General features: G+C 39.2%; 2 protein-coding genes across 3 annotated transcripts; both read left to right on the plus strand.

Annotated features, from left to right (window-relative positions):
- The first annotated feature begins 32276 nt into the window (after positions 1-32276).
- LOC125083344 (olfactory receptor 7A17-like) lies at positions 32277-36201 on the plus strand. 2 transcript variants are annotated; one of them, XM_047699709.1, is made up of 2 exons: positions 32277-32327; positions 35266-36201. In XM_047699709.1, exon 2 carries the CDS (start codon positions 35269-35271, stop codon positions 36199-36201), a length of 933 nt encoding a protein of 310 aa, XP_047555665.1. In that variant the 5' UTR covers positions 32277-32327; positions 35266-35268. The 2 variants fall into 2 exon arrangements, with proteins under 2 accessions (XP_047555665.1, XP_047555676.1); XM_047699720.1 differs by lacking the exon at positions 32277-32327 and having other exon boundaries at positions 35239-36201.
- An 18537-nt stretch (positions 36202-54738) lies between these two features.
- Positions 54739-56220, plus strand: LOC125083350 (olfactory receptor 7A10-like). Its single transcript, XM_047699735.1, has 2 exons — positions 54739-55643; positions 56199-56220. The coding sequence occupies exons 1-2, from the start codon at positions 54739-54741 to the stop codon at positions 56218-56220; spliced, it is 927 nt and encodes a 308-aa protein (XP_047555691.1).
- The last annotated feature ends 15869 nt before the right edge of the window (positions 56221-72089 follow it).

The raw sequence follows: 72089 nt of genomic DNA on the forward strand, positions 1-72089 counted from the left end.
TTAAAACTTCATTTTTGATATTTTTAAATTGTGTCCTTTCCTTTTTTAAATGAATGTTCATAAGGGTTTGTTAATTTTGTTTATCTTTTCAAAGAACCAGCTCATGGATTCATTGATTTTTTTCCATTTCTTTTTTCAGGCTCTGTGTCATTTATTTCTGCTCTAATCTTTAATATTTCCTTTCTCCTACTCACTCTGGGCACAGTTTTCTCTTTGGGAAAGAGTACTTTGAATGTAAAATCAGTCCCTGATAATGATTTTAATTAGGTATATCAAATGTGAATTGCCTTAATTTAATTTAATTGGCCTTATATCCATATAGGTATTTTGCTTTCTTTCTAGTTAGGAGAGATATCCCATCCCTGATTGATGTGTATTAGCTAAACCAGTGCACTACATCCTACCCACAGCCATGATCCACTAGCCATCATCCTTTCAATTATATCATTGAAGTTTAATTATATATATAATAAACTACACCTACTTAAAGTATATAGCTTGACATTTGTTGTGGGCACAGCATAACATAAAGAGTTGTCAGTTGAACCACTATGTTCTACACTGGAAATGAAGGTAGCATTGTGTGCCAACTACAGTCCAATAAAAAAAAAACTTTTAAATAAAGTATACAGTTGGATGTGTCAAAGGAGTCACACAAAACTAAAGAGCACATTCTGAGAGATTCTGTTTCTATGTAACTCCAGAAAGTGTACAATAGGATTTAATTACTTTGTTTGGTAACTTATTAAAATTTAAAGACCCTGAGCCTCAATTTTTTATATCTGAAAATAACATGGAATAATAAAACTAATTTTAGAGGGATATTGTGGGGAATAAACAAATGTGTGGTCATATTTTGTACATTCCTATGAAAATTTTCAATGGTCAGGGGTATGATATGTGTGTGTGTTTACACACATTTTTCTTTGAAATAAATATGAGTGCTCATATGCACACATAGACTCATTATTAAGTGGTCTTTCATATCACAGGTAAACTTGAGAGAAAGTGGGATAGGATAAGAATGAAACGAATGAATATTTAGTGTGAAAGTAAAAGGATGTAAAATTTTGGTCACAAAGATTTAAGACAGAACAAGCGTCCTTAAGGACTGATTTTTTTCTACCTTAGTGACTGCAATTCAGAATGTCTCAGCATGGGAAATTTTCTGTTCCAGCTATTGGGGTTGAACAACTTCAAAGTGACTTCAGATTTCTTTTTCCTCTTAACATGGGATTTACATACCAAATATCCCTATTCGAAAGAAGATAAATGAATAAGACCAAAGGCTGAATTTCATTTCCCTTGAACAAAGTGTTATTGGACAAATGTCTGGATTAGATTTTTACTGTGGTTGAACAAATTACCGTGCTGCTGCCTTTAAACAAATCGATTTATTTTCTGATAGTTTGGAAAGTCAGAAGTTTGAAATAAGTCTCCCTGGGCTAAAATCATTGTCTTCAGAGAAGAGTTCATTCTGGAGGTCTGGGGAGATTAGTTTTTCTTGCTTATTCCAGCCTTAGAGCTACCTGTAACCCTTTGCTCATATCCCGTGCCTTTATCTTCAAAGCCAGCAACATAGCATCTGAAAATCTATCTGACCCCAACTCTTATGTCTCCCCCTTCCACATCTGGAGGACCTTTGTGATCTATTGACTCACCTTCATACTCAGAAGAACTGTATCCTAGGGTCAGCTGACTAGCAATGTTAATACCATTTGGAACCTTAATTCTTCCTTGCCATGACACAAGACATATCCAAAGAGTCTTTACATTAAGATATGGAAATATTGGGGGGACATTATTCTGCCTCATAAAAGTTTTTCAGAGGTATGTTTGATGTCAACTCGGGGGCTTTCACTTTGAAGAATCAAACACAGAATTCATATCAGACTCTAGGGTGAGTTCTGACTTTCTTTCAAAACTGCACATGAGGAAAATCAAGTGGCTTATCTACTAACATCACCACAAAGCTCTAAATTATAAAGCAAGCCCTTAAGTAAAGAAATTCAGTATCATCTCAAGGTTAAGGTAAAAGACAAGGAGATTAGACCTCTGGAAGGCAAGCAAGTTCATGAGAATGAGAAATACAAAACGATATTCACCTGAATTCTAATCTGGTCTCCCAGGAAAGAGTACCAGCAGGAAAAGTTTCCTTTCTGTCCAGACCAGTGGCCCAGTGGAAATGAAGTGCTGTGAGGTGTGAAGATGATGGTAACAGTGCCAAGTGAGAAGACACAGGGAGCTGTAAATATTTCCTCTGCAGCAGAACTTCAGCAAGTGGAATCTTGAACTGGCCTGGACATGGTTGTTATTTTTGTGTTCCTCTGTCTGGCTGGGGGACCCATGCTTTCCTGTCTGGGAGCAGAGCTTGGGTCTCCATCGACAACTATACAGGGAGGAATTCAGACCTCCACCCAGAAACCTTCATCTTGTAGACCCCACCAGGTGAGTCTGAGAGCTCATCAGGTATTTCAGGAAAAGATCAGAGAGAATGGAACCTGAGCATTTTTACCTGAGGTCACCTGAAACTAGGGAAACTCATTTATAATTATTTTATATAATGTGTTCAAAGAGAAGTGGCCATTGGACTCAGCAATACAGTCATCATTTTTAACAATATGTGGTGGGAATTAGAACACATCCAAGGAGTTTTGCAGCTGAGGGGAGCGGAAAAACAGAGTATTAAGATAGGAGGTGGGTGCAGTGTGTTTAAGATGTGGTGGTTTTGGGACGCCTGGGTGATTAAGTGGGTTAAAGCCTCTGCCTTCGGCTCAGGTCATGATCCGGGGTCCTGGGATTGAGCCCCACATTGGGCTCTCTGCTCAGAGGGAAGCCTGCTTCCCCTTCTCTCTCTCTGCCTTCCTCTGCCTACTTGTGATCTCTGTCTGTCAAATAAATAAATAAAATAAAAAAAAGATGTGGTGGTTTTGAGTGTGCTCTGCATTTACAGAAAGTCCCAGACCCATACAGGTAACTATTCCTTTGCAACAGCAATTCCTGGAACATACATTTCTTAGCATCCTCTGTCACACTGAGTATTCACATGAAAAAATGTATTTAATATGCAAAAGAGGCACGGCAACTACCTTTACTTTGTAATATTCCATTACCAAGAGGTGTGGAGACAAATGGAATCATTTGTGATGTGGAAGAAAGAAAAACTCAGTCAAATCTCTTCACTGGTCATAATCAGTCATTTATCCATGGGAAGGATCTGTATTGTAAGATTTTTACATTTGCAGACATATGATAATTGTCTTTCTCTGCTTGACTTATTTTGCTTAGCATAGTACCCTCCAGTTAGATGCAGTTCATATATACAATAGAATATTACTCAGCCATCAGAAAAGTTTTAATTATAAAATCATTTGGAGAAATATATCAATTAGAGAAGGACTATTATCTGGTTTTACTCATATGTGGGATACAGGAAACAGAGCAGAGATCATAGGGAAGGGAGAGAAAACTGGATGGGAAGTCATCAGAGAGAGAGAAAAACCATCAGAGACACTTACCTATAGGAAGCAAACTGAGGTATGCTGAAGGGGAGGAGAGTGGGGGGGTGGTAATTGGGTGATGGGCAATCAAGAGGGCACATGATGTGATGAGCACTGCATGTTATATGCGACTGATAAATTATGGAACACTACATCTGAAGCTAATGATGTAATATATATTAGCTGGTTGAATTTAAAACTTTTGGAAAATTCTTTTATAATTTCATCTTTAAAATTCCCCTTCTATGGTCATATATTGTATATTTTTCTGTTGTAAATTGCAGGTTTATTCACTTTACACAGTTTTCAAGAGGAGTATTCAATCAGTAAAATGTCTTGCCATCATAAAAAAATACCACTGCTTTCTTGTTAAATACATTGTTATTTTCCAGCTTTGTTAATTATTATGGGCAGCAAGGAGATGTGGACTGGGGCTGGAATGCTGCCAGAACCAGGGATGCTTTCTGCTCATCACAGTCTCTCAGAGACCCCCTGAGCTTATTAGATCTTTTTTACCCCTTGTGTCCATTTCTTTCCTCTCTGTGTTTTTGGATCTCCTTTTTATGTTTATTTAAATATAGGACACAAGTTGATCATATTAAAATGGAGCCCCATGTTCTCATGTCCATGGGAGGATTACTAACTAGAATTGAAGTACTATTTACACAGTCTTCAGGGTAAAGGTAATCTGATGTTGTCAGTTTACCTTGTATCATTTCCTTCAGCATTATTCTAGCTGAGGGGGAAAAAAGCATAATAATGCAGTGCAGGAGCTCAGAGTGACTTTGTGCATCTGTGTGTGGTGTGTTGTAAGGCTTGAGCAGTCCTCAGGGCAATGGTACCATAGTACCAGAATGGTCACCAACAGATGGAAATAAGGAAGGGATCCATCTCTATTCACAGAATACCTTGGAACACAATTAATAAGATGGAAATAACACCATGTGAAGGAAGGACTCCCTGTGACTTGAAGTCCCATCAGTGGCAGGAAAGCCACCTCCTTCCTCAACATGCTCTGCAGCACCTGTCATCACTCTCCCTCTTGCTCATTTCCTCACACACTGACTTCATATTGAGATTTGCATAGCTGAAATAAGTGCCCTCTGCAGGGTCTTTTCTCTGTTTTCCCTGCTGGCACAGACCTTCCCCAGATATACTCCTGCCTCCTGCTCAGTCTTTCTGGAAGACTTTATTAAAATGTCACCTTTAAATAATGAATCTTGGAACTCTGAAAAAATAAAAATAAGTAAAAAATTAAAAATAAATAAAATGTCACCTTTGCAGGTCTTCCTGAACTCCTATAATAACTTAGCACCCTCCACATCCACTCTTTTCTATACTGAATTTTTTTCCTTCATAGCACCTATAATTGTCTGATGTGGTGTATGATTTCTTTTTTTTTAAAGATTTTTTATTTATTTATTTGACAGAGAGAGATCACAAGTAGGCAGAGAGGCATGCAGAGAGAGAGAGGGAGAAGCAGGCTCCCTGCCGAGCAGAGAGCCTGATGCGGGGCTTGATCCCAGGACCCTGAGATCATGACCTAAGCCGAAGGCAGAGGCTTAACCCACTGAGCCACCCAGGTGCCCCCTGATTTCTTTTTTTTTTCATTTAAATGCAATAAACCAACATATAGTACATCATTAGTTTTTGATGGTGTGTTCAGTGATTCATTAGTTGTATGTAACACCCCGTGCCCATCACATCACATGCCCTCCTTAATATTCATCACCCAAACATCATCCCGCACTCACCTCCCCTCCAGCAACCCTATGTTTGCTTCCTATAGTTCAGAACTCTCATGGTTTGTCTCCCTCTCTGATTTCTTCCCCAGTTTTTCCTCCCTTTCCCTGTGGTCCTCTGTGTTACTGCTTCTCTTCCACATATGAGTGAAACCATATGATAATTGTCTTTTCTGATTGACTTATTTCACTTAGAATATTACTCTCCAGTTCCATCCATGTCAATGTAAATAGTACAAACTGAGGGTTTTGGTGGGGAGGAAGGTGAGAGGTTGGGTGAGCCTGTATTGGGTATTATGGAGGTAGTAGGTATTATGTAGGGCACGTATTGCATGGAGCACTGGGTGTGGTGCATAAACAATGAATTCTGGAACACTGAAAAGAAATCAAAAAAATAAATATTTTAAACAATTTTTAAAAATCAATTAAAAAAATCAATAGCCAACATATTGTACATCATTTGTTTTTGATGTGGTGTTCAATGATTCATTAGGTGCATATCACCCCCAGTGCTCATCACATCACATGCCCTCCTTAATGCACATCTTTCTTATCCACTCATCAGTCAGTGAACATTAGTCACTTTCCATAGTTTGATTATTACTGACAATGTTTCTGTAAATATCAGGGTGTATGTACTCTTTCGAATTAGTATTTTTTTATCTTTTGGGGAAAAACCTAGTACTGCAACTGAGGGAATGGGGAAAGATATTAACAAATGATATATCTGATAAAGGGTTTGTATCCAAAATCTATAAAGAACTTATCAAACTCAACACCCAAAAAGCAAATAATCCAGTTAAGATATGGGCAGAAGACATGAATAGACACTTTTCCAAAGAAGACATACAGATGACTAACAGACACATGAAAAGATGCTCAACATCACTAATCCGCAGGAAAACACAAATCAATTACTACAATGAGATATCTTACAAGTCAAAATGGGTAAAATTAACAACACAGGAAACAACAGTGTTGCTTAGGATGTGGAGAAAGGATAACCCTCTTCCATTGTTGGTGGGAATGCAAACTGGGGCAGCCACTCTGGATAACAGTAGGATGGTTCCTAAAACAGTTAAAAATAGAACTACCCTATGACCCAGCAATTGCATTCTTAGGTATTTACCCAAAGGATCTATGGACTTTCCTATCTCAGTACCCTATGCTCTTTGTCTAGAAGATGTCGATGCTTAACATTTACTCCTCAAATGAAGGAAAGAATTTCTCATTAAACCTGTAATACCTTCCCTCTTAAGGAAAAAGGTTGAATGGACAGGAATTTCTAATCAGAGATGTCAGGTAAGTTCACTTAAATGGGATCAGATACCCAAATAAATGTATATTTACCAAAATAAATGTATATTTCTTTCTTGATTGCAAAATGTAAATGATACCATGTCACCCATTAATAATGCCCATTTGGTACAAATAAATTCTACAATGAGGTATAAATGCAAACTGTCAGAATGGCTAAAATTAACAAGACAAAAAACAACAGTTTTTGGCAAAGATGTGCAGAAAGGGAAACCCTCTTGCCCTGTTGGTGGGAATACAAACTGGTACAGCCATTCTGGAAAACAGTATGGAGGTTCCTCAAAAAGTTAAAAATAGAATGCCCTACAATCCCATAATCGCACTGCTAGGTATTTACCCAAAGAACACAAAAATATGAATTCAAAGGAATACACGCACTGTAATGTTTATAACAATCTTGTCTACAAATCCAAACTATGGAAACAGCCCAAGTGCCCGTCATCTTATTTGAGATTATATATATATATTAATGTATTAATATATATATTATTAATATATATTAATATAATATATTAATATATATATTAATTAATATATATATATATATATATAATGCCCTCTCCTAACTACTTTCAAAACTATAATACAGTTTTGTTCGCTAGAGTTACCATGATGGACATGACAGCTCCATGATTTATTCATTTTATAACTGGAAATTCATGCCTTTTGACACTTTTGACCATTTCATCCACTCCCCACCCACTTACTCAGGATACTACCAGTCTGCTCTGTATATCCACCACCTTGGTTTGGTTTTTGTCTTGTTTTTAAAATTCCACATATAAGGGGGATCATATGGTATATATCTTCCTCTGTTTGACTAGTTTCCCTGATGATAATGCCCTCAAGGTCCACCCATGCTGTCATGAATGGCAAGATTTCATTCTTTTCTATGGCTGAATAAAGTCCTATTATACATGTGTGTGTGTACACACACATACACACACACACACGTATATATAGCACAATTTCTTTTTTATTTCATTTTAATTCCAGTATAGTTAATACACAGTGTTATTTTTTTCCAGGCATACAATATAGTGATTCAACACTTCCATACATTACCAAGTGCAACACCATTTATCCATTCATCCACTGATGAACATCTATCTAGGTAGTTTTCATGTCTTGGTTACTGTAAATATGCTGCAAAATGAAGTGCGAGTGTGTATATATTTTTTAATTTGTGTTTTTATTTCCTTCAGAAAATGCTCAGAAGTGAAATTCATGGATCATATGGTAGTTCTATTTTTAATATTTCAAGGAACCTCCATACTGTTTTCTACAGTGACTACCCCAATTTACATCCCCACCAAGAGTGCACAGGGTTGTCTTTTCTCCACATCCTCAACAGCTCTTGTTTCTTGTTTTTGGATACTGACCATTCCAATAGGCATGAGGTAATATCTCATTGTGGTTGTGATTTCTGTTTCCCTGGTGATTAGTGATGTTGAGCACCTTTTTTAAAATCTTTTTTTAATTTTTTAATTTTTTAAATTTCTTTTCATTGTACCAGAATTCATTGTTTATGCACCACACCCATTGCTCCATGCAAAACGTGCTCTCCATAATACCAACCACCAGGCTCACCCAACCTCCCACCCCCCGCCCCTTCAAAGCCCTCAGATTGTTTTCCAGACTCCATAGTCTTTCATGGTTCATCTCCCCATCCAATTTCCCCCAACTCACTTCTCCTCTCCCTCTCACCACATCCTCCATGTTATTTCTTAGGCTCCACAAATAAGTGAAACCATATGATAATTGACTCTTTCTGCCTGACTTATTTCACTCAGCATAATTTCCTTCAGTCACAACCATGTTGATACAAAAGTTGGGTATACATCCTTTCTAATGGAGGCATAATACTCCATAGTGTGTATGGACCACATTTTCCTTATCCATTCATCTGTGGAAGGGCATCTTGGTTCTTTCCACAGTTTGGCGACCATGGCCATTGCTGCTATAAACATTGGGGTACAGATGACCCTTCTTTTCACTACATCTGTATCTTTGGGGTAAATACCCAGTAGTGCAATGGCAGGGTTATAGGGAAGCTCTATTTTTAATTTCTTAAGGAATCTCTACACTGTTTTCCAAAGTGGCTGCACCAACTTGCATTCCCACCAACAGCGCACGAGGGTTCCCCTTTCCCCACATCCTCTCCAACACATGTTGTTTACTGTCCTGTTAATTTTGGCCATTCAAACTGGTGTAAGGTGGTATCTCCACTTGGTTTGATTTGAATCTCCCTGAGGGCTAGTGAAGATGAACATTTTTTCATGTGTCTGATAGCCATTTGCATGTCTTCATTGGAGAAGTGTCTGTTCATATCTTCTGCCCATTTTTTGATATGATTATCTGTTTTGTGTGTGTTGAGTTTGAGAAGTTCCTTGTAGATCCTGGATATCAATCTTTTGTCTGTACTGTCATTTGCAAATATCTTCTCCCATTCCGTGGGTTGCCTCTTTGTTTTGTTGACTGTTTCCTTTGCTGTGCAGAAGCTTTTGATTTTGATGAAGTCCCAAAAGTTTATTTTGGCTTTTGTTTCCTTTGCCTTTGGAGACATATCTTGAAAGAAGTTGCTGTGGCTGATATCGAAGAGGTTACTGCCTATGGTTTCCTCTAGGATTCTGACGGATTCTGATTCTGCATCACGTTGAGGTCTTTTATCAATTTTGAGTTTATCTTTATGTATGGTGTAAGAGAATGGTTGAGTTTCGTTCTTCTACATATAGCTCTCCAATTTTCCCAGCACCATTTATTGAAGAGACTGTCTTTTTTCCACTGTATATTTTTTCCTGCTTTGTTGAAGATTATTTGACCATAGAGTTGAGGGTCCATATCTGGGCTCTCTACTCTGTTCCACTGGTCTATGTGTCTGTTTTTATGCCAGTACCATGCTGTCTTGGTGATCACAGCTTTGTAGTAAAGCTTGAAATCAGGCAACGGGATGCTGCCAGTTTTTATTTTCTTTTCACCATTTCCTTAGCAATTCAGGGTCTCTTCTGATTCTATAAAAATTTTAGGATTATTTGCTCCAGCTTCTTGAAAAATGACAGTGGAATTTTGATCAGAATGGCATTGAAAGGATAGATTGCTGTAGGCAATATAGACATTTTAACAATGTTTATTCTTCTGATTCATGAGCCTGGAATGGTCTTCCATCTTTTTGTGTCTTCTTGATTTCTTTCATGAGTGTTCTGTAGTTCCTTTAGTACACATTCTTTACCTCTTTGGTTAGGTTTATTCCCAGGTATCTTATGGTTCTTGGTGCTATAGTAAATGGAATCGATTCTCTAATTTCCCTTTCTGTATTTTCATTGTTAGTGTATAAGAAAGCAACTGATTTCTGTACATTGACTTTGTATCCTGCCACATTACAGAATTGGGGGTGGGGTCTTTGGGGTTTTCCATATAAAGTATCATGTCATCTGTAAAGAGAGAGAGTTTGACTACTTCATTGCCAATTTAAATACCTTTTATTTGTCTTTGTTGTCTGATTGCTGTTGCTAGGACTATGTTGAACAAGAGTGGTGAGAGTGGGCCTCCTTTTCGTGTTCCTGATCTCAAAGGGAAGGCTGTGAGATTTTCCCATTGAGAATGATATTTGCTGTGGGTTTTTCATCGATAGATTTTATGAAGTTGAGGAAATTTCCCTCTATCCCTATACTTTGAAGTGCTTTAATCAGGAACAGATGCTGGATTTTATCAAATGCTTTTTCTGCATCAATTGAGAGGGCCAATGAGATAGAAACTAGAATACAGTAGAATGTATCAAGGAAACTAGAAGCTGATTTTTTGAAAGAATCAATAAGATTGATGAACCAATGGACAAGCCAATCCAAAAAAAAAAAAAAAGGGAGAAGGCCCAAATTAATAAAATTATGAATGAAAAGGGAGAGATCACAACTAACACCAAGAAAATAGAAACAATCATCAGAAGTTATTATCAACAGTTATATGCCAATAAGTTAAGCAACCTAGATGGAATGGATGCATTCCTGAAAAACTATAAACTTCCAAAATTGAACCAGGAAGAAATTGACAACCTGAATAGACTGATATCTAGTAACGAGGTTGAAGTAGTAATCAAAAACCTCCCAAAAAACAAGAGCCCAGGACCTGACGGATTCCCTGGGGAATTCTATCAAACTTTCAAAGAAGAAATAATAGTTATTCTCCTGAAGCTGTTCCAAAAAACTGAAGCAGAAGGCAAACTTCCAGATTCATATTATGAAGCCAGCATTACCTTGATCCCCAAACCAGGCAAAGACCCCACCAAAAAGGAGAATTTCAGACCAAGATCCCTGATGAATATGGATGCTAAGATTCTCAACAAGATCCTAGCAAATAAGATCCAACAGCACATTAAAAAGATTGTCCACAATGACCTGGTGGGATTCATCCCTGGGTTTCAAGGATGGTTCAACATTTGCAAATCAATCAATGTGATAGAACAAATCAATACGAGAAGAGAGAAGAACCACATGGTCCCCCTTTTTAAAATCTTATTTTATTTAAATTAAATTAGTTAACATAAAGTATGTCAATATTTTCAGATATAGAGTTTAGCAATTCATTAGTTGCATATTCACCCAGTACTCATTACATCACATTCCCTCTGTAATGCCCACCATCCACTTTTGCATCCCCCCACCCACCTCCCCTCCAGCACTACCAACTTGTTTCCTATAGTTAAGAGTCTCTTACAGTTTGTCTGCCTCTCTGACTTCATCTTATTTATTTTTCCTTCCCTTCCTCTATGATACCGTGTTTTGTTCTTTTTTTTTTTAATTTTTTATTTATTTTCAGTGTAACAGTATTCATTGTTTTTGCACCACACCCAGTGCTCCATGCAATCCGTGCCCTCTCCAATACCCACCACCTGGTTCCCCCAACCTCCCACCCTCTGCCCCTTCAAAACCCTCAGATTGTTTTTCAGAGTCCATAGTCTCTCATGGTTCACCTCCCCTTCCAATTTCTCTCAACTCCCTTCTCCTCTCCATCTCCCCCTGTCCTCCATGTTATTTGTTATGCTCCACAAATAAGTGAAACCATATGATAATTGACTCTCTCTGCTTGACTTATTTCACTCAACATAATCTCTTCCAGTCCCGTCCATGTTGCTACAAAAGTTGGGGATTCATCCTTTCTGATGGAGGCATAATACTCCATAGTGTATATGGACCACATCTTCCTTATCCATTCATCTGTTGAAGGGCATCTTGGTTCTTTCCACAGTTTGGCGACCATGCCACACAGAAGGTTTTAGTTTGAGAGAGATCCTGTTTATTTTTGCTTTTGTTCTCTTGTTTTTTGGTGTCAATTCCTAAGAATCAGTGCCAAGACCAATATGTTTTCTTCTAGGAGGTTTCTAGCTTTGGGTCTTATATTCAAGTATTTAATCCTCTTTGAGTTCATTTTTACCTATGGTGTAAGATAGTGCTCCAGTTGAATTCTTTTGCACGTGGCTGTCCAGTTTACCAAACACCATTTATTGATGAGACTGTTCTTAATTTATTGTGTATCCTTGCCTCCTTTGTTGTGAACTATTTAAGCATATATCTGTGTGTTTATTTCTGGGCTCTCTATTTCTTCCCATTAATCTGTGTTTTTTTATGCCCATATAATGCTGTTTTGGGTACCACAGTTTTGTGATATAGTTTGAAATCAGGGAGTATGATGCCCTAATTTTGCTCTTCTTTCTCAAGATTGTTTTGGCTACTTGGGGTCTTTGTAATTTCATAAAAATTGTAGGAGTGGTGGTGCCTCAGTGGCTCAGTTGGTTAAGCATCTGTCTTCAGTCCAGGTCCTGATCCCAGGGTCCTGTGATTGAGCCCCATGTCAGGGTCCCTGCTCAGTGGGGAGCCTGCTTCCTCCTCTCTCTGCCTGCCTCTCTGCCTACCTGTGATCTCTCTCTGTCAAATAAATAAATAAAATCTTAAAAAAAACTGTAAGAGTGTTTGTTTCATTTCTGTAAAACATGCCATTGGTATTTTGACTGTAATTACACTGAATCCACAAATTGCTTTGGGTAGTATGGACATTTTAACAGTATTGTTCTTCCAATTGATAAACATGGAATATCTTTTCATTTCTTTGTGTCACCTCCAATTTATTTCATCAATGTCTTATAGTTTTCAGTGTACAGGTGTTTCACCTCCTTGTTTAAATTTATACTTAGGTTTCATTCTTTTAATTTTATTTTATTTTATTTTCAGCATAACAGTATTCCTTGTTTTTGCACCACACCCAGTGCTCCATGCAATCCATACCCTCTCCAATACCCACCACATGGTTCCCCCAACCTAGGTTTTATTCTTGTTGAGGCAGTTGTAAATGGGATTGTTTTCATAGTTCCTTTTTCTGAGAGTTTTGTATTAATGGACAGAATGGTGACCAATTTTTGTATATTGACTTTATATCCTGCAGAATTCATTGATTAGTTAAAAGAGATTTTTTTTCTTTTAAGCAATTGATAGAAATACAATGACATACAATAAAGTAAACAGATTTAAAATGCAAATTTTTCTGAAGTAATCATACAAAAACAGAGTATGTACATAAATGAGTCCATTTATATATAATTAAAGAAAGTGTACAAAAGCTTTAAAGATTTGTTAAATAATTGTAAAACATGTAATCAACCTGAATTTCTGTTCCCTTATCTCTAATGCAGGTGGATGTTAGGAAAAAATACAGTGTTTGGAAATATTTGATGAGTCCACAAAATCCTTCATGGGTAAAGAACACAGATATGTATGTGTGCATGTAAACATTACTTCATAAAAATACAGTCTTACACATGTATGTACAACACAGGCTCAATAATCCCATCTTTTGCATTGAAAAGAAATTTTAAAGAAATTTGGAGAAGTTAAAAATCAAAAAGTGAAATGTTTGAAAAAGCATGAAATTAAAAGAATATAGACTTTTAGACTCAAAAATTTAAAGAAGAATGGGCAAACTTAACTTAGTAATGAATTAATTTTTTAAATCTTAATCTACAAAGGTCTCAAAGTCAGCATCTATATTTAAAAAAATACAGAATTTATATTTAAATCTAAAGTCAAGGTGAACCTGGCTGGCTCAGTCAGTGGAGCAAGCAACTCCTTTTTTGTTGTTTTGTTTTATAATGTTATTTTTAAGTAATCTCCACTTCCAACAGGGATATTAAGAGTCATGCATTCCACCAACAGTCGAGCCAGCCAGCAGCCTGAGCCTGCAACTCTTGATATCGGGGTCATGAGTTTAAGCCACACATTGTAGAGATTTCTTTAAAAATAAATAAATATTTCTTCTTGTTACAGTCTTGGTAGTCCATAAGTTTCCAGAAAGGCATCCATTCCATGCAGGTCGCTTGACTTGTTGGCATATAATTGCTGGTAATAATTTCTAATAATTCTTTCTATTTCCTTGGTGGTAGTCATGATCTATCCCCTTTCATTCATGACTTTCTTAATTTGGGTCCTTTCTCTTTTCTTCTGGATAAGTCTGGCCAGAGGTTTAGCGATCTTATTAATTCTTTCAAAGAACGAGCTTCTAGTTTCATTGATGTGTTCTGGGTTCATTCTGTTTTTCTGGGTTCTATTTCATTGATTTCCACTCTAATCTTTATTATTTCTCTTCTCCTGCTTGGTTTTATTTGCTGTTCTTTCTCCAGCTCCTTTAGGTATAAGTTTAGCTTGTGCATCTTGGATTATTCTATTTTTTTGAAAGAGGCTTGGATGGCTATGTATTCTGCCTACCCCCCAGGACCATATTTGCAGTATCCCATAGGTTTTTGACTGATGAGTTTTCATTCTAATTACTTTCCATGAATTGATTAATTTCTTTAATTTCCTGTTTGACCCAATCCTTCTTTAGCAGGATCCTCTTTAACTTCCAAGTATTTGAATTCCTTCCGATTTTTTCTTGTGGTTGAGTTCCAGTTTCAAAGCATGTGGTCTGATAATATGCAGGGAATATCTCAGTTTTTTTTTTTTTTTATGGAACTGAGACCTGATTTGTGACCCAGTATGTGGTCTCTTCTAGAGAAAGTACTTTGTGCATTAGAGAAGAATGAGTATTCTATTGTTTTAAGGTGGAATGTTCTGTATATATCTATGAAGTCCATCAGATCCAGTGTGTCATTGGAATTGTGTCACTAACACAATTTTGGTGTCAATGGCACCAATTGTGTCATTGAAAGCTCTTGTTTCTTTGTTGATCTTCTCCTTACAAAAGATAAATCTGCTTACCATGATCTGTCCATTGCTGAGAGTGGATTGTTAAGGTCTCCTACTATTATCATCCATATGAGTCTTGATTTTTAATAATAGTTGGCATATGTAGTTGGCTGCTCCCATGTTGGGGGCAGAGATATTTACAATTGTTAGATTGTCTTGTGGATAGACCCTTTACATAGGACCCAATGTCTCTCTACATCTCTTACTACAGTTTTGGCTTAAAATCTAATTTGTCTGATATAACTATTACTACCCCATCTTTATTTTGAGGTCTTTTGCCATGACAAATTGTTCTCCATCCCCTCACTTTCAATCTGGAGGTGTCTTTAGGTCCAAAATGAGTCTCTTGTAGATAGCATATAGATGGGTCCTTTCTTTGTATCCAATCTGAAACTCTTCGCCATTTCAAGGGAGCATTTAGGCTATTCATGTTGAGAGTGATGATTGAAAGATATGCATTTAGTGCATTAAATATTGCCTGTAAAGTCCCTATCTCTATAGATTATCTCTATAAATTTCTGGTCTATATTATCTTGGGGTCTTTTTTCTTTTATAGAATCTCCTTAATATTTCTTTCATGAATGGCTTCATGTTCACATATTTCCTCAGTTTCTGCCTGTCCTGGAAGCTCTATTTCTTTCATCCATTCTGAGTGACAGCCTTGCTGGATAAAGCATGCTTGGCTGCATGTTATTCTCATTTAGTACTCTGAATATGTCTTGCCAGCACCTTCTGGCTTTCCAGGTCTCTGTGGACAGGTCTGATGTTATTCTGGTGTGCCTCCCTTCATACATAAGAAAGCTCTTGGTGCTGGGTGCTTTCAGGATAGTTTCCTTGGCTCTATGATTAGCAAGACTTACTATTATGTGCTGGGTATTGGTCCCTATTAAAAGGGGTCATCTCTGCCTTTTGGATATATAGAGAAGAAGGAAACTTGGACATTCGCATATGCCACACACAAAGATAAAATGGATGAAAGACCTCAATATTAACCAGGAATCTATCAAAATCCTAGAAGAGAACATAGGTTCTAATCTATTCTGCATTGGCTATAGCAAACTCTTTAAACACTTGTATCCAAAGACAAGGGAAACAAAAGCAAAAATGAACTTTGGGGACTTTGTTATGGCAAAAATCTTCTTCATGACAAAGGAAACAGTCTACAAAACTAAGAGGCAACCCATGGAATGGAAAAGATATTTGGGATATCTTTGGGAAGACAAAGCTATTCAGGATCTATAAAGAATATCTTAAACTCGGCACTTAAAAACAAACAAACAAACAAACAAACAAACAAAAAAACCAAATAATCCATTCAAAAAATGAACTGAAGACATGAACAGACACTTCTACAAAGGGGACATACCAATGACTAAAAGACACATGAAAAACTTTCAACAAGACTAGCCATCAGGGAAATACAAAACAAAACCACCAGGCAAGACCACATTACACCAGTTAGAATGGAAAAAATTAACAAAACAGGGAACAATTCATGTTGGCAGGGATTTGGAGAAAGGAGAACCCTCTTACTATGTTGGTGGGAATGCAAGCTGGTACAGCTACTCTGGAAAACAGTACAGAAGTTCCTCAAGATGTTAAAAATAAAGCTACCCTACAACCCAGCAATTGCACTACAAGGTATTTAACCCAAAGATATAGATGTAATGAAAATAAGGGACACATGCACCCCAATGTTCATAGAAGCTATATCCACAAGAAACAAGCTGTGGAAGGAGTCCAGATGCCCTTCAACAGATGAATGGATAAAGAAAATGTGTACATATGTACAATGGAATATTCCCACCCACCAGAAAGGATGAATACTTACCATTGTGTCGACATGGATGAAACTAGAGGAGATTATGCTAAGTGAAATAAGTCAAGCAGAGAAAGACAATTATTGTATGGTTTCACTCATACGTGGAACATAAGGAATATTGTGGAGGACCATAAGGGAAGGGAGGGAAAACTGAAGGGGGAGAAATCAGAGAGGGACATGAACCATGAGAGACTATGGACTCCAAGAAATAAGCTGAGGGCTTCAGATGGGACTGAGGTTGGGGGACTGGGTAGCCAGGTGATGGGTATTAAGGAGGGCATGTGTTGCGATGAGCACTGGTTGTTAGAGGCAACTAATGAATTGTTGAACACTACATCAAAAGCCAATGATGTACTATACAGTGGCTAACTGAACATAATAAAAATACAAACCATGAGAGACTATCGACTCTGAGAAACAAACTGAGGGTTTTGGAGAGGAGTGGGGTAGGGATTTGGATGAGCCTGGTAGTGGGTATTATGGAGGGCACGTATTTCATGGGACACTGGGTGTGGTACATAAACAATGAATTTTGGAACACTGAAAAAAAATAAAATTCAAAAAATATAAATAAGCAAACAAACAAACAAATTAATTAATTAATTAGCAAGCTTCTTGTTTAGTTGATCTGTTCTATTGGGTTTTTGTTGTTGTTGTTGTTCCTATGTCATTGATTTCTACTCTAATCTTTATTATTTCTGTTCTTCTACTGGACTTAGACGTTTTTCCCTATTCTTTTTCCAGTTCTTCTAGGTCTCAGTTTAGATTGTGTCATGGATTGGAAGACCAAATAGCATTAAAAATTCTATGCTGTTCATGTCTCCTGTCCACTTTTTGACATAATTATCTAGTTTTTGGCTCTTGACTTCTCCAACGAAGACATACAGATGGCTAGCACACACATGAAAAAGTCCTCATCATTATTAGCCATCAGAGAAACTCAAATCAAAACCACATTGAGATACCACCTTATACCAGTTAGAATGGCAGAGACTAACAAGTCAGGAAACAGCAAATGTTGGAGAGGATGTAGGGAAAGGGGAACCCTGTCATGCTGTTGGTGGGAATGCATGTTGGTTCAGCCACTTTGGAAAACAGCGTGGAGATTCTTTAAGAAATTAAAAATAGAGGTACTCTATGACCAAGGAATTGCACTACTGGTTATTTAGCCCAAGGATACAGATGTAGTGAACAGAAGGGCCATCTTTACCCCAATGTTAATAGCAGCAATGGCCACAATCCCAAACTGTGGAAAGAACCAAGATGCCCTTCAACAGACGAATGGATAAAGAAGATGTGGTTCATATATACAATGGTATATTATGCCTCCATCAGAAAGGATGAATACCCAACTTTTATATCAATAGGGATGGGACTAAAGATTATGCTAAGTGAAATAAGTCAAGCAGAGCAAGTTAATTATCATATGGTTTCATTTACTTGTGGAACATAAGGAATAACATGGAGGACATTAGGAGAAGGAAAGGAAAAGTGAAGTGGGGGAAATCAGAGGAGGAGATGAACCATGAGTCACTGTGGACTCTGAGAAACAAACTGAGGGTTTTGGAGGGGAGGTGGTGGGGGGTTGGGTGAGCCTGGTGGTGTGTATTAAGGAGGGCATGTATTACCTAGAGCACTGGGTATTGTACATAAACAATAAATCTTGGAACACTGCATCAAAAACTAGTGATGTATTTTATGATGACTAACATAACACAATAAAAAAGTGTACGCTACGCATAGCAATCTACATATTCAATGCAATCTTTATTAGAGAGAAAGAATGAAAGAAAGAAAGAAAGAAAGAAAGAAAGAAAGAAAGAAAGAAAGAACTAACTCACATTTATATTTTAGAAATGGAGAATTCACTTTTCACATTCCATTTCAATAATGGAATAGAAGCTCCAGATTGACTTTAATATTTTTATTACATATAATATTGTATTTCAGCAAACAATGCCCTAACCTAAGAGAAATTAATTGATTGAGAGACTAAAATTCACCTTCCCCAAAACAATTTTTTCCTAATGATTTTATCTATTTATTTGACAGAGACAGAGATCACAAGTAGGCAGAGAGACAGGCAGAGTGGGGGAAGAAGGCTCTCCACTGAGCAGAGAGCCTGATGCAGGGCTCAATCCCAGGACCCTGGGATCATGACCTGATCTTAAGGCAGAGGCTTTAACCCACTGAGCCACCCGGGTGCCCCCAAAACAATTTTATTGGATAAATGTCTATATTACATTCCTATCTGCTGTAACAAATCACCACAATAGAGGCCTCAAAGAAACAAATTTATGCTCTTACAGTCTTGGAGGTCAGAAGCCTAAGCTAAGACTCAGTGGGCTAAAATCAACATGACTTCAGGACCTGGTTCCTGAAAATGCTCTAGGAAAAGATTCTTTTCTTTCCTACTCCAGTTTCTAGTGACAACAGGTGTTCTTTGGCTCATTGCCTTTTCTCTATCTTCAAATGAATCAATGAGGCATCTTCACATCTCTTTCTGATCCAACTATTCTGCTTTCCTGTCCCACATTCAGAGGACAATGGTGATTATGGTAGTTCCACTTGCATAATCTTGGCCAATCTTAGTTTAAGTACAGCCTTATTTCATTTGTTACCTTAAACTCCCACTTACTAAACAAAATAACATATTCAAAGCTTCCATTAATCAGAATGTGGACCAGTGAAAGAGGATATTATTCTGCTACACCAAAGTCTTTTCTAAAAGTATTTTGTTTGGTTCCACTCAAGGGTCCATATATAAAAGAAATAATCACAGGTTTTATCATAGTCCCTAAAATGACTGGATACACTTGTTCAAAATTCTATGCAAACACATTTTTTTTTCCGTGAAGAACCCCTACAACCATTTGTGTGCCTTCCACTATCACAGGACAACAACCTTGCTACTCAAAGAGTGGTCCACAGACCTCGACCTGCAGCATCAACATCACTCAGGAGCTTGTTAGAAATGTTGAATTCCTGGGCCACCAGCACCCAGTAAAGCAGAATCTGCATTTAAGCTAGAATCCTAGATGATTCCTATGCAGTTTGAAGTTGGAAAAGTCCTGATCTAGAATACATTTTCTCACATTCTCAATTTGACCTTTGAAGTAGTCTCATTTTTTTGTGTTAGGAGCTGTCCTGTTCCTTGGAGGTATTTACCAGCATCACTCAGACATTGCTAGCAATGCCAGGGGAAAAGAACTACCTCTGGTTGAGACCACTGCAACAGAGTTTGAAACCTGGGAGCATCATGACAGAATGCAATCAACACCCATCCCCTTTTGCAATAAGTTTGAGATGAACACTAAATTCTTCAAACCCCATTTCTCCATAAGGAATGAAGTTCACACTAGTGCTTCCTCACAGAATGCATTTGTACCAATATTAAGTCATACAATTCCTGTAAGGCACTAAACTCAGATTACGTGTGCAAAAAGATCTAAATATATCTCTTACAAGTGACAAATATTTTATATTGACATTTTAAGTTGTAGTTCTGAACTTAAGATAGAATTGTGAAATTAGTGGCCAGGGTTTTATATTAAAGGAACAAACGTTTCATCTTTGTTTAAAAAGGCAAAAGTAATATTCTAGAGATATCAGGGATTGTGTCTTCACAACTCAATGCTTTGAAGGGCACAGTGGACCTAGTCATGGTTGATTCCTCAGTTGTAAAAGGAGAAAACAGCATCCTGGAGTGGGATGATGTGCTGGGAGTTTAGATCCCTGAAAGATAGAAGAAGATACAGAAAAAGAGTAAGAAAAACTGACTTCACCTGGCTTATCACCTGGTTTCCTAGGAACAGAAATTCAACAGGAAAAATTTCCTTTCTGTCCAGACTAGGGTCCCTCAGGGAAATCATGTGCCTAAAGGTGGGAGTAACAAGAGGGAAATGTGCCTAATGAGCAGACCAAAGCAGCTGTAAATACCTCCTCTGCTGCAGTCCCACAGCATGGACAACCTCAGACTGCACAAGACCTGGTCTTTTCTTGTGCAGTCCTAAGTCTGGATGCGGCACTGGAATCTGACTCATTCCTGCTGTCTTGTCTGGGGACAGAGCTTCATACTCCACCATCTACCAACCAGACAGGTATTTTGATTTCCATGTGAAGACCTTCCTCACAGATACTCCATCTAGATGCGTTTTACTGCCCAGTAGGGACTAAATTTGGTCTGAGAATGAAAGTCAACAACATTTAGCTGAGGTCATCTGAGGGCCAATCCAGCCTAGCCCAGAGCTGAGAGTTTGCTGTAGCTGTCTGTTGGTTTGATTGAGAAAATTACTGGTTGTTTCACTTATATATTTATAATGCTAAAAGTATAGGTGAACATGGAACTCAGAAATTCAAGGTTCAACCTTAACAAGTAAATCATAATAAGGGAAATCCAATCATGTGGGGGATGGGAAGCATAAAAGTAGAACATGAAACCAAGGATCTTTGTATTTAACCTAAGTAGAAAAGTCAAGTGTTAGTTGTGGAGGGATAGACAGTGAAATGAGGAGATGTGTTTTCATGTTTAAGATGGAACATACTAAACTACATTTCCATACTGAAGAGAAAATCTAGACTAAAGAATCTCCCTGGTTCATCTATGCAAGAGCAGTACATGAAGCATACATATCCCAGTACGTCCTCTCTCTTGAGTGTTCAAATGAAATTTTTTACATGTATTATGTGAAAAAAGGTATGCTAATGAGCTTCCTTTACAATTACCTCATTACCTATGAACCTGAATATATCCTAACTTAGCTAGCCACACACTGTCTCCATTGAAAATTGTGGGAGTCCTTGATGTTTGCATAAAGCAGTCAGAGTGGTTTTAATCCTGTTTGCATTGCATTCTTTTTAAAAAATTTTTTAATTTTCTAAATTTCTTTTTAGTGTACCAGAATTCATTTTATTGCATTCTTTTAAGCAATGTATTGTTATTTATATCACCAATTTAGTTACTTTCCATTTCATTTTTTATGTGTGTGTAGATGTATTTGTGCAGAATGTGCGAGAGTGTATGAATTTCGTGTGGTAAAGTCTGTGAGTTACTCATAATATATTCCCTCCACTGATTTCTAATTGTTTGTTTGTTTTCTTGGGATAATTGATCTGTCATCTTAATATTCTTCGCTTGTTGATACCTGTGTTTCTAAACACTGAAAATGAATGTCCTTCTGCATACTTATTGCTCACAAATCACCCTTTATATCTATATTCCAAATAGTTTTCACATCTATCTATACCTATTGTTCCTTTTGGCCCTTTATCATTGGATCTATTTCTAAAACAGAATTCCATCACTTGAAAGGGATTATTCTTTATGTTTGAACAAGAAGAAGTTTTATCTTCCATAAGCATGTTTGTCCCATATCTCTTTATACGAGATGAAACTAAAACTTTAGATATTGCTTCTCTCCATATTAAAAAACTTTTTCAAATTATTTTATGCCCCAGGCCTTGGAAATCTAATTTAAATTTGGACCCATGTCAATTTCATTAAATTATTACTCTTTTAAATCTTTTTGCTCAGAAGATGATTTTGGGTCTTCCTTCAATGTCATTTCAGACGGTTGTTTTTAGACACTCTGCTTAACATAAGTGCAGTTTTCCTGTCATTCTTTCTTTCAAAATTATCCATTTCTTTTACAATTATTCTATGCTATGGACACATACACATTCACACTTTAAATCTGAATGTATGAAAAGACATCTAATATATTTTAAGTACTCATAATGTTCTAGCACAATCTTTTTTTCTAGCTCTTCTCCTCTGGCCTTCAGACTCTAGAGTATCTTATATAAAACACTCTAGTCAACTAGTGTAAACCTGACTCATTATTTCAATGCCTGCATGACATTTCATGGTGTGACTGTGTTATTTACACTTTTGATGATCTTTTTAATTTTTCTTCATTAAATTATTATTTAATGAGAAATATTATTGAATATATATGCCACAAAATACTTTTTAAGTAGTTAAAATTATCTTTCTTAATCAAAGGTGATTTTGTGCCCTGGGGTCATTGAGCAATATTCAAAGTCATTTTGGGCTGTCATACTGGGAAGGGGTGTTTGGTGGCCAGGATCTCTCTAAACACCCTATAATACATAAGACACAGCACACCACAGAGAAGCATCTAGCCCTGAATGCACATAGTGCAGAGACTGAGAAATCCTGGGTTAAATCATATCCATATTTAAAAAAAATAATATTGGTCAGCCATCAGAAAGAGTGAACATCCAACTTTTGAATCAATGTTGTTGGAACTGGAGGAGATTATTCTAAGTGAAATAAGTCAAGCAGAGAAAGCCAATTATCATTTTATTTCCCTTAGTTGTGGAACATAAGGAATAGCATGGAGGACATTAGGAGAAAGAAGGGAAAAAATGAAGGGGTGGGGGAATCAGAGGGAGAGATGAACAATGAGGGACTATGGACTCAGGAAACAAACTGAAGATTTTAGAGGGGAGTGGGGTGGGGAAATGGGTTAGCCCAGTGATGGGTGTTAAGGAGGGCATGCATTGCATGGAGCACTTGGTATTATACACAAACAATAAATCATGGGGCACTACATAAAAAACAAATGCTGTACTGTATGGTGACTAAAATAACATGATAAAAAATAAAAAATAATAAAAAATGAGTTTTAAAGTAATCTCTACACTCAACATGGGGCTTAAACTTACAACCCCTCAAGTTCAAGAGTCTCATGCTCTACTGAATGAGCCAGCCAGCCACCCCAAAGAATGTCTGTGTTTTTAATATTTCTAACTGTCTTCAGAATGTCTCCAAGACATTGTAACACTTCACAATTGTGAGAGCAAATTTAGAGAATATCCGTTTTCTACTTGATTAAAAATACCAACCAAACCAATGTGATAGCTCCTTGAGTGTTTCTCAGGGTGATGAGTATGAAAGAGATTTCTGTAGATTTTTTAAACAATTACTGAACCCCAGTAAAGATTCATATATTTGATCACCATGTTCATTTATCTATTATTATTATATGTTCACAAAGGGTATCCCTATTTACAATTATCAGCATTTCAAATAATTATTGAAATCTGTTTCTCTATTGACTTTTAGTTAGATATTGTTGGCCATAAAATAGTTTTAAATGTTATTTAGTTAAATATACTATATTCTTACTTCTGAAATTTTTGCCTAAATTATGGTTTGCTCACTTGTGGATTTCATTTCATTCTAGGTGTGTATCGAAAATGGAATGGTTATTCTTTATTTTTTAAAATATTTATTTCTTTTCAGCGTAACAGTGGTCATTGTTTTTGCACCACACCCAGTGCTCCAGTGCCCTCTGTAATACCCACCACCTGGTTCCCCCAACCTCCCACGCCCTGCCCCTTCAAACCACGCAGATTGTTTTTCAGAGTCCATAGTCTCTCATGGTTCATCTCCCCTTCCAATTTCTCTCAACTCCTTTCTCCTCTCCATCTCCCCATGTCCTCCATGCTATTTACTATGCTCCACAAATAAGTGAAACCATATAATTGACTCTCCCTGCTTGACTTATTTCACTCAGCATAATCTCTTCCAGTCCCTTCCATGTTGCTACCAAAGTTGGGTATTCATACTTTCCGATGGGGACATAATACTCCATAGTGTATATGGACCACATCTTCCTTATCCATTCATCCGTTGAAGGGCATCTTGGTTCTTCCCACAGTTTGGAGACAATGGTCATTGCTACTATAAACATTGGGGTACAGATGGCTCTTCTTTTCATTTCATCTATACCATTGGGGTAAATACCCAGTAGTGCAATTGCAGGGTCATAGGGAAGCTCTATTTTTAATTTCTTGAGGACTATCCACACTGTTCTCCAAAGTGGCTGCACCAACTTGCATTCCCACCAACAGTGTAAGAGAGTTCTCCTTTCTTCACATCCTCTCCAAAACATGTTGTTCCCCGTCTTGCTAATTTGGCATTTCTAACTGGTGTAAGGTGGTATCACAATGTGGTTATAATTTGAATCTCCCTGATGATTAATGATGATGAACATTTTTTCATGTGTCTGATAGCCATTTGTATGTCTTCACTGGAGAAGTGTCTGTTCATATATTCTGCCCATTTTTTTAATATGATTGTCTGTTTTGTGTGTGTTGAGTTTGAGTATTTTATAGATCCTGGATATCAAACTTTTGTCTGTACTGTCATTTGCAAATATCTTCTCCCATTCCGTGGGTTGCCTCTTTGTTTTCTTGACTGTTTCCTTTGCTGTGCAGAAGTTTTTGATCTTGATGAAGTCCCAAAAGTTCATCTTCACTTTTGTTTCCTTTGCCATTAGAGACATATCTTGAAAGTAGTTGCTGTGGCTGATATCGAAGAGGTTACTGCCTATGTTCTCCTCTAGGATTCTGATGGATTCCTGTGTCACGTTGAGGTCTTTTATCCATTTCGAGTTTATCTTTGTGTACGGTGTAAGAGAATGGTCGAGTTTCAATCTTCTACATATAGTTGCCCAGTTTTCCCAGCACCATTTATTGAAGAGACTGTCTTTTTTCCACTGTATATTTTTTCCTGTTTTGTCGAAGATTAACTGACCATAGAGTTGAGGGTCCATATCTGGGTTCTCTACTCTGTTCCACTGGCCTATGTGTCTGTTTTTATACCAGTACCATGCTGTCTTGGTGATCACAGCTTTTTAGTAAAGCTTGAAATCAGGTAACGTGATGCCCCCAGTTTTATTTTTGTTTTTCAACATTTCCTTAGTGATTCAGGATCTCTTCTGGTTCCATACAAATTCTTGGATTATTTGCTCCAGCTCTTTGAAGAATACTGGTGGAATTTTGATTGGAATGGCATTAAAAGTATAGATTGCTCTAGGCAGTATAGACATTTTTTTTCATTTTTATTTATTTTTATTTTTTAGCATAACAGTATTCATTATTTTTGCACCACACCCAGTGCTCCATGCAATCCGTGCCCTCTACAATACCCACCACCTGGTGCCCCCAACCTCCCACCCCCCACCCCTTCAAAATTCTCAGATCATTTTTCAGAGTCCATAGTCTCTCATGGTTCACCTCCCCTTCCAATTTCCCTCAACTCCCTTCTCCTCTCCATCTCCCCTTGTCCTCCATGCTATTTGTTATGCTCTACAAATAAGTGAAACCATATGATAATTGACTCTCTCTGCTTGACTTATTTCACTCAGCATAATCTCTTCCAGTCCCGTCCATGTTGCTACAAAACTTGGGTATTCATCCTTTCTTTTTTCTTTTTTTTTTTTTACAGATTTATAAACATATATTTTTATCCCCAGGGGTACAGGTCTGCGAATCGCCAGGTTTACACACTTCACAGCACTCACCATAGCACATACCCTCCCCAATATCCATAACCCCACCCCCCTCTCCCAACCCCCTCCCCCCATCAACCCTCAGTTTGTTTTGTGAGATTAAGAGTCACTTATGGTTTGTCTCCCTCCCAATCCCATCTTGTTTCATTTACTCTTCTCCTACCCCCTCAACCCCCCATGTTGCATCTCCTCTCCCACATATCAGGGAGATCATATGATAGTTGTCTTTCTCCGATTGACTTATTTCGCTAAGCATGATACCCTCTAGTTCCATCCACGTCATCGCAAATGGCAAGATTTCATTTCTTTTGATGGCTGCATAGTATTCCATTGTGTATATATACCACATCTTCTTTATCCATTCATCTGCAACCTCTTCGACCTCAGCTGCAGCAACATCTTCCTAGGAACATCGCCAAAGGCAAGGGAAGCAAGGGCAAAAATGAACTGTTGGGATTTTATCAAGATCAAAAGCTTTTGCACAGCAAAGGAAACAGTTAACAAAACCAAAAGACAACTGACAGAATGGGAGAAGATATTTGCAAACGACATATCAGATAAAGGGCTAGTGTCCAAAATGTATAAAGAACTTAGCAAACTCAACACCCAAGAACAAATAATCCAACGAAGAAATGGGCAGAGGACATGAACAGACATTTCTGCAAAGAAGACATCCAAATGGCCAACAGACACATGAAAAAGTGCTCCATATCACTCGGCATCAGGGAAATACAAATCAGAACCACAATGAGATATCACCTCACACCAGTCGGAATGGCTAAAATGAACAAGTCAGGGAATGACAGATGCTGGCGAGGATGCAGAGAAAGGGGAACCCTCCTACACTGTTGTTGGGAATGCAAGCTGGTGCAACCACTCTGGAAAACAGCATGGAGCTTCCTCAAAATGTTGAGAATAAAGCTTCCCTATGACCCAGCAATTGCACTGCTGGGTATTTACCCTAAAGATACAAATGTAGTGATCCGAAGGGGCACGTTCACCTGAATGTTTATAGCAGCAATGTCTACAATAGCCAAACTATGGAAAGAACCTAGATGTCCATCAACAGATGAATGTATAAAGAAGATGTCATATATATACACAATGGAATACTATGCAGCCATCAAAAGAAATGAAATCTTGCCATTTGCAATGACGTGGATGGAGCTAAAGGGTATCATGCCTAGCGAAATAAGTCAATCGGAGAAAGACAACTATCATATGATCTCCCTGATATGAGGGAGAGGAGATGCAACATGTGGGGCTAAGGGGGTAGGAGAAGAGTAAATGAAACAAGATGGGAATGGGAGGGAGACAAACCACAAGTGACTCTTAATCTCACAAAACAAACTCTGGGTTGATGGGGGGAGGGGGGTTGGGAGAGGGGGATTGGGGTTATGGACATTGGGGAGGGTATGTGCTATGGTGAGTGCTGTGAAGTGTGTAAACCTGGTGATTCACAGACCTGTACCCCTGGGGATAAAAATATATGTTTATAAAAAATAAAATTTAAAAAAGTTTTAAAAAATTAAATAAATAAAAAGGAAAACAAACAAAAAAAGAGATGTCTTCCACAGATAGAGTGAAAAGAAGGGCCATATGCACCACAATGTTCATAGCAGCAATGTCTATAGTAGTCAAATTGTGGAAAGAGCCAAGATGCCCTTCAACAGACTAATGGATAAAGAAGATATGGCCCACATATAAAATTGAGTATTACACCTCCATCAGAAAGGATGAATTCCCAACTTTTGTATCAACATGGATGAGACTGGAAGTGATTATGCTGAGTTAAATAAGTCAAGCAGAGAAAGTCAATTATCATATTGTTTCACTTAGTTGTGGAACATAAAGAATAACATGGAGGACATTAGGAGAAGGAAAGGAAAAGTGAGTTGGGGAAATAGGAGGGGGAGATGAACCATGAGAGACCATGGACTCTGAGAAACAAACTAAGGGTTTTGGAGGGGAGGAGAGCAGGGTGTTGGGTGAGCATAGTGGTGGGTATTAAGGAGGGCACATATTGCATGATGCACTGTGTCTGGTGCATAAACAATGAATCTTGGAACACTGAGAAAATTAAATTAAATTTTTAAAAAAGAGAGATCATCCATCCCGTTTGATGTGAATCATCTATACCAGTGCTCTAGAATCTACCTTCAGACATGTTCCACTAGACTTTCTTCTTTATCTAAAATAAAGAACCTACACAACTCAACACCACAAAAAAAGAAAAAAAAATTAAAAAGTGGGCATTAGACATTTTCCCGAAAATATACACAGGGTCGAGAAACACTTGAAAAGATGCACAACATCACTCACTAATCATCAGGAAACTGCAAATCAAAACCACAATGAATACCACCACTTACAATGGTCAGAATGGCTAGAATCAAAAACACCAGAAGCAAGTATTGGCCAGGACGTGGAGAAAAATGAACCCTTGTGCAACTGCTGGTGGGAATGCAAATTGGTGTAGCCACTGTGGGAAACTGGGTGGAGGTTCTGCAAATATATCATTGAAGAATGATCATACATAATAAACTGCACCTAAAGTACAGAGTTTGGCACATGTGGCAAGCAGAGCATAACATAAGGAGTTATAGGTTGAATCATCATGTTGTACACCTGAAACTAATGTAACTTGTATGTCGACTATCCTTTAATTTAAAAAATGAATCAAGTATACCATTTGCTGGATTAAAGGAGTTGTACAAAACTTAGGAGTACATTCTAAATGATTCCAATTGTAGATAATTCCAGAAAGTATACAATAACCTTTAACTACTTGGTTATGTAGCTTATTAAAACTTGAGTCCTCTGACCCTCAGTATTCTTATATCTGAAGATAAGATGGGATAATAAAACTAATTTCAGGAAGATATTGTGGGTAATAAAAATATCATCTCAAGGGTAAGGTAAAATGTAAGGAGGTCAGACCTCTGGAAGTCAGGCAAGTTCATGAGAATGTGCATATATAACTGGATTCACCTGACTTCTACTTTGGTCTCCCTGGAACAGTGTATCAGCAGGAAAAATTTCCTTTCTGTCCAGGCCAGTGTCCCACAGGGAATGAAGCACTCTGAGGTGGGAGTAACAATGGAAACAGTGCCTAAGGAGCAGACACAGGGACCTGTAAATATATCTTCTGCTGCAAAACCTCAGCATGTGAAACCTTGGACTGGCAAGGACATGGTTATTTTTGTCTTCCTTAGTCTAGATGGGGGACCCATGTTGCACTGCTCCCTGCTGGCCTGTCTGGGAAAAGAGCTTTGTTCTCCATCATCAACCATCCAGGGAGGAATTCAGATCTCCACAGAGACTTTCATCTTAAAGGCCCCACCAGGTAAATCTGAGATCTCAGCAGGTATTTCAAGAAAGGATCAGGGAGAAAGGAATCTGAGAACTTCTGCCTGAGGTCACCTGAGACTAGCTAGACTCATTTAAAATTATTTATATAATGTGTTCAAAAGAGAACTGTCCATTGGACTCAGCAATACAGGTGTTATTGTTGGCAGTACAAGGTGGGAAGAGAAGTCCATTTGGATGAGACATAGGAAAGAATGGGCGTCCTAAAATGGTTCCAGGAAAATTAGAACATAATCCAACAGAGGGGAACAGGAAAACGGAGTATTAGGATTGGAGATGTTTGCAGTGGGCTTTTTAAGATGTGCTGGTTTTGAGCGTGTTCTGCATTTATAGAAAGACCCAGACCCACGTAGGTAGATATTCCCTTGCAACAGCAGTTCCTGAGACATGCATTTCTCAGCATCTTCTCTCAAAGTGAGTATTCAAATAAAAAATTTGCGTTTCATAGCTAAAAAGGATATGTTAACTAGCTTTACTCTGTAATACTTCCTTACCAAGAGGTGTGTAAATGATGGAGACATCGATGAGATAGAAGAGAAAACTCAGATAAATCTGTTCACTGGTGAAAATATCTCATTTACTCACAGGGAGGAACTGTACTGTAAGCTTCTTACTTGTAGTGACTAATGCTGTCTGCCACCCTAGGAAGATGGATAGTGTTATTCCCACTATTTGAGTAAGAGTATTCACATTTGGAATGGATTAGTTGTGTCTCCCAAGTTTAAACATTGTATTTTGGTAGATCTGATATTCAAAGCCTGGTTTTCTGATTCCAAACGTTTTGCACTTAAAATCATTCAGAAAATTCTTAATTATTTCATCTTTAAAAATCCTCTTGGGGTATCTGGGTGGCTCAGTAGGTTAAGCATCTGCCTTCAGCCCAGGTCATGATCCCAAGGTCCTGGGATCTAGCCCCATGTCATGTTCCCTGCTCCGCTGGGAACACGCTTCTCCCTCTCCCCACCCTGCTGCTGGTGCTCTCTGGGGCTTGCACTCTCTCTCACTCACTCACACTCTCTCTTTCAAATAAATAAAAAAATAAAATCTTTTTAAATATTGTAAAAAATAAAAATCCCCTTCTGTTGTCATACATTGTATATTTTCTATGTATTTGTCATACATTGTAAATTTCAGGTTTATTCCCTTTGCTCATTTTTCTGGAGGGATATTCAAGCAGTAAAATGTCTTGGCATCATAAAACTATCACTCCATTCTTATTTGTTTTCTGCCTTTTTAATATTCTGGGCATCAGGGGATATGAACTGGGGCTGGAATGCTGCCAGAACCAGGGAAGCTTTCTGCTCATGACAGTCTCTCAGGGATGCCTGAGCTTATTAGATCTCCTTTACCCCTTGTGTCCATTGCCTTCTTCTCTGTTTTTTTTTTTTTTTGAACTGTTTTTTGTCTTTCTTTAAATATAGGATATAATGTAATCATATTTAAATGGAGGCCCATGTTTCCATGGCTATGGGAGGCTTACTAACCAGAATTTAAGTATTAGTTACACGTTCCTTCAGGGTGAAAGTAACCTGATGTTGACAGCTAGACTTGTACCATTTCTTTCAGCAATATTGTCGCTAGTGGCTAGAAAAGCATAATAATAATGCAGTGCCAGGAGACCACAGTGCGTGTGTGTGTGTGTGTGTGTGGTTTGTGGGTGCATCTGTGTGTGCATGTGTGTTGTGGGGCTTGAACAGTGCTCAGGACAATGGTACCAGAGTTCATATAGTCTAGTAAGTGACCCCTAAATGCCAGAATGTTCACCAACGGATGGAAATAAGGAAGGGATCTGTCTCTATTCACAGAATACCTTGGAACACAAGGTATTCTGTGAAGAGAACACCATATGAAGGAAGGACTCCCTGTGTCTTGAAGTCCCATCAGTGGCAGGAAGCCACCTTCTTCCTCAACATTCTCTGCCACCACCTGTCATCACTCTACCTCTTGCTCATTCCCTCACCACACTGACTTCATTTTGAGATTTGCATAGCTAAAGTAAGTGCTTTCTGCAGGGTCTTTGCTCCGTTATCCCTGCAGAGCACACACCTCCCCCGGATATCCTCAAACCTCCTGCTTAGTTTTTCTGGAAGCCTCTGTTAAAATGTCAGCTTCTTGAAGGGGTGGGGGGTGGGAGGTTGGGGGCACCAGGTGGTGGGTATTGTAGAGGGCACGGATTGCATGGAGCACTGGGTGTGGTGCAAAAATAATGAATACTGTTATGCTGAAAAAATAAAAAAATTAAAAAAAAATGTCAGCTTCTTGGCAGGTCTTCGTGAATGCCAATTAAAACTTAGCACCCTCCCAATCCAACCCATTTTATAAAGATTTTTTTCCTTCCTATCACCTGTCACTATCTGAAATGGTATATGATTTTACATATATATACATCTATATACACACACACACATATATAAATATATATATACAATATATATTTTATTATATAATTATATATATATATATATAGTTCTCTGTCATTGGATTGTATGGGTTTATTTTTTTGTGTATTTATTTATTTTTACTTTTTAGCTTATTTTTTGCATTTTTTTCATTTTTCTTAATTATGTTCAGTTATCCAGCATATAGAACATCATTACTTTTTGTTGTAGTGTTCAATGATTCAATAGTTGCATATAACACCTACTGCTCATCACAACATGTGCCCTCCTTAATACCCATCTCTTGGCTACCACATCCCCCAACAACTCTCCCTTCTGAAACCCTCAGTTTGTTTCCCTGAGTCTAGAGTCTCTCATGGTTCATCTCCCTCTCTGATTTCTTCCCATTCAGTTTTCCCTCCCTTACCCTGTGGTCCTCTGTGCTCTTCCTTATGTTCCACATATGAGTGAAACCATATGATAATTGTCATTCTCTTCTTGACTTATTTCACCAAACATAATCTCCTCCAGTTCCATCCATTAAGAAGCAAGTTGTGCATATTCATCCTTTCTGATGGCTGAGTAATATTGCATTGTATATATGAACACATATATATCTTTCTTTATTTTATATCTATATCTATTTTTATCTATTTTAGATCTATATCTATATCTATATCTATATCATATATCATTATCCATTCATCTGTTGAAGGACAGCTTGGCTCCTTCCATAGTTTTACTATTGTGGAGATTGTTTCTATGAACATTGGAGCGCATGTGCCCCTTCTTTTTTACTATGTCTGTATCTTTAGGGTAAATAACTAGTAGTGCAATCAATGTATCATAGGGTACCTTAATTTTTAGCTTGAGGAACATCCACATTGTTTTCCAAAGTGGCTATATCAGCTTGCATTCCCACCAACAGTGTAAGAGGGTTCCACATTCTCCACAACCTTGCCAAAATTTGTAGTTTCCTGCCTTGTTAATCTTTGCCATTCTAACTGGTGTAGGGTGGTGTCTTGTTGTGGTTTTGATTTATATTCCCCTGATGGCTAGCGATGTTGAGCATTTTCTCATGTGTCTGCTACCCATTTGTATATCTTCTTTGGAGGAGCATCTCTTCATGTCTTATGCCCATTTCTCAACTGGATTATTTGTTTTTTGAGTGTTGAGTCTGAGAAGTTCTTTCTAGACCTTGGATACCAGCCCTTTATCCGAAATGTCATCTGCAAATATATTTTCACATTCTGTGGATTGCCTCTTAGCTTTGTTGACTATTTCCTTTGCTGTGCAAAAGCTTTTTATCTTGAGGAAATCCCAAAAGTTCATTTTTGCTTTTGTTTCCCTTGCCTTTAGAGACGTGTCATGAAAGTAGTTGCTATGGCCAAGGTCAACGAGGTTATTGCCTATGTTCTCCCCTAGGATTTTGACAGATCCTATCTCACATTGAGGTTTTCCGTCCATTTAGAGTTTATCTTTGTATACGGTGTAGGAGAATGGTCTAGTTTCATTATTCTGTATATAACTGTCCAATTTTTCCAACACCATTTATTGAAGAAACTATCTTTTTTTTCCCATTGGATTGTTTTCCTGCTTTGTTGAAGATTATTTGACCATAAAGTTGAGGGTCCATTTCTGGCTCTCTATTCTATTCCATTGGTTTATGTGTCTGTTTTTGTGCCAGTACCATGCTATCTTGGTGATCACAGCTTTGTAATGTAGCTTGAAAGCAGCAACATGGGAGTCCCAGTTGTGTTTTTTTTTTTTTCATTATTCCCTTGGCAATTAGGGGTCTTTTATGTTTTCATACAAATTTTAGGATTGTTTGTTCCAGCTCTTTGAAAAATGAAAATGTTATTTTAATAGGGATGGCAATGAGAGTGTAAATTGGTCTGGGCAGCATAGACATTTTCACATGTTTATTCTTTCAACCCATGAGCCTGGATTATTTTTTCCATCCTTTTGCATTTTCTTCAATTTATTTCATAAGAGTCCTGAGTTTATAGAGTGCAGATCCTTTACCTCTTTTGTTAGGTTTATTCTTGGGTATCTTATGGTTTTTGGAGCTGTTGTAAATGGAACTGATTCCTTAATTTCTCTTTCTTCAGTTACGTTGTTAGTGTATAGAAATGCAACTGATTCCTGTGCATTGATTTTTTTAAATTTTATTTATTTATTTTTTAAATTTCTTTTCAGTGTTTTAGAATTCATTGTTTATGCACCACACCCGGGGCTCCATGCAATGCATGCCCTCCATAATACCCACCACCAAGCTCACCCAACCTCCCACCTCCTCCCTTCCAAAACCCTCAGTTTGTTTCTCAGAGTCCACAGACTCTCATGCTTCATCTCCCCCTCCAATTTCCCCCGACTCACTTGTATCCATCTCCCCATGTCCTCCGTGTTATTCTTTATGCTCCACAAATAAGTGAAACCATAAGATAATTGACTCCCTCTCCTTGACTTATTTCACTCAGCATAATCTCTTCGAGTCCCATCCATGTTGATACAAAAGTTGGGTATCCATCCTTTCTGATGGAGGTATAATACTCCTTGGTGTATATGGACCACATCTTCCTTATCCATTCATCCGTTGAAGGGCATCTTGGTTCTTTCCACTTTGGCAACTGTGGCCATTGCTGCTATGAACATTGGGGTACAGATGGGCCTTCCTTTCACTTCATCTGGATCTTTGGGGTAAATACCCAGTTTTTGCAATTGCAGGGTCATAAGGCAGCAGTATTACCTCACACCTGTTAAGATGGCAAAAATCAACAACATGAGAAATAAGAGTCATTGGTGAGAATGTGGAAAAAAGGAACACTCTTGCCTTTTTGGGGGAATGCAAAAAGGTGCAGCCATTCTAGAAAACAGGATGGAATTACATCAAAAAGTTAAAAATAGAACTGCCCTATGATCCAGCAATTTCAATGCCAGGTATTTATCCAAAGAATACAAAATACTAATTCAAAAGCATACATGCATGGAATGTTTTTAGCAGCACTATCCACAATAGCCAAACTATGGAAATAGCCCAGGTGTTAGTCAATAGGTGAATGATAAAGAAGATGTAGGTGATATATATATATCCATGGAATATTACTCATTCATAAAACAAAATGAAATCTTGTCATTTGCAATGACATGGATGAAGCTAGAGAGTATTATGCTAAATGAAAGGAGTCAGTCAGAGAAAGACAAGTGCCACAAAGTTTTGGTCGTATGTGGAATTTAAGGAACAAAACAAATAAGAATAGGGGAAATAAAAGGAAGGAGAAAAAGCAAGAAAGAGACTCTTAACTACAGAGAACACCCTTCTGGTTACCAGAGGGGAGGTGGTGGTGCGTGGGTGACATGGGAGATGGGGATTAAAGAGGGGACTTGTGATGAGCACCTGGCATGGTATGGAAGTGTTGAATCACTGTATTGTACACTTGAAACAAATACTACACTGTTGGTTAACTAACTGACACTTAAAGAAAAACTTTAAAAATGAAAAATAAAGGTTAAAATAAATTTAAAAAGGCCATTTACTTGAAAACTTTTATGTTCTTTTTTTTTCTTTCCTTGTAGTTACCACCACTACATGGAAGCAGACAATGGTACAGGAATTTCAGAGTTTCTTCTTCTGGGGTTTTCAGAGGACCCAGAACTACAGCCCCTCATATTTGGGCTTTTCCTCTCTATGTACCTGATTACTGTGTTTGGAAACATGCTCATCATCCTGGCTGTCAGCTTTGACTCCCACCTCCACACCCCCATGTACTTCTTCCTGGCCAACCTGTCCTTTGTGGACATATGTTTTACCTCCACCACCATCCCCAAGATGTTGTGGAACATCTGGACTCAGAGCAAAGTCATAACTTATGCAGGCTGCATCACACAGATGTATTTTTTCATACTTTTTGCAGACTGGGATGACTTTCTCCTGACTGTGATGGCCTATGACCGCTTCGTGGCCATCTGTCACCCCTTGCACTACACGGTCATCATGAAACCCCAGCTTTGTGGACTGCTGATTCTGGTGTCCTGGGTCATCAGTGTTCTGAATTCCTTGTTACAGAGCTTGATGTTGTTGCGGCTGTCCTTCTGTACAGAGGTGGAAATCCCCCATTTTTTCTGTGAACTCAACCAGGTAGTTGGGCATGCCTGTTCTGATACCTTTCTTAATGACATGGTGATGAATTTGGGAATTCTGATGCTTGGTGGTGGTCCCCTTGCTGGGATCCTTTATTCGTACTCTAAGATCATTTCCTCCATACGTAGAATATCATCAGCTCAGGGCAAGTATAAAGCATTTTCCACCTGTATATCTCACCTCTCTGTTGTCTCCTTATTTTATTGTACAAGCCTGGTAGTTTACCTTAGCTCTGCAGCTACCCAGAGCTCCCACGCAAGTGCAGTAGCCTCAGTGATGTACACGGTGGTCACACCCATGCTGAACCCTTTCATCTATAGCCTGAGGAACAGAGACATAAAGAGGGCTCTGAAAAGAATGACTGGGGTTCCAGTGATGTAAAGGCTAATGGTTCTTGGGTTGAAGAAGTGCCCATGATTTCGGAGCTCACAGTCTCATAGCCAGGAACTACTATTCTTTTATCTGACTGGGAAAGTGGAATCTGAACCTTCTGTTTGTTTCCTTCAATTTCTAATTGTTTGAGTTCAAGTTTTCCACACATTTAAGTAACTCACTTATTAATCTTCTGTTCTGTGTGATGTCAACAGTATTCTACTTTTCCCATTTTTATACAATCCCAATATTTTCCTGAACCTTGGTCACAAATGCCTGGGAATTTCTGTATCTTACATGGTACAAATTGGATTTCTTAAAAATAATTTCATTTCAAATGACTTATATCATGCCAAGTAAATTTTCCCTAGATTTCCCAAAAGAATAGTCATGAGTTGCATTCTTCATTTCAAAGTAACTACATTTGGCCACTAAGTCTTTCTCATAAAATATTTGTAGATGAAAAAACAAAACCATAGTTTTCACCTTGAGTCTGTCAGGCTTTTTACATCATATCCTCAATCCTCTTCCTGGTAAGGTGGACTCTAATACTGTTATGTTTAAGTGTCAGGCTCCTGGCAGGGATGCTCAGGTTAGGAAAGCCCAGGCACTCTCCCTCACCCTTGTGCTTGTGGACATTCCCACAGATGCTTCCCTGACCGGAGTCTCTGCTCTGGCTGGACCAGACCTTGGGTTCTTACTGTGACTGCAAGACACAACTCAGCAACACCCATCAGAGAACTGTAACAAAACCAGGTTTATTAATCACAGGTCCTAGAGTGCACAAGGGATCTCGAAGGTCATTCAGGGAGGTCTCAGAGGTGGACAGATGCTTTGAGAGGGAGAGGCAGAGCCCCTCTGAGGGATCAACCTTTATTAGGGTCCATGGCCAGATTGGTGAGGGTTTGTGGGTTCATACTTTATTGGAGCTTTTTACATGATTAGAATTTGGGTGCTAAATGGGGATATCAGGGTCAATCATGTGTCAGTGTGGAGGTTACCCAGGGTTTTTGAAGAGGTCCCTCGGGGCTGGGCAGTCTGAGGGCTTATCTGGTAATTGTGTCCCACACTGGATAGTGTGGTTACTCAACCTGACTGCCTTTGAAATGCATGCCTCAGAAATCAAAAGCTTCAGGTCAGGCACTTACTTTACAACCTAAAAGGTTAAAGTCAGGCAGTTACTCAATAAAGAAACTCTTGTGTTTTTGAACCTGTTCCCTGATTTTATTCTGTCAGTCAGCTCCCTGTCCAGAAAGCCTACCACAGCCACTACAAACACTGATGAGCAAGTTTGTATCTCCTGGTGGAGCCCGATGGAAAGACAAGTTCGAACAAATAGATGGACCAGGTATATTCTTGGTGTCAGGATAACCTAAATATGATGATGCGAAATTTCAAAACCTTCTTCTTATTACAAGACAAGCAGTTCTTTTTTAATGATTTCCTATCTTCTACTCACGTTGGGCATTGTTCATTCTTTGGGAAAGAGTACTTTGAATATAAAATCAGCACCAGATACTGATTTAGAGCAGGCATGCCCAAGGTGAATTGCCTTAATTTAATTTCATTTTCCCCATATCCTTATGGACACTTTGCTTTCTTTCTTGTTAGGAGAGATATCGTCCATCCCTGTTCATTGTGAATCAGCTATGCCAGTGCTCTAGATCCTACCCTCAGCCATGCTTTTCTAGACTCCGACCTTTCAACTGTATCACTGAAGTATAATAGTATATAACAAGCAGCACCTATTTAAAGTATAAGCTTGACATTTGTGGTGAATACAGTGTAACATAAAGAGTTGTCGGTTGCACCACTAAGTTGCACACCAGAAACAAATGTAACTTTTTGTCAGCTACACTTCAGTAAAAAATGTTTTTTTTTTAAAAAGTATACCATTTTATGCATAGAGAACACACCAAATAATTCTGTGTCTATATAACTCCAGAAAGTGCACAATAAGCTTTAACTACTTTGTTCCATAACTTATTAAAATTTAATGCCCCTGAGCCTCAGTTTTCTTATTTCTGAAGATAATATGGAGATAATAAAACTAATTTCAGATAGAGGGGAGACAAGATGGCGGGGAAGTAGGAGGAGGCGCCTTTTCAACCTGTACCCTAAAGTGAGCTGATTACCTACCAAAGAACTCCAATCACCCATGAAATCAGCCTGAGATCAGAATTATACACATCTGGATCTCTACAGGGGCAGAAGACGCCAGTGGGCACGTAAAGCGGAGTGGGAACTTCGGACTGATATCAGAAGATAAACAAAAGGGGGAGGGAGCCACCAGAGGTGACTGGTTGGAAAGCAATACCCCTAATATGAGCGAGGGTGCCCTGCATCTGGGGACCAGCATTAACTTGGAGACTGGTTGAAAGCACTCCAAAAAGGCAAGAGATCATGGGAGGAAATTGTGGGAATCAGGGCGGCTAGGGACAGGGGCTTAAGTCCCCAGTCCCAGGACAGCCTCCCCTGGCGCTGAGCCAGAGAGAGTGTGGTGGAGAAACCAGGTCTTGGTGCCTGAGCCACCAGCGTGCCCGAGATTGCGTGGGTTCTGGCCCCTGTGAGGGGATCGCGCGAGCCTTGCTATAGAGCCTGAGATGTGTGCACCCCTCATCCTCCCCTGAGAGAGGTACAAAGGCCCAGCCAGCACTCTTTGACATGCACCATTGTTTCAGAGCCTAAGACGCATGCCCCAAACTCTCCCCTGAGAGAGGTGCTCGAAGGCCCAGCCTGGTGCTTTCAGACCTGCACCCTATTCTCAGATCCTGAGATGCGAGCTCAACCCACAGCCTCCCCTGAAAAAGGTGCGCGCAAGCCGGGAGCTCTTAGACCCAGAAAGACCAGGCACTCCCAGCCCCGGCCAGCGGGAAAATCTCAGTGTGTGATACTGCTTGGAACCTCTCTGGCGGTCTGGAGCTGCACAAACAGCTGCCACTGCTTTGGTTTTGGGTACAAGCAGAAGATCCTACATCCCCAGGGACCGCGACTAAGAACCTGCTCTGCCAGCGGCCAAGGGGGAGATTTATGTGGGCTCTGCAACACCCACAGAAGAACAGACTGAGGCTTCTCTCTGAGAGGGAGGTCAGGGTGCAGTTTGCATTCCTCTAAACCTACAAAAACCATCAAAAGCGGTCAAGGCGAGAGGAAAAAAAAAAAGGTGAACAAACATAAAAACCTCCAGAGAACAAAAGCCTGAAAAAACCGGTTTCCTCAGAGCCCACCCCCTTGAGGGGGACTGGAGGACTTAACTCAGGGAACATCATTGACTGAAAACCCACGTGGCAGGACCCTCCCCCAGAAAACCAACCAGGAAAGAAAAAAAAAAAAAAGACTACAAGAGAACCACGACCACTACTTCATAGGACAACTTTTATTTTTAATTTGTTCCCACCATTCTGGCTCATTTATTTTATATAGATAATTTTTTAACCTATTTACCATCACAGTGATCTGTCCAGTACATAAAATCCCATAATAACCTTCTAACCTGAACTTTTTGATACATACACCTGTGTTTTTCTTTTGCATATCTTTTTTTTTGAAAATTTTTAAAAGTTTTAGTTTAGTTTAGTCTAGTTTATTCCTTTTTTATTTTTATTTTCTAATATTCATATAGAGTTAAACTTCAAGGTAATTCCCTTTCCCCAATCAATAGTACCCCTATAGGTAAACCAATTTTTAATCCCCCTTTAGCCTAGGAAAGTTGAGTCCTTTAACAAAGATATCAAGATACATCCAGGAAGAATCAAAACAACCTTCCTCGCCCACACTGAGAATTTATTACCACTCTCCCATCTTTTTCTTCCACCAGTGTTTCTGTGTTTTTGTGTTTGTCCTGGTAGTATATAAATCTTACACTTGGGATTCTTTTCAACAAGGTTCTTCCTTTATTTGCATATATATATTTTTTTCTATTGTTATATACTTTTATCAGTCTTTCTGTTTTTCTGTTTTTGTTTGTATACCTCATAAATCTTACCTTGGGGTCCATTTGGGCTGAACTTTCTCTTTCATCTTCCCTTTCTTTCCTGTCTCTCTCTCTCTTTTTTCTTTTTCTTTTCTCTTTTCTCTCATTTGGGTGGGGAATCCTGATTGCTCAGAAGTGTTCCAGGGTGCAACCAGACTGCACCATGGTCGATATAACCAGCTATATCTGTTCAGTCATCTCTCACCAAATTGACTAGGAGGAGGAATGCCCAACAGAAGAAAAATACAGAGGATGGACCTTCTGCAACAGAGCTAACAGCTATCAACATAGACAATGTGTCGGAAAGAGGATTCAGGCTAACAATTATGCAGGCAATAGCTAGGTTGGAGAAAGCCATGGATGACCAAACGGAACTGATTAGGGCCGAGCTGAAAGCGACCAGACAGGATGTTGACAATGTTAGAGCAGACTTAAAAGCTACTAGGGCTGAGGTTCACAATGCTCTCAATGAGTTCCAATCTAATCTAAATTCTCTCAAAGCTAGGGTAACTGAGACAGAAGATAGAATTAGTGATCTGGAGGACAAACAAATAGAGAGAAACGATGAGGAGGAAGCATGGAACAAACAGCTTAGAAGCCACGAAAACAGAATCAGGGAAATAATTGATGCCATGAAACATTCCAACGTCAGAATTATTGGAATCCCTGAAAGGGAGGAGAAAGAAAGAAGTCTAGAAGATATAGTGGAACAAGTTCTTCATGAAAATTTTCCCAATCTCGCGAATGGAACCAGTGTTCATGTACTAGAGGCCGAACGGTCTCCACCCAAGATTATAGATGCCAGAAAAACATCAAGGCACCTGATACTCAAATTGAGGAATCATAATTGTAGGTATAAACTCTTGAAAGCCGCTAGGACAAAGGGGCTCCATACTTACAGAGGAAAGCCCATCAGAATAACATCAGACCTGTCCACAGAGACCTGGCAAGCCAGAAAGGGCTGGCAAGATATATTCAGGGCACTAAATGAGAAGAACATGCAGCCAAGAATACTTTATCCAGCAAGACTGACATTCAAAATGGATGGAGAGATAAAGAGTTTCCAAGACCGGCAAGGCTTAAAAGACTATGCAACCACCAAACCGACACTGCAGGAAATATTAAGGGGGGTTCTCTAAAAGAGGAAAAATCCTAAGACTAGCATTGAACAGAAATAGAGACAATCTACAGAAAGAAAGACTTCAAAGTTAAGACGATGTCAATAAAAATGTATCTATTGGGCGCCTGAGTGGCTCAGTGGGTTAAGGCCTCTGCCTTCTGCTCAGGTCATGATCTCAGGGTCCTGGGACCATGCCTCACATCGGGCTCTCTTCTCAGTGGGGAGCCTGCTTCCTCCTCTCTATCTGCCTGCCTCTCTGCCTACTTGTGATCTCTATCTGTGAAATAAACAAATAAAATATTAAAAACAAAAAACAAAACAAAACAAAAAAACCCCCACATATCTATCAATAATCACTCTCAATGTGAATGGCCTAAATGCGCCCATAAAATGACACAGGGTTACAGATTGGATAAAACGACAGGACCCATCCAATGTTGTCTACAAGAGACCCATTTTGAACTTAAAGATACACCCAGACTGAAAGTGAAGGGATGGAGAAGCATCTTTCATGCCAATGGGCCTCAAAAGAAGGCTGGGGTAGCGATTCTCATATCAGATAAATTAGATTTTAAACTAAAGACTGTAGTCAGAGATATAGAAGGACAACACATCATTCTTAAAGGGACTATCCACCAAGATGATCTAACAATTGTAAATATCTATGCCCCCAATATGGGAGCAGCCAATTACATAAGAAAACTGTTAATCAAGATAAAGAGTCATATTGATAGGAATACATTAGTAGTAGGAGATCTTAACATGCCTCTCTCAGAAATAGACAGTCATTGAAGCAGAAAATCAATAAAGAAACAAGAGCATTGAATGACACATTGGACCAGATGGACCTCATAGATATATACAGAACATTCCACCCCAAAACAACAGAATACACATTCTTCTCAAGTGCACATGGACCCTTCTCAAGAATAGACCACATACTGGGTCACAAATCAGGACTCAACCAATACCAAAAGACTAAGATGATTCCCTGCATATTCTCAGATCACAATGCTTTCAAACTGGACCTCAATCACAAGGAAAAGTTCTGAAGGAACTCAAACACCTGGAAGCTAAAGCCCACCTTGCTTAAGAATGCTTGGATCAACCAGGAGATCAAAGAAGAACTGAAACAATTCATGGAAACCAATGAGAATGAAGACACTTTGGTCCAAAACCTATGGGATACAGTAAAGGCGGTCCTAAGGAGGAAATACATAGCCATCCAAGCCTCCCTCAAAAAAAAAAAATTGAAAAATCCAGAACACACCAGCTATCTCTACACCTTAAAGAACTGGAGAATCAACAACAAATCAAACCAACTCCACACATAAGAAGGGAAATCATCAAGATTAGAGCAGAGATCAATGAGGTAGAAACCAGAGATACAGTAGAACGTATCAATGAAACTAGCAGCTGGTTTTTTGAAAGAATCAATAAGATCAATAAACCATTGGCCACACTAATCCAAAAGAAAAGACAAAAGCCCAAATTCATAAAATTATGAATGAAAAGGGAGAGATCACAACTAACACCAAGGAAGTAGAAACAATCATCAGAAGTTATTATCAACATTTATATGCCAATAAGCTAAGCAACCTAGATGAAATGGATGCATTCCTGGAAAACTATAAGCTCCCAAAGTTGAACCAGGAAGAAATCGACAACCTAAATAGACCAATATCTAGTAACAAGATTGAAGCAGTGATCAAAAACCTCCCAAAAAACAAGAGCCCAGGACCTGACAGATTCCCTGGGGAATTCTACCAAACTTTCAAAGAAGAAATAACACCTATTCTCCTGAAGCCATTTCAAACAATTGAAGCAGAAGGAAAACTTCCAGACTCTTTCTATGAAGTCAGCATTACCCTGATCCCCAAACCAGGCAAAGACCCTACCAGAAAGGAGAATTTCAGACCAATATCACTGATGAATATGGATGCTAAGATTCTCAACAAGATCCTAGCAAATAGGATCCAACAGCACATTCAAAAGATTATCCACCATGACCAGGTTGGATTCATTCCTGGGCTACAAGGATGGTTCAACATTCGCAAATCAATCAATGTGATAGAACAAATTAATAAGAAAAGAGAGAAGAACCACATGGTCCTCTTAGTTGATGCAGAAAAAGCATTTGACAAAATCCAGCAACTGTTCCTGATTAAAATGCTTCAAAGTATAGTGATAGAGGGAACATTCCTGAACTTCAAAAAATCTACCTATGAAAGACCCACAGTACATATCATTCTCAATGGGAAAAAACTTGCAGCCTCCCGTTGAGATCAGGAACACGACAAGGATGCCCACTCTCACCACTCTTGTTCAACATAGTATTAGAAGTCCTAGCAACAGCAATCAGACAACAAAGAGAAATAAAATGTATCCAAATTGGCAATGAAGAAGTCAAACCCTCTCTCTTTGCAGATGACATGATTCTTTATATGGAAAACCCAAAAGACTCCACCCCCAAACTACTAGAACTCCTACAGCAATTCAGTAATGTGGCAGGATACAAAGTCAATGTACAGAAAACAGTGGCTTTCTTATACACAACAATGAAAATACAGAAAGGAAATTAGAGAATCGATTCCATTTACTATAGCACCAAGAACCATAAGATACCTGGGAATAAACCTAACCAAAGGGGTAAAGGATCTGTATTCGAGGAACTACAGAACACTCATGAAAGAAGTTGAAGAAGACACAAAGAGATGGAAGTCCATTCCATGTTCATGGATCGGAAGAATAAACATTGTTAAAATGTCTATACTGTCTAGAGCAATCTATACTTTTAATGCCATTCCAGTAAAAATTCCACCGGTATTCTTCAAAGAGCTGGAGCAAATAATCCAAAAATTTGTATGGAACCAGTAGAGACCCCGAATCGCTAAGGAAATGTTGAAAAACAAAAATAAAACTGGGGGCATCACGTTACCTGATTTCAAGCTTTACTACAAAGCTGTGATCACCAAGACAGCATGGCACTGGCACAAAAACAGACACATAGACCAGTGGAACAGAGTAGAGAGCCCAGATATGGACCTTCAACTCTACGGTCAGTTAATCATCGACAAAACAGGAAAAAATATACAGTGGATAAAAGACAGTCTCTTCAATAAATGGTGTTGGGAAAACTGGGCAGCTATATGTACAAGAATGAAACGACCATTCTCTTACACCGTACACAAAGATAAACACAAAATTGATAAAAGACCTCAACATGAGACAGGAATCCATCAGAATCCTAAAGGAGAGCATAGGCAGTAATCTCTTTGATATCAGCCACAGCAACTTCTTTCAAGGTATGTCTCCAAAAGCAAAGGTAACAAAAGCCAAAATAAACTTTTGGGACTTCATCAAAATCAAAAGCTTCTGCACAGCAAAGGAAACAGTCAGGAAAACAAAGAGGCAACCCACGGAATGGGGGAAGATATTTGCAAATGATAGTACAGACAAAAAATTGATATCCAGGATCTATAAGGAACACCTGAAACTCAACACACACAAAACAGACAATCATATCAAAAAGTAGGCAGAAGATATGAACAGACACTTCTCCAATGAAGACATACAAATGGCTATCAGACACATGAAAAAATGTTCATCGTCACTAGCCATTCAGGGAGATTCAAATTAAAACCACCTTGAGATACCACCTTACACCAGTGAGAATGGCCAAAATTAGCAAGATAGGAAACAACATGTGTTGGAGGGATGTGGAGAAAGTGGAACCCTCTTACACTGTTGGTGGGAATGCAAGTTGGTCAGCCTCTTTGGAGAACAGTGTGGAGATTCCTCAAGAAATTAAAAGTAGAACTTCCCTATGACCCTGCCATTGCACTACTGGGTATTTACCCCAAAGATACAGATGGAGTGAAAAGAAGGGCCATCTGTACCCCAATGTTTATAGCAGCAATGGCCACGGTTGCCAAACTGTGGAAAGAACCAAGATGCCCTTCAACCGTCGAATGGATAAGGAAGATGTGGTCCATATACACTATGGAGTATTATGCCTCCATCAGAAAGGATGAATCCCCAACTTTTGTATCAACATGAACAGGACTGGAAGAGATTCTGCTGAGTGAAATAAGTCAAGCAGAGAGAGTCAATTATCATATGGTTTCACTTATTTGTGGAGCATCACAAATAGCATGGAGGACATGGGGAGTTAGGAGAAGGGAGTTGGGGGAAATTGGAAGGGGAGGTGAACAATGAGAGACTATGGACTCTGAAAAACAATCTGAAGGGTTTGAAGAGTTGGGGGGGTGGGAGATTGGGGGAACCAGGTGATGGGTAGTAGAAAGGGCATGGACTGCATGGTGCCCTGGGTGTGGTACAAAAACAATGAATACTGTTATGCTGCAAATAAATAAAAAATGATAAAAAAACTAATTTCAGAGAGATATTATGACTTATAAACAATGGTGTGTTCATATTTTTTAGTTCCCTACAAAAATCTTCAATGGGCAGCTGTATGTAATATGCATTTTTCACATATGGGCACTCATATGCACACACACAGACCCATTATTGGTGATCTTTTTTGTCACAGGTAAACTTTAGAGAAATTGGGAGAGGATAAGAATGAAAATAATGAATATTTAGATTAGTGTGAAAGTTAAAGTATTTAAAAAATTTGACACAAAGATTTAAGAGAGAACAAATCACCTTAAGGATTCACTTTTTGTATGTTAATAGCTGCAAGTCAGCATGGCTCATGGCATGGGAAATTTTCTGTACCAGCTGCTGGGGTTGAACAACTGGAAAGTGACCTCAGATTCCTTTTTCTACTCGAAGTAGGACATCAACACGGTATATCCTTATCCAAGAGAATTGAATAAATAAAACCAAAGCTGAATTATTTCCCTTGAACAAAGTGTTATTGGATTAATGTCTGGATTAGATTGTTGTATGATTGTAACAAATGACCATGCTGCTGATTGAAAACAAATCTGTTTATTTTCTGATAGTTCTGGAAGTCACAAGTCTGAAATAGGTCTCCCTGGGCTAAAATCACTCTCTGTAGAGAAGAGTTCATTCTGGAGGTCTGGGGAGAAGAGGTTTTCTCACCTATTCCGGCTGTAGAGCCACCTTTAAACCCTGACTCATGCGCCCTCCCTTTATCTTCAAAGTCAGCAACATAACATCTTAAAATCTCTATGTGACTCCAAATCTTCTACCTTCCTCTTCCACAGTTGGAGGACCCTTTTGATCTATCAGGACCACCTGGATAATCAGAATAACTTTATGCTAGGGTCAGCTGACTAGTAATGTTAATACCATTTACAACCTCAATTCTCCCTTGCCATGACCCAAGACATATCCACAGATTCTGTAGATTAAGAGGTGGAAATATTTGGTGATTTTATTCTGCCTACTAATTGTCCTTTTCAGAGGTATTTTTGATGTAAACTCAGGGGACCACACTTTGGAGAATCAAACACAAAATTTGTTTTAGTCTCTAGGGTGAGTACTTAGACTTTTCTCTCCAAACCACACATGAAAAGGGTCACATCGCTCATTTATTAACACCCCAAAGCTATAAAAGGTAAAACAAACCTTCAACTAAATAAATTCAATATCATCTCAAAGTTAAGGGAAAGTGCCAGGAGGTTAGAACTCTGGAAGGCAGGTAAGATCATGAGAAAGAGGAATACAGAACTGGATTCACCTGACTTCTAATCTGGTCTCCCAGGAGCAGAATCAGTTCTCTCCACAGCAGTGCTACAGGGGAACAGAGTGCTCTGAGGTGGGAGTCCCAATGGAAACAGTGCCTAATGAGCAGACATAGGGAGCTCCAAGTATCTTGTCTGCTGCAGAACATCAGCAAGTGAAGCCTTGGACTGGACAGGACATGGTTTTTGCTTTTGTGTTCCTAAGTCTGGCTGGGGGACCCATACTTCACTGCTTCCTGCCATTCTGTCTGGGAACAGAGCTTTGGTCTCCATAATCAACCATCCAGGGAAGAATTGGGACCTCCACACAGAGACTTTCATTTCATAGATCCCACCCAGGTGAGTCTCAGAGATCAGCAATTATTTAGGAGAGGACCAGAGAGAATGAAACTGGAGAACATTTCCTGAGGTCTCCTGAGACTTGGTAGATTCATTTATAATTAATTTATATAGTGTGCTCAAAAGAGAAGTGTCCATTGGACCCAGCACACAGGCATCATTGTTGACAATATGTGGTGGGAATGGAAGACTCATTGGATGAGACAGGGGAAGGAACTGGGGGCCCTAATGTGGTTCCACTGAAATTAGAACATATCAAAGGAGTTTTCAGCAGAGGGGAGCAGGAAAACAGAGTGTTAAGATCTGAGGCATATGCACTGAATGTTTTAAGACGTGGTGTTTTTTAGCATGTTCTGCATTTATAGAAAGCCCCAGACTCATGCAGGTAACTATTCCCTTGCAACAGCATTTCCTGAGACACGAATTTCTCAGCATCTTCTATCAAGGTGAGTATTCACATAAAAACTTTGTGTTTCGTATGCAAAAAGGGGTATGCTCACTAGCTTTACTTTGTAATGCTTCATTATCAAGAGGTGTGTAAATAATGGTGACATTTATGAAAATAAGAGAAAACTCAGCCAAATCTGTTCATTGGTGAAAATAACTCATTTACTCACAGGGAGGAACTGTACTGTAAGCTTCTTGCATGTAGTGACTAATGCTGTCTGCCACCCTAGACAGCAGGGTGGATGGATACTGCTATCCCCACTATTTGAGTGAGGACATTCACATTTGGAATGGATTGGTTGTCTCTCCCAAGTTCAAACATCTTATATGTGGTAGAACTGATGTTCAAAACCTGGTTTTCTGATTCCAAACCTTTTGCACTTAAAATCATTAGGAAGTCTTTTATTATTTCATCTTTAAAAATCCCCTGCTATTGTCCTACATTGTGTGCTACACTATGTATTTTCTGTTGTAAATTGCAGGTTTATTCCCTTTGCCTGTTTTTCTAGAGGGATAGTCAATCAGTAAAATGTCTTGACATCATAAAAATACCACTCTTTTCTTGTTTAGATATACTGCTATCTTCCTGCTTTGTTAATTATTCTGGGCATCAGGGCATGTGGACTGGGGCTGAAATGCTGCCAGGACCAGGGATGCTTTCTGCTCATCACAGTCTCTCAGGGACCCCCTGAGCTTATTAGGTCTCTTTTGACCCTTGTGTCTATTTCTTTCCTGTGTTTTTGAACCTTTCTTTTTCTTTTTTTTTAAATTTCTTTCAGTGTAACAGTATTCATTGTTTTTGCACCACACCCAGTGCTCCATGCAATCCGTACCCTCTCTAATACCCACCACCTGGTTCCCCCAACCTCCCACCCCCTGCCCCTTCAAAACCCTGACATTGTTTTTCAGAGTCCATAGTCTCTCATGGTTCACCTCCCCCTCCAATTTCCCTCAACTCCCTTCTCCTCTCCATCTCCCCTTGTACTCCATGCCATTTGTTATGCTCCACAAATAAGTGAAACCATATGATAATTGACTCTCTCTGCTTGACTTATTTCACTCAGCATAATCTCTTTTTTATGTTTATTTAAATACAGGACACAGTGTGATCATATCAAAATGGAACCACGTGTTTCCTTGTCTTGGGGAGGCTTACTAACTAGAATTTAAGTACCATTTACACATTCTTCAGGATGAAGATAATTTGATCTTGACTGCTTTCCTTATACCATTCCTTTCACCATTATTGTGGCTGGGGGTGAGAAAGGCATGATAGTAACACAGTGTCAGGAGGCCAGAAGGCACCGTGTGTGTGTGTGTGTGTGTGTGTGTGTGTGTGTGTGTGTGTGTGTGTGTGAATGATTGTTGTGGGGCATGAGCAGTCCTCAGGACAATGGTACCTGAGTTCATATACTCCAACATGTGACCTTTAAATGCCAGAATGTTAACCAACAGATGGAAATAATGAAGGGATCTATGTCTATTCAAAGAATACTATGGAACAAAATTAATAAAATGCAAAGAACACCACTGAAGTAAGGACTCCCTGTGTCTTGAAGTCCCATCAATGGCAGGAAGGCCACTTCCTTCCTCAACATTCTCTGCCACCACCTCTCATCTGTCTCCCTCTTGCTCATTCCCTCACCACACTGACTACATTTTGAGATTTGCATAGCTGAAGTAAGTGCCTTCTTCAGGGTCTTTGCTCTGTTATTCCTGCTGGTCACCCACCTCCCCCAGATATCCTGCTGCCTCCTGCTTAGTCTTTCTGGAAGTTTCTGTTAAAATGTCACTATCTTGGTATGTTTTCCTGAATTTCTATTAAAACATAGCATTCTCCCCACCCACTCTGTTTTGTACTTACCTGTTTTTTCCTTCACAGAACCTGTCACTGTCTGACATTACATATTATTTTTTATTTTATTATGTATATTCTTTCTCCATTATTGGACTGTAAGGACTTTTTTCCCTCCATGTTTTTATTTAAATTCCAATTAGCTAACATACAGTGCAATAGTAGTTTTAGGTGTAGAATTTAGTGATTTAACCCCACCATAAACACTGAGTGCTCATTACCACAAATGCCTTCCTTAATACCCATCATCTATTTCACTCATCCCCCATCCACCTCCCTCCAAAACCCCTCAGTTTGTTCTGTATATATAAGAATGTTTCCTATTTTACCACAGTTTTTTTTTCCTCCCACTCTGTTAGTTTGTCAAGTTTCTTATATTCCACACATGAGTGAAATCATATGGTGATTGTCTTTCTCTGGCTGAGCAATATTCCACTATATATGTGTGTGTGTGTGTATATATATATATATATATATATATATATATATATATATATACCAACTCTTTTTTATCCATTCATCAGTTGGTGGATATTTGGGCTCTCTCCATAGTTAGGCTATTGTTGATAATGTTGCTATAAACATTAGGATGCACGTACCCCTTCAAATAAGTATTTTTCTATCCTTTGGATAAATATCCAGTAGTGCAATCTATAGTATTGGAGAAGATACTTGCAAGTGACATATCTCATAAAGAATTAGTAGCCAAAATCTATTAAGAACTTATTAAGCTCAACACCCCCTCAAAAATAAACAAGTTAAGAAATGTGCAAAGACAGGAAAAGACATTTTTCCCATGACAACATAACAGATGACTAACAGATACATGAAAATATACTCAACATCACTCATCATCAGGGGAATATACATCAAAACTATAATAAGATATAACTTCACACCAGTCAGAATAGCTAAAATTAAAACACGGGAAAAACAGGTATTTTAAAGGTGAGGAGAAAGGGGAACCCTCTTGCATTTTTGGTGGGAATGTAAACTGGTCCAGACATTCTGGAAAACATTATGGAAGTTCCTTAAAATGTTAAAAATAGAGCTACCCTACAACCTGGCAAGTGAACTACTATATATTTGCACAAAGGATGTATGGACTTTTGTATCATAGAACACTATGGTCTTTGTCTAGAGGTTAGTACTCAACATATATTCCCCAAATGCAGGAAAGCATTTCTCATTAAAACTGTGACACCTTTAATCCAATCTAGTTTATCTTCTTGTACAGTGTAAGAAAATGGTCAAGTTTCATTCTTCTACATATAGCTGTCCAATTTTCCCAGCACCATTTATTGAAGAGACTCTTTTTTCCACTGTATATTCTTTCCTGCTTTGTCAAAGATTATTTGACCATAGAGTTGAGGGTCCCTATCTGGGCTCTCTACTCTGTTCCGCTGATCTATGTGTCTGTTTTTATGCCAGTACCATGCTGTCTTGGTGATCACAGCTTTGTAGTAAAGCTTGAAACAGGCAACGTGATGCCGCCAGTTTTATTTTTGTTTTTCAACATTTCCTTAGTGATTCGGGGTCTCTTCTGATTCCATACAAATTTTTGGATTATTTGCTCCAGCTCTTTGAAAAATACCGGTGGAATGTTGATCAGAATGGCATTAAAAGTATAGATTGCTCTAGGCAGTATAGACATTTTAACAATGTTTATTCTTCTGATCCACGAGCATGGAATGGTCTTCCATCTTTTTGTGTCTTCTTCAACTTCTTTCATGAGTGTTCTGTAGTTCCTCGAGTACAGATCCTTTACCCCTTTGGTTAGGTTTATTCCCAGGTATCTAATGGTTCTTGGTGCTATAGTAAATGGAATTGATTCTGTAATGTCCCTTTCTGTATTTTCACTGTTAGTGTATAAAAAATCTACTGATTTCTGTACATTGACTTTGTATCCTGCACATTACTGAATTGTTGTATGAGTTCTAGTAGTTTGGGGGTGGAGACTTTTGGGTTTTCCATATAAAGAATCATGTCATCTGCGAAGAGAGAGAGTTTGACTTCTTCCTTGCCAATTTGGATACATTTTATTTCTCTTTGTTGTCTGATTGCTGTTTCTAGGACTTCTAATACTATGTTGAACAAGAGTGGTGAGAGTGGGCATCCTTGTCGTGTTGCTGATCTCAACGGGAAGGCTGCAAGCTTTTTCCCATTGAGGAGGATATTTGCTGTGGGTCTTTCATAGATAGATTTTATGAAGTTCAGGAATGCTCCCTCTATCCCTATACTTTGAAGCATTTTAATCAGGAACGGATGCTGGATTTTGTCAAATGCTTTTTCTGTATCAATTGAGAGGACCATGTGGTTCTTCTCTATTCTCTTATTGATTTGTTCTATCACATTAATTGATTTGTGAATGTTGAACCATCCTTGTAACCCAGGGATGAATCCCACCTGGTCATGGTGGATAATCTTTTTAATGTGCTGTTGGATCCTGTTTGAAAGACCTCAACATGAGACAGGAATCCATCAGAATCCTAGAGGAAAACAGGCAGTAAACTCTTCAATATCAGCCACAGCAACTTCTTTCAAGATATGTCTCCAAAGGCAAAGGAAACAAAAGTGAAAATGAACTTTTGGGACTTCATCAAGATCAAAAGCTTCTGCACAGCAAAGGAAACAGTCAGGAAAACAAAGAGGCAACCCACGGAATGGGGGAAGATATTTGCAAATGACAGTACAGACAAAAGGTTGATATCCAGGATCTATAAAGAACTCTCAAACTCAACACACACAAAACAGATAATCATATCAAAAACTGGGCAGAAGATATGAACAGACACTTCTCCAATGAAGACATACAAATGGCTATCAGACACATGAAAAAATGTTCATCGTCACTAGCCATCAGAGAGATTCAAATTAAAACCACATAGAGATACCACCTTACAACAGTTAGAATGGCCAAAATTAGCAAGACAGGAAACAACATGTGTTGGAGGTGATGTGGAGAAAGGGGAACCCTCTTACACTGTTGGTGGGAATGTAAGTTGGTCCAGCTACTTTGGAGAACAGTGTGGAGATTCCTCAAGAAATTAAAAATAGAGCTACCCTATGACCCTGCCATTGCACTACTGGGTATTTACCCCAAAGATACAGATGGAGTGAAAAGAAGGGCCATCTGTACCCCAATGTTTATACCAGCAATGGCCACGGTCGCCAAACTATGGAAAGAATCAAGATGCCCTTCAACGGATGAATGGATAAGGAAGATGTGGTCTATATACACTATGGAGTATTATGCCTCCATCAGAAAGGATGAATACCCAACTTTTGTATCAACATGGACAGGACTGGAAGAGATTATGCTGAGTGAAATAAGTCAAGCAGAGAGAGTCAATTATCATACGGTTTCACTTATTTGTGGAGCATAACAAATAGCATGGAGGACATGGGGAGATGGAGAGGAGTAGGGAGTTGAGGGAAATCGGAGGGCGAGGTGAACCATGAGAGACTATGGGCTCTGAAAAACTTGAGGGTTTTGAAAGGGCAGGGTGTGAGAGGTTGGGAGAGTCAGGTGTTGGGTATTATGGAGGGCACGCATTGCATCGAGCACAGGGTGTGGTGCAAAAACAATAAATTCTGTTACACTGAAAAGAAAACAAACAAACAAACAAAAAACTGTGAGACCTGTCTTCTTAGAGATAGGACTGAATGGACAGGAATTCCTAATCAGAGATGTCAGGCATCTTCTCTTAAATGGGATCAGATCTGTACAAAAAATATATATCTATTTCTTGTTGGCAAAATATAAAGTGTAGCTATCATTCTGTTAATAATGCTCATTTGTCCCTAATTAAAAGTATAATGCAGTGTTACCTCACACCTGTCAAAATGGTTAAAATCAACAACACAGGAAACAGCAGTTGTTGGTGATGATGTTTAGGAACACTCTTGCCCTATTGGGATTGCAAATTTGTGCACCAATCTGGAAAACAGTATCTAGTTTCCTCAAAATGTAAACAAACAAACAAACAAACAAAACCAAAAAATACCCCAAACTCTATCATCCAACAATTGCACTGCTGGGGTATTTATGCAAAGAACACAAAAATACTATTTCAAAGGGATACATGCACTGAGATGATTTTAGCAGCATTATCTAATCTACAATAGCCAAACTATGAAAATAGCCCAGTTGTTAGTCAACAGATGAATGAAGAAGATGTGGTGTGTGTGTGTGTGTGTGTGTGTGTGTGTGTGTGTGTGTGCACATTTGCAATGACATGGATGGAACTAGAGAGTATTATGCTAAGCGAAAGAAGTCAGTCAGAGAAAGACAAGGGTCATATGATTTCAGTCATATGTGGAACGGTTGCCAAACTGTGGAAAAAACCAAGATGCCCTTCAATGGACGAATGGATAAGGAAGATGTGGTCCATATACACTATGGAGTATTATGCCTCCATCAGAAAGGATGAATCCCCAACTTTTGTAGCAACATGGACGGGACTGGAAGAGATTATGCTGAGTGAAATAAGTCAAGCAGAGAGAGTCAATTATCATATGGTTTCACTTATTTGTGGAACATAACAAATAGCATGGAGGACATGGGGAGTTAGGAGAAGGGAGTTGAGGGAAATTGGAAGGGGAGGTGAACAATGAGAGACTATGGACTCTGAAAAACAATCTGAAGGGTCTGAGGAGGTCGGGGGGTGGGAGGTTGGGGGAACCAGGTGGGTGGGTATTAGAGAGGGCACGGATTGCATGGAGCACTGGGTGTGGTACAAAAACAATGAATACTGTTATGTTGGAAATAAATGAAAGAAATGATTAAAAAAAAGAAAAGAAATAAGCATTGGGGATAAAAGAGAGAAAGAGGCAAATCAAGAAACAAACAGAGTCTTAACTACAGAGAACACACTGATGTTTTCCAGACAGGAGATGGTGTGGTTGGGTGGGTGAAATAGATGATGGGGATTAAGGAAGGCACTCGTGATGAGAATTAGATGATGCATGGAAGTGTTGAGACACTCTATTGGCACTTGAAACAAAATTTACACTGTAGGTTAACTAATTGGCATTTAAAGTTAAAAAAGAAGAATAAATAAATAAATGAAGCTCATTTATGTGAACAATTTTATGTTCTCTTGTTTTCTTTCCTTGTAGTCACCTCCACCACATGGAAGCAGGCAATGATACAGGAATTTCAGAGTTTCTTCTCCTGGGATTTTCAGAGAACCCAGAACTGCAGCCCCTCATATTTGGGGTTTTCCTCTCTATGTACCTGATCACTGTGGTTGGAAACCTGCTCATCATCCTGGCCATCAGCTCTGATTCCCACCTCCACACTCCCATGTACTACTTCCTGACCAACCTATCCTTTGCAGACATCTGTTTCACCTCCACCACCATCCCCAAGATGCTGGTGAATATACAAACAGAGAGAAAAGTCATAACCTTTGCAGGCTGCATCACACAGATGTACTTTTTCCTACTCTTTGCAGGCTGGGATGACTTTCTCCTGACTGTGATGGCCTATGACCGCTTCATGGCCATCTGTCACCCCTTGCACTACACGGTCATCATGAACCCTCAGCTTTGTGGACTGCTGGTTCTGGTGTCATGGGTCATCAGTGTTCTGAATTCCTCACTACAGAGCTTAATGTTGTTGCAGCTGTCCTTTTGTACAGAGATGGAAATCCCCCAATTTTTCTGTGAACTCAACCAGGTAGTTGGGCATGCCTGTTCTGATACCTTTCTTAATGACATGGTGATGAATTTTGCAACTGTAGTGCTCGGTGGTGGTCCCCTTGCTGGGATCCTTTATTCGTACTCTAAGATCATTTCCTCTATACATAGACTATCATCAGCTCAGGGCAAGTATAAAGCATTTTCCACCTGTACATCTCACCTATCCGTTGTCTCCTTATTTTATTGTACAAGCCTAGGAGTGTACCTTAGCTCTGCAGCTACCCAGAGTTCCCACGCAAGTGCTGTGGCCTCAGTGATGTACACGGTGGTCACGCCCATGCTGAACCCCTTCATCTACAGCCTGAGGAACAGAGACATAAAGAAGTCTCTGAAAAGAATGACTGGGGTTCCAGTGAGGTAAAGGCTAATGGTTCTTGGGTTGAAGAAGTGCCCATGATTGCAGGACTGACAGTCTCAGAGCTGGAACTGCCATTTTTTGATCAGTCTGTAGAAGTAGAACCTGTTCCTTCTACTTACTTCCTGGAATTTCCATTTGCTTGAATAATTCAACTTCTCCATACATTTAAGTAACTGACTTTATTAAGCTTCTGCTCTGTCTGATATATAGACAGGTTTGTCTATTTTCATATAATCCTAATATTTTCCCCAATCTTGGTCACAAATGCTTAGAAATTTCTGTATCTTACATGGGGCAAGTTGGAAATCTTTAAAATAATTTAATTCTAATGACTTATACTATGCCAATTAAATTTTCCCTGGACTTCCCAAAAGAATAGTCATGAGTTATGTTCTTCATTTGGAAGTAACTACATTTGGCCACAAAGCTCTTCACATAACTTTGTTGTAGAAAATACAAAACCCCAGTTTTCACCTTGAGTCTGTCAGGCTTTTTACATCAGTACCCTCATTCCTCCTCCTGATAATGTGCACTGTACTTTGTTCTGTTTAAGTCTCCTGCTGCTGATAGGAATGCTCAGGATACGAAAGCCCAGGCACTCCCCCACACCCTTGTGCTAGTGGACATTCCCACAGATGCTCCCCTGACCAGAGCTTCTGCTCTGGCTGAATCAGCCCTTAGATTCTTACTGTGATTGCAAGACACACCTCAGCAACACCCATCAAAGAACTCTAACAAAACCAGGCATATTTTCCACAGATCCTGGAGGGCACAGAGTGTGCCCAAAGGCCATTCATGGAGGTCTCAGTGGTGGAGAGATGTATTGAGAGGGAGACACAGAGCCTCTGTAAGGGATCAACATTTATTAGGGTCCATGACCAGAGTGGGGTTAGTGGGTTTACACTTTATTGGAGATTTTTATATGATTAGAATTTGGGTGCTGAAGTAGAAAAGCAGGGTCAACCATGTGTCAATATTGAAGTTTACCAAGGGCTTTTTTGAAGAGGTACTTTATTGGGGCTGGGAAAGCAACCTGGTTCCTTATAGGGTAATTGTTACACACACCTGACAATGAGTTTATTCAACTTGGCTGCCTTTGAAATGTATGCCTCAGAAATCAAAAACTTAATATCAGGCATTTATTCTACAAACATGCTTTTGTGTTTCTGAAATGGTCTCCTGCTTTTATTCTGTGAGTCAGCTCCCTGTCCAGAAAGCCTACGAGAGCCACGGCAAACACTGATGAGCAAGTATGTATCTTCCAGTGGAGTCTACACGGAAAGACAAATTTGAATAGATTGACCAGGTATATTCTTAGTGTCAGGATAACCATAAATATGATGATGCAAAATTTCAAAAACTTTATTTTATTACTACAGAAAATATTTCTTTTTTTCCCTACTTTCCTTTATTTATTTATTTTTTTTATATATCACAGTTCATGCTGTACACGTATTTATTGAAGCATGGAAGTTTGGTGTCCACAACTGAGGGCAGTTATTCATTGAGCTGAAGGGTTGCTTAGTATCTTGTATATTTTATCACCAAATTATCTTCCTGTTTCTATTTGAAATCCCCCAATGCTACCTGCTAACATGACTCTCTCTATTGTTATACAAAATTTCTTTTTATTTTTTTTCAGCATAAGAGTATTCATTGTTTTTGTACCACACCCAGTGCTCCATGCAATCCATGCCCTTTCTAATACCCACCACCTGGTTCCCCCAACATCCCACCCCCACACCTCTTCTTTGTCTCCTAATATTTGTCACAAATTCTAGGAGATGGTGAATGAACAGTATCAACATCATCCATTTCATACCTTCTTCCTGCTCAGAAATGTTTTCCCTCTGCATTGTCAGAGGATGCTTCCCAGGAGAGCTGGATGTCCTGCCAGTCATGTGGTTTAGGGTCACTAGTTCTTCTGCACAAACATGCTTGTCCTTCAAACTCTCCTAGTGACCTAGAAGGAATCCCACAGGGGTGTCTGGGTGGCTCAGTGGGTTAAGCCTCTGCCTTCAGCTCAGGTCATGATCTCTGGGTCCTGGGATCGAGCCCCACGTCGGGCTCTCTGCTCAGCAGGGAGCCTGCTTCCCACTCTCTCTCTGTCTGCCCCTGTACCTCCTTGTGATCTCTGTCTGTCAAATAAATAAATAAAATCTTTTTTTAAAAAAGAAGGAATCCCACATATAGTCACTTGTTCATAAGGTCATCAGAAATAAACTTGAATGTCAGAACGATCATGACTGCTCTTCTCATTTGTCAGATCATATTCCACAAACAAAAACAGTGCATGTTCTACTTGTCTCAGATCTGTTTACTTGTATTGTTGTCCCCAGCTCTTGTTTTGTAACAGGTTGTTCTTGTCAAATGGGATATCATAATGATGCGGGCTGACTGATCACAATGGTCAAGAAGGAAGTGGGGAGGTATTTTTGGTACAAAAGGTGCTTTTATTATAGCATGGGGACAGGACCCGGGGGCTGAAAGAACTACCCTGGGATTGTGAGAAGTAACTGATTCTGTTCTTTTAAATTTATGGGGGGAGGGGGTAGAGGTAATGTAAGTTGCTAAGGAATTTCTTTATACTGAATGTGAGGTTTACAGGTTCTTGGAGGTCAGACTCTTATCAAGCTAAGATTGCTGTCAGTCTGTAATGAAACATCAACACTAAGGCAGCCATGAGTTCCTGGAGGAATGCCATCCTCTGCATGTCCCAGGGATACAACAGGGGCTGCAGGTTACAAGGAGGGTGGCTTCTAACTGCATTTCTCTTGTCTTTGCTCTCCTCATCACTAATCCCTTTATGATCAAATGAATATCCTGGGAAGCATTTCTGGTCTCTGCTGGGCTCCTCATGGGTCTGGAGTCAAGTGTGAATCTCTGCATTGTGTTTCTAAGGATCATCCATGTTATGCATATGGCTGTAGTGTTCTTCTGTCTGTCTTATTACTATATTTCTATAGGTGAAATATTATTCCATTCAGAAATTAAATGAATTTATGTGAATTATTTTAATTTCATCCCACTTTTCCTACATCCATAATTAGCACTTGTTTTCCTTCACTGGTAGAAGAGCTCTCTCCCAAACCTTCAATGAAGAGTCAGCTATCAGTGCTTTAGATCCTACTCTTGGCCTTACATCATAAACATTTTCCCACTTAATTCAATTACCAAGGTATAATGACACATAATAATCTCCATATTTAAAGTATACGTTTTGTTGAATTAGAAGAGCATCATGAAAATGAAGAGCACATAGTGCAAGTTTCCATTTGTGTATAATTTAAGAATGTTACGTAAACTGTGATTGCTATGTTAGCTAATATTAACATTTTTAAGATCCCTGAGTCTTTTTCCTTATTTCTGAAAGCAGGGTGGAATACAGAACATAATTTCTTATGAATGCTGTAAGAAAAGAATGAAATACATGGAAATTAATCTTATACTCCAAAGAAAATATTCTAGTGTAGTGGTTGTATCTAGTGTGTGTTTATACACATTTTTCTTTCAAATAAGCACATTCCCCACATGTGTACACACACAGATGATCCCTGATTTCATCTTTTATGCAGAAAAGAAACATAAGGGAGATTTGAAGAGGATAGCCCTGGAAAGAATAAATGTTTGAATCAGCATTAAATAAAAGGATGCAGAAATGTAGACACAAAATTGTAAATTACAATGGATCACCTTAATTTTTACCATGAGTTCCTTTCCTATATCACTGCTTCAAGGCCTTGGAGTCAGACCACAGGCACATTTATGCCTTGAGGAATTCATTGAACCACCTGATGGGGGAGAATATCTCCAAATAGATTTAAATATTTTTAATTAATGTGGCTTCTTTTTAAAAAAATTTCACTTATTTATTTGAGAGAGAGTGTGTGAGCAGGAGGGAGGGGCAGAGGGACAGGGAAAAGCAGACTCTCTGGTCATCAGGTTGCCCCAGGCGGGTCTCAATTCCAGGTCACCCAGAAATCATGACCTCAGCTAAAGACAAATCCTTAAACTACTGAGCCACCAAGGCACCCCTTAATATGGGTTATTTAAATGCAAATTGCCCTTATCCAAGGGAAGCTGATGAACAAATTGGAAGGCTTAAACTCGGTTCCCTCAAATAATTTATTGACTATGTTCATATGAGATTCTGCTTGCTCCTGTAAAATATCCCCACATTAGATGCTTAAATCAAGCACATATGTCCTCCTACAGTTCTGGAGTCAGAAGCTTGAAAGGAATATCATCAGGCTAATAGCAACATTTCTGCAGGATTAATTCCTGGAGACTCAAGGGAGAATCTGTTTCCTTTCCAATTCCAGTCTTTCTTGCTGGCCACCTGTATTTCTGGGCTCCTGGCTCTTTCTCCACCTTCAGAGTCAGCAGGGTAAGTATTTTCAGTCTCTCTGACACCAACGTTTTTGTCTCCCTCAACATTGGAGGATAGCTGTTATTACATTTGTTCCACCTGGTAAATCATGGCCAATCTTTTTATTTTAATGGCAGCTGATTAACAACCCTGTTCAACCTGCCATCTTATTCCTTCTTTGCTATAGCAAATAACATGCTAAAGGTACGAGGGATTAGGATGTGACATATTTGGGAGGGCCTTATTCTGCCTTTTACACTGTCTTTTTCAGAATTGTAATATTTTGTGTTACTCATAAAAGAAATGAACGTTCAATTTACATAGCCTCATGAATGAATGAATACACCATGAGGGAAACAAAGGCAAGAGACATACAGCTTGAATTAAATCTCCTTACAGCTTCCAGTTGACTGAGAGATACCCAAAACATGAAGAGCATGATTCTCCTCAAGGACCTCATAGCTGTCTTCATGCCTAATATTTTGTTTTATTAAAGGCCAAAGTCAACTAAACAGCCACAAGCCCCTCAAGGTCCTGAAAGACTTGCTTCCAAATTCCTTCGAGACTTATGCTATCCTTAACACCCACTAACTAAAAAATTAGTCACTCCTCACAATCCCAGTGCAGCTCTCTGTCCACAGGTCCTGCCCCCAGGCAGTAATAAAATCACCTTTTTGCACTGTAGAACCTTTCAAGATTCTCTCTTGACTGTTGGGCTTGACCATCACCCATCATATACTATTCCTTCAGAATTACATGTATTTGGTGCAGAAGACTTAAAACTGAGTAAAGGTCAGGTGAGGCTAGGTATGGACAGACAGGTAGGGGGCTATGTGAGCAGTCTCACATGGAAGACTACGTGACCAGTCTCACAGAAATCCCAGATGTGGAGAAATATTGTAGATGAGATATTACTGAGAGAGAAAGGAACATAAGGAATCCATCTTGTTTGCCCTAAGTATAAATGAGATATTTACATGATAGTTACCAATTCACCTTATTTGTCCTAAATGCTATGAATGAGATATTTACCAAGTTCCCTGGCCACTTTTCTATGAAAGGCCAGCCATAAAAGCCCTTAGTGGCAACCCAGTCAGAATCCTCCTTACTCTAGAGAGCTTTTTTCCCCCTTTTCTTTTATGTTCTCTCCTTCACTTAATAAACTTTCCTTCACTTAACCCTTTTGTGTCTACAAGATTCATTATTCAACTCCATTCTTCAACCCTGCAAAGAAAAATCCTACACCTATCTCTTACACAGGAACACAGACCAGGACCTGCACAGCAGCATTCCCTGGGAGCTGGTCAGAAATGCAGAATCTATGGGCCACCCAGGACCTGTGATCAGATCCTACATTTGTACTGGGGTCTGGGTTGTTTCACAGACACATTGAAGTTGGATAGATGCTAGTTTAGAAAGATTTCAAGATACTGTGGTTGACATTTGCACCAGGATAATACTATGGGGACGCTTTCTTTTTAATTGTAGATGTTTAGCAGCATCCCTTCAGACATTGCCAAACCTTCCCCAGCAAATTCATTTCTTTCTTTTTCTTAATTTCTTTTCAGCGTAACAGTATTCATTGTTTTTGCACCACACCCAGTGCTCCATGCAATACATGCCCTCCCTAATACCCACCACCAGGTTCCGCCAACCTCCCACCCCCCACCCCTTCAAAACCCTCAGGTTGTTTTTCAGAGTCCATAGTCTCTCATGGTTCACCTCCCCTTCCAATTTCCCTCAACTCCCTTCTTCTCTCCATCTCCCCATGTCCTCCATGTTATTTGTTATGCTCCACAAATAAGTGAAACCATATGATAATTGACTCTCTCTGCTTGACTTATTTCACTCAGCAGAATCTCTTCCAGTCCCATCCATGTTGCTACAAAAGTTGGGTATTCATCCTTTCTGATGGAGGCATAATACTCCATAGTGTATATGGACCACATCTTCCTTATCCATTCGTCCATTGAAGGGCATCTTGGTTCTTTCCACAGTTTGGCGACTGTGGCCATTGCTGCTATAAACATTGGGGTACAGATGGCCCTTCTTTTCACTCCATCTGTATCTTTGGGGTAAATACCCAGTAGTGCAATTGCAATTGCACTACTGGGCAAATTTATTTCAGCTTGAGAACCACTGTCCCAGAGCTTGAAAACTAGAAGCATCCTGACAGAATGACACTCAAGGACAACAATATACTTGGATATTAAATGTGGACAGGTCACTGCGCACCACAAGGATCATTTCTGCAATGTAGAATGAAGTTCAAAAATGAACATTAGGGGGAGTCAAGATGGCGGAGAAGTAGCAGGCTGAGACTACTTCGGGTAGCGGGAGATCAGCTAAATAGCTTATCTAAAGATTGCAAACACCTACAAATCCAACGGGAGATTGAAGAGAAGAAGAACAGCAATTCTAGAAACAGAAAATCAACCACTGTCTGAAAGGTAGGACTGGCGGAGAAGTGAATCCAAAGCGACAGGAAGATAGACAGCGGGGGGAGGGGCCGGCTCCCGCGGGGGGAGGAGCAACGGAGCAAAATCAGGACTTTTAAAAGTCTGTTCCGCTGAGGGACATCGCTCCAGAGGCTTAACTGGGGTGAAGCCCAGGCGGGGTCAGCGTGGCCTCAGGTCCCGCAGGGTCGCAGAAGGATCGGGGGTGTCTGAGTGTCACAGAGCTTACAGGTATTAGAACGGGGAAGCCAGCTACAGAGACAGAGCTGAGGAGTGACTCTCAGCTCGGGGTTACCTTGAACCAGTCGCAGGCTCAGTCAGCTCAGAGCGGGGCCAGAGGCCAGGGTGACGGGAGTCATTGGGCGCTGTTCTCTGAGGGCGCACTGAGGAGTGGGGCCCCGGGCTCTTGGCTCCTCTGGGATGGAGACCGGGAGGCAGCCATCTTTATTCCCGTCCTCCAGAACTCTACGGAAAGCGCTCAGGGAACAAAAGCTCATGAAAGCAAACCCAGCAAACCCGAGCGGATTACTCAGCCCGGCCCCGGGTAAGGGCGGTGCAACTCCGCCTGGGGCAAAGACCCTTGAGAATCACTACAACAGGCCCCTCCCCCAGAGGATCAACGGGAAACCCAGCCAGGACCAAGTTCACCTACCCAGGAGTGCAGTTTCAATACCAAGGAGAGTGGCGGAATTCCAAGGAGAAGAAAGCAAAGCACGGAACTCATGGCTTTCTCCCCATGATTTTTTAGCCTTGCAGTTAATTTAATTTTTTTTTCTTATTCAATTTTTTTTTCTTTTTCTCTTCTTCTGCTAATTTTTTTAACTTTTACCGTTTTCTTTTTTAACGTTTTCTAAGTAGTTTATCTAAGATATATATATATTTTTCCTCTTTTTATATTTTTTCTTTATCGGCTTTCTTTTTTTAATAGTTTCTTTTTTTTTCTTTCTGAACCCCTTTTTATCCCCTTTCTCCCCCCTCACAATTTGGGATCTCTTCTGATTTGGCTAAAGCATATTTTCCTGGGGTTGTTGCCACCATTTAATATTTTAATTGCTCCTTCATAAACTCTTATCTAGACAAAATGACAAGGCAGAAAAATTCACAACAAAAAAAAAAGAACAAGAGGCAGTACCAAAGGCTAGGGACCTAATGAATACAGACATTGGTAATATGTCAGATATAGAGTTCAGAAAGACGATTCTCAAGGTTCTAGCCGGGCTTGAAAAAGGCATGGAAGATATTAAAACAACCCTCTCGGGAGATATAAAAGCCCTTTCTGGAGAAATAAAAGAACTAAAATCTAACCAAGTTGAAATAAAAAAAGCTATTAATGAGGTGCAATAAAAAATGGAGGCTCTCCACTGGGTGTGGTGCAAAAATAATGAATACTGTTATGCTGAAAAAAAAATGGAGGCTCTCACTGCTAGGATAAATGAGGCAAGAATTAGCGATATAGAGGACCAAATAACAGAGAATAAAGAAGCTGAGCAAAAGAGGGACAAACAGTTACTGGACCACGAGGGGAGAATTCGAGAAATAAGTGACACCATAAGACGAAACAACATTAGAATAATTGGGATTCCAGAAGAAGAGGAAAGAGAGAGGGGAGCAGAAGGTATATTGGAGAGAATTATTGGAGAGAATTTCCCCAATATGGCAAAGGGAACAAGCATCAAAATGCAGGAGGTTCAGAGAACCCCCCTCAAGATCAATAAGAATAGGTCCACACCCCGTCACCTAATAGTAAAATTGAAAAGACTTAGTGACAAAGAGAAGATCCTGAAAGCAGCCCGGGAAAAGAAGTCTGTAACGTACAATGGTAAAAATATTAGATTGGCAGCAGACTTATCCACAGAGACCTGGCAGGCCAGAAAGAGCTGGCATGATATATTCAGAGTACTAAATGAGAAAAACATGCAGCCAAGAATACTATATCCAGCTAGGCTATCATTGAAAATAGAAGGAGAGATTAAAAGCTTCCAGGACAAACAAAAACTGAAAGAATTTGCAAATACCAAACCAGCTCTACAGGAAATATTGAAAGGGGTCCTCTAAGCAAAGCAAGACCCTAAAAGTAGTAGATCAGAAAGAAACAGAGACAATATACAATAACAGTCACTTTACAGGCAATACAATGGCACTAAATTCATATCTCTCAATACTTACCCTGAATGTTAATGGGCCAAATGCCCCAATCAAAAGACACAGGGTATCAGAATGGATAAAAAAACAAAACCCATCTATATGTTGCCTACAAGAAACTCATCTTAAACCGGAAGACACCTCCAGGTTTAAAGTGAGGGGGTGGAAAAGAATTTACCATGCTAATGGACATCAGAAGAAAGCAGGAGTGGCAATCCTTATATCAGATCAATTAGATTTTAAGCCAAAGACTATAATAAGAGATGAGGAAGGACACTATATCATACTCAAAGTATCTGTCCAACAAGAAGATCTAACAATTTTAAATATCTATGCCCCTAACGTGGGAGCAGCCAACTATATAAACCAATTAATAACAAAATCAAAGAAACACATCGACAAGAATACAATAATAGTAGGGGATTTTAACACTCCCCTCACTGAAATGGACAGATCATCCAAGCAAAAGATCAACAAGGAAATCAAGGCCTTAAATGACACACTGGACCAGATGGACATCACAGATATATTCAGAACATTTCATCCCAAAGCAACAGAATACACATTCTTCTCTAGTGCACATGGAATATTCTCCAGAATAGATCACATTCTTGGTCCTAAATCAAGTCTCAACCGGTATCAAAAGATTGGGAACATTCCCTGCATATTTCCAGACCACAATGCTCTGAAGCTAGAACTCAATCACAAGAGGAAATTTGGAAAGAACCCAAATACATGGAGACTAAACAGCATCCTTCTAAAGAATGAATGGGTCAACCAGGAAATTAAAGAAGAATTGAAAAAATTCATGGAAACAAATGATAATGAAAACACAACGGTTCAGAATCTTGGGACACAACAAAGGCAGTCCTGAGAGGAAAATATATAGCGGTACAAGCCTTTCTCAAGAAACAAGAAAGGTCTCAGGTACACAACCTAACCCTACACCTAAAGGAGCTGGAGAAAGAACAAGAAAGAAACCCTAAACCCAGCAGGAGAAGAGAAATCATAAAGATTAGAGCAGAAATCAATGAAATAGAAACCAAAAAAACAATAGAACAAATCAACGAAACTAGGAGCTGGTTCTTTGAAAGAATTAATAAGATTGATAAACCCCTGGCCAGACTTATCAAAAAGAAAAGAGACAGGACCCAAATAAATAAAATCATGAATGAAAGAGGAGAGATCACAACGAACACCAAAGAAATACAGACAATTACAAGAACATACTATGAGCAACTCTACGCCAACAAATTTGACAATCTGGAAGAAATGGATGCATTCCTAGAGACATATAAACTACCACAACTGAACCAGGAAGAAATAGAAAGCCTGAACAGACCCATAACCAGTAGTGAGATTGAAACAGTCATCAAAAATCTCCAAACGAACAAAAGCCCAGGGCCAGTCGGCTTCCCGGGGGAATTCTACCAAACATTTAAAGAAGAACTAATTCCTATTCTCCTGAAACTGTTCCAAAAAATAGAAATGGAAGGAAAACTTCCAAACTCATTTTATGAGGCCAGCATCACCTTGATCCCAAAACCAGACAAGGATCCCAACAAAAAAGAGAACTATAGACCAATATCCTTGATGAACACAGATGCAAAAATTCTCACCAAAATACTAGCCAATAGGATTCAACAGTACATTAAAAGGATTGTTCACCACGACCAAGTGGGATTTATTCCAGGGCTGCAAGTTTGGTTCAACATCCGCAAATCAATCAATGTGATACAACACTTTAATAAAAGAAAGAACAAGAACCATATGATACTCTCCATAGATGCTGAAAAAGCATTTGATAAAGTACAGCATCCCTTCCTGATCAAAACTCTTCAAAGTGTAGGGATAGAGGGCACATACCTCAATATTATCAAAGCCATCTATGAAAAACCCACCGCAAATATCATTCTCAATGGAGAAAAACTGAAAGCTTTTCCACTAAGGTCAGGAACACGACAGGGATGTCCGTTATCACCACTGCTATTCAACATAGTACTAGAAGTCCTAGTCTCAGCAATCAGACAACAAAAGGAAATTAAAGGCATCCAAATAGGCAAAGAAGAAGTCAAACTATCACTCTTCACAGATGATATGATACTCTATGTGGAAAACCCAAAAGACTCAACTCCAAAACTGCTAGAACTTGTCCAGGAATTCAGTAAAGTGTCAGGATATAAAATCAATGCACAGAAATCTGTTGCATTTCTCTACACCAACAACAAAACAGAAGAAAGAGAAATTAAGGAGTCCATCCCATTTACAATTGCACCAAAAACTATAAGATACCTAGGAATAAACCTAACCAAAGAGACTAAGAATCTATACTCAGAAAACTATAAAGTACTCATGAAAGAAATTGAGGAAGACACAAAGAAATGGAAAAATGTTCCATGCTCCTGGATTGGAAATAAATATTGTGAAAATGTCTATGCTACCTAAAGCAATCTACACATTTAATGCAATTCCTATCAAAGTACCATCCATTTTTTTCAAAGAAATGGAACAAATAATCCTAAAATTTATGTGGAACCAGAAAAGACCTCGATTAGCCAAAGGAATATTGAAAAAGAAAGCCAAAGTTGGTGGCATCACAATCCCGGACTTCAAGCTCTATTACAAAGCTGTCATCATCAAGACAGCATGGTACTGGCACAAAAACAGACACATAGATCAATGGAACAGAATAGAGAGCCCAGAAATAGACCCTCAACTCTATGGTCAACTCATCTTCGACCAAGCAGGAAAGAATGTCCAATGGAAAAAAGAGAGCCTCTTCAATAAATGGTGTTGGGAAAATTGGACAGCCACATGCAGAAAAATGAAATTGGATTATTTCCTTACACCACACATGAAAATAGACTCAAAATGGATGAAGGATCTCAATGTGAGAAAGGAATCCATCAAAATACTTGAGGAGAACACAGGCAGCAACCTCTTCGACGTCAGCCGCAGCAACATCTTCCTAGGAACATCACCAAAGGCAAGGGAGGCAAGGGCAAAAATGAACTATTGGGATTTTATCCAGATCAAAAGCTTTTGCACAGCAAAGGAAACAGTGAACAAAACCAAAAGACAACTGACAGAATGGGAGAAGATATTTGCAAATGACATATCAGATAAAGGGCTAGTGTCCAAAACCTATAAAGAACTTAGCAAACTCAACACCCAAAGAACAAAGAATCCAATCAAGAAATGGGCAGAGGACATGAACAGACATTTCTGCAAAGAAGACATCCAGATGGCCAACAGACACATGAAAAAGTGCTCCATATCACTCGGCATCAGGGAAATACAAATCAAAACCACCATGAGATATCACCTCACACCAGTCAGAATGGCTAAAATTAACAAGTCAGGAAATGACAGATGCTGGCGAGGATGCGGAGAAAGGGGAACCCTCCTACACTGTTGGTGGGAATGCAAGCTGGTGCAACCACTCTGGAAAACAGCATGGAGGTTCCTCAAAATGTTGAAAATAGAACTACCCTATGACCCAGCAATTGCACTGCTGGGTATTTACCCTAAAGATACAAATGTAGTGATCCGAAGGGGCACGTGCACCCGAATGTTTATAGCAGCAATGTCTACAATAGCCAAACTATGGAAAGAACCTAGATGTCCATCAACAGACGAATGGATAAAGAAGATGTGGTATATATACACAATGGAATACTATGCAGCCATCAAAAGAAATGAAATCTTGCCATTTGCGACGACGTGGATGGAACTAGAGGGTATCATGCTTAGTGAAATAAGTCAATCGGAGAAAGACAACTATCATATGATCTCCCTGATATGAGGGAGAGGAGATGCAACATGGGGGGTTGAGGGGGTAGGAGAAGAGTAAATGAAACAAGATGGGATTGGGAGGGAGACAAACCATAAGTGACTCTTAATCTCACAAAACAAACTGAGGGTTGATGGGGGGAGGGGGTTGGGAGAGGGGGGTGGGATTATGGATATTGGGGAGGGTATGTGCTCTGGTGAGTGCTGTGAAGTGTGTAAACCTGGCGATTCGCAGACCTGTACCCCTGGGGATAAAAATGTATGTTTATAAAAAATAAAAAAAATTATTTAAAGAAATGAACTTTAGGGATTAGATGTCTATAAATGTTATAAATCCCTAGGATATAATAAGCTCGCATTATAGTACATAAAAATATCTATTTATTATAATAAACATTTTTTATAACAAATGTCAGGAGATAACTTTTAACTTGTGATAAAGTAAGAAATTCCTAAACGTGTCTTAAAGCCAATGTGTATGATGATCAAGATTTATTATCTGAAGAACCCACTTCTCCATCTTATTGAATAGAATAGACCAGTCAGGAGATAGCAGGGCTGGTTCCACACCACATGTCAGTGGTTTGAAAATAAAGAGACCTAACCCAGGCATGTTCCTTGGTCCATTGTAGACTTTGGAGAAGAGTATAATTCAGAGCTTAGATAAGTGCTAGGATATTTATACATCAGGAAGAGTGCAAGATCAAGGAAAAGGAGTAAAACAAACAAAAGAACTGGATTGACTTAATCTCTAACCTAGTCTTTTGGGAACAGATTCCTTAGGAAAACATCCTTTCTGTCCATGCTGTAGATTAGAGGTTCCTCAAAAAGAGATCTTAACCCAAACCCAAGAATATCAATCCAAAGATGCCACATTAGAAAAGGGAAAAGGGGCTAATCTTATCCCCTATCAGCCCACATAGAAAGGAATGAGTCAAATAATGATTCAGAAGGTACAGGAAAAATAAGTTTTCTATACCTGATATAAAAATGCCCACCTTTTATTGTATTTGGTATACTTCCTTTTGTGAAGTATTGGTGTATCTTTGGTCAAGGCTCGAGGATATATATATGTGTGTGTGTATATGTATATATATATATATGTATAGATATCTGTCTCTCTATATCTCTATAGATAGACATATAGAGATATAGAGATATAGATATAGATAGACATGTCTATCTATAGAGATATAGAGAGACAGATATCTATATCTATATATATATACATTTTTATTGATAAGTTTGTGTAAGTTGTAAGTTTGTGTAATATCCCATAAGATATCCCTGTCTTTTAAAGAAGTTTTTCTGTTCTCTTACGATTTCGCTGAGCAAAATGGAATGTAATCAGCGGCTGGAAGCTGCCAGAACCAAAGGAGAGGATACTTCCACACAGTCTCTCAGGGATCACTCAAGCTTATTAGATCATTCTTCTCACTCATTCATTTATTTCCCCATCCCTCTCACTCTCATTCTCAGTTTATTGCCCAGAGTTTTTAAATTAATATTACTATGTAATGTTAGTCACCATACAGTACATGATTAGATTTTTTTAAAGAATTTATTTATTTGACAGACAGAGATCACAAGTAAGCAGAGAGGCAGGCAGAGATAGAGGAGGAAGCAGGATCCCTGCTGAGCAGAGAGCCTGATGCGGGGGTCGATCCCAGGACCCTGGGATCATGACTTGAGACGAAGGCAGAGGCTTTAACCCACTGAGGCACCCGGGCGCCCCCATCATTAGTGTTTTTGTTTTTGTTTTTGTTTTTTGGTTTTTTGGTTAACTAAACTCCAGGCTTTATTCAGATTTTACCTTGTCCTTTTACATCACAGGATCCATTCTAAGGTATCACATTCCATTTAAGTATTATGTCTCTTAAGTCCCCTCTGATAGTTTCTCAGTCTTTACTTATGCTTATACTTATAAGGGCTTTTTTTTCTTTTCAGCGTAACAGTATTCATTATTTATGCACCACATACAGTGCTCCATGCAATATGTGCCCTCCCCAATACCCACAACCTGGCTCCCCCAACCACCCACCACCCCACCCATTCAAAATCCTCAGGTTGTTTCTCAGGGTCCATAGTCTCTCATGGTTCACCTCCCCTTCCAATTTCCCTCAGCTCCCTTCTCCTCTCCATCTCCCCTTGTCCTCCATGCTTTTTGTTATGCTCCACAAATAAGTGAAACCATATGATAATTGACTCTCTCTGCTTGACTTATTTCACTCAGCAAAATCTCTTCCAGTCCCGTCCATGTTGCTACAAAAGTTGGGTATTCATCCTTTCTGATGGAGGCATAATACTCCATAGTGTATATGGACCACATCTTCCTTATCCATTCATCCGTTGAAGGGCATTTTGGTTCTTTCCATAGTTTGGCGACTGTGGCCATTGCTGCTATAAACATTGGGGTACAGATGGCCCTTCTTTTCACTCCATCTGTATCTTTGGGGTAAATACCCAGTAGTGCAATGGCAGGGCCATAGGGAAGCTCTATTTTTAATTTCTTGAGGAATCGCCACACTGTTCTCCAAAGTGGCTGCACCAACTTACATTCCCACCAACAGTGTAAGAGGGTTCCCCTTTCTCCACATCGCCTCCAACACATGTTGTTTCCTGTCTTGCTAATTTTGGCCATTCTAACTGGTGTAAGATGGTATCTCTATGTGGTTTTAATTTGAATCTCCCTGATGGCTAGTGACGATGAACATTTTTTCACGTGTCTGATAGCCATTCATATGTCTTCATTGGAGAACTGTCTGTTCACATCTTCTGCCCATTTTTGGATACGATTATCTGTTTTCTGCGTGTTGAGTTTGGGGAGTTCTTTATAGATCCTGGATATCAGCCTTTTGTCTGTACTATCATTTGCAAATATCTTCTCCCATTCCGTGGTTTGCCTCTTTGTTTTGTTGACTATATCCTTTGCTGTGCAGAAGCTTTTGATTTTGATGAAGTCCCAAAAGTTCATTTTGGCTTTTGTTTCCTTTGCCTTTGGAAACATATCTTGAAAGAAGTTGCTGTGGCTGATATCGAAGAGGTTACTGCCTATGTTCTCTAGCATTCTGATGGATTCCTGTTTCACGTTGAGGTTTTTGATCCATTTTGAGTTTATCTTTGTGTACGGTGTAAGAATGGTCAAGTTTCATTCTTCTACATATAGCTCTCCAATTTTCCCAGCACCATTTATTGAAGATACTGTCTTTTTTCCACTGTATATTTTTTCCTGCTTTGTCGAAGATTATTTGACCATAGAGTTGAGGGTCCATATCTGGGCTTTCTACTCTGTTCCACTGGTCTGTGTGTCTGTTTTTATGCCAGTACCATGCTGTCTTGGTGATCACGGCTTTGTAGTAAATCTTGAAACAGGCAACGTGATGCCGCCAGTTTTATTTTTGTTTTTCAACATTTCCTTAGTGATTCGGGGTCTCTTCTGATTCCATACAAATTTTTGGATTATTTGCTCCAGCTCTTTGAAAAATACCGGTGGAATGTTGATCAGAATGGTATTAAAAGTATAGATTGCTCTAGGCAGTAGAGACATTTTAACAATGTTTATTCTTCCGATCCACGAGCATGGAATGGTCTTCCATCTTTTTGTGTCTTCTTCAATTTCTTTCATGATTGTTCTGTAGTTCCTCTAGTACAGATCCTTTACC

Source organism: Lutra lutra, chromosome 1, assembly GCF_902655055.1.
Source record: "Lutra lutra chromosome 1, mLutLut1.2, whole genome shotgun sequence".
NCBI lineage: Eukaryota > Metazoa > Chordata > Mammalia > Carnivora > Mustelidae > Lutra > Lutra lutra.

Excerpts from the sequence above, each read along its gene's own strand:
- LOC125083344 (XM_047699709.1), top strand. The coding sequence starts at position 35,269 with ATGGAAGCAGACAATGGTACAGGAATTTCAGAGTTTCTTCTTCTGGGG.
- LOC125083350 (XM_047699735.1), top strand. The coding sequence starts at position 54,739 with ATGGAAGCAGGCAATGATACAGGAATTTCAGAGTTTCTTCTCCTGGGA. Across the intron at positions 55,644-56,198 it reads GACATAAAGAAGTCTCTGAA|CACTGTACTTTGTTCTGTTT; the intron begins AAGAATGACTGG and ends CCTGATAATGTG.